The 72089-nt window shown below is 31.2% G+C and overlaps 3 protein-coding genes across 6 annotated transcripts in view; all 3 read right to left on the bottom strand.

Moving 5' to 3' along the window:
• The window catches only part of LOC143083574 (uncharacterized), an 18763-nt gene extending 15612 nt beyond the window's left edge, over positions 1 to 3151 (bottom strand). Inside the window, exon 1 of one of the 2 annotated variants that reach the window (XM_076259838.1) lies at positions 3086 to 3151. The gene's annotated coding sequence lies outside the window, so the exon portion shown is untranslated. The remainder of the gene's footprint in view (positions 1 to 3085) is intronic. The other variant, XM_076259836.1, reaches the window with a different exon arrangement.
• Positions 3152 to 23188: 20037 nt separating this feature from the next.
• Positions 23189 to 30863, bottom strand: LOC143083573 (uncharacterized). Of its 3 annotated transcripts, none has more exons than XM_076259832.1 (6): positions 30765 to 30863; positions 27936 to 28263; positions 27217 to 27282; positions 24949 to 25035; positions 24255 to 24383; positions 23189 to 23575 (listed from the first exon to the last, which is right to left on the bottom strand). In XM_076259832.1, exons 2-6 carry the CDS (start codon positions 28206 to 28208, stop codon positions 23351 to 23353), a joined length of 780 nt encoding a protein of 259 aa, XP_076115947.1. In that variant the 5' UTR covers positions 28209 to 28263; positions 30765 to 30863; the 3' UTR covers positions 23189 to 23350. The 3 variants fall into 3 exon arrangements, with proteins under 3 accessions (XP_076115947.1, XP_076115949.1, XP_076115948.1); XM_076259834.1 differs by having other exon boundaries at positions 28074 to 28263; XM_076259833.1 differs by lacking the exon at positions 30765 to 30863 and adding an exon at positions 28318 to 28442 and having other exon boundaries at positions 27936 to 28216.
• A 5109-nt stretch (positions 30864 to 35972) lies between these two features.
• On the bottom strand, positions 35973 to 56040 carry LOC143083572 (uncharacterized). Its single transcript, XM_076259831.1, has 10 exons — positions 55970 to 56040; positions 55343 to 55486; positions 52540 to 52602; positions 50734 to 50784; positions 47849 to 47992; positions 42459 to 42521; positions 40557 to 40607; positions 39518 to 39568; positions 37358 to 37381; positions 35973 to 36653 (listed from the first exon to the last, which is right to left on the bottom strand). The coding sequence occupies exons 1-10, from the start codon at positions 56028 to 56030 to the stop codon at positions 36547 to 36549; spliced, it is 759 nt and encodes a 252-aa protein (XP_076115946.1). The 5' UTR covers positions 56031 to 56040; the 3' UTR covers positions 35973 to 36546.
• Positions 56041 to 72089: the final 16049 nt, after the last annotated feature.

The following is a 72089-nucleotide window of genomic DNA, read 5'->3' as shown; positions in this document are numbered from 1 at the left end:
TTGTCTGAACCTACTTGAAACTGTATAATAAAAAATCTCTATCATTAAATACTGTTATCAATTTTTATAAAATCAAAATGTTATTAGGACAACTTGTTACTGCTAAAGAAATTATCAATAAAGATGATATCGGTAATCGAAATCAAAAATATGTTCAAGTCAAGCTTTGTATTGTCTTTCGTATGAAAATTAATTCATTTTGGTTAGCGATGTCCAAAGTTTTTGTCTTGTTGTAAAAACCAATTCTTTGTAAAAAAGGGCACATCAGTATTTATCTCTAAAAGAAACTTTCCCTACAAACTATACTGGTATTATATGATGAAAAAATGTCCATTAAATTTGTTACATTCCAGGACTTATATCTTCTTTTTTTTATTGAAAGTATAGTGGCCCCCTCATCTAGAAAAGTTGTTTAAAATACAATGAATATTTTTCCCTTTTAAGTAAAAAAAATCTGTTGTTTTATAGTAAATGTTTAGTATTTATTCATTAAAATGAAGACTCTAAAATAAGTTTGAGAGAATTATCATAGACACAATGGGGCAAAATCATCTTATGTAAGTGAGGAGGGGGGGGAAAGAAAAAAGGTAAATTTTAAACAAAAAATATATTTATGTTACTTGGTGAAAAAAATAATAAAATGACGAAAATATATTGTTTCGGCGAAAGAGGTGGCGAAAATAATAAGTGACCCAGGGGAAACCCTGATGAGTGCCAATGATACAACTCTTCATCCAAATAACAATTTATAAAAGTAAACCATTATAGGTTAATGTACGGCATTCATCACAGAGTCTTGGCTCACAACGAACAACAAGCTATATATATATATCATTCATGGTTGCGAAAGTTTTTTTAAACCGCTAATATGTATGACATGACGTCATCGATATCAGTCCCAATTACAAAGGCTTTATCCCATCCCTAATCTGTCATAAGTTTAAAAATCAATTATGTTGCTACGTTTATAATTATTTTGAAAACCAAAATTAAAATCAATTTTCAACAAAACCTGCTGGTCTCTCTTTTTTTTATTTACAGGAAAGTGATAGTGTATTACAAATATGTTTTAATTGAATTTTTCTTTATCTTCATCATTTATCAGGACGTTTTTTATGTTGATATTATCACCATCGTCCTTGTTGAGAACACGCCCAACATTATATATTTTCTTTTGATAGACCATCTTAGTTTTCATTACGTTGGTAATTTTTTTATTTATTTTTTATGCAGTTTTTCTGCTAAAAACAGTATATTCAATGTTTTCCCCCTCAAAGCACAAAAATAAACTGTTGAAAAAGTATATGATTTGATCAGTTAAATCGTGTAAATCTTAAGCATGTTTAATGTAGTTACCTGAAGCACGTTTTTCATCCTAGCTGCTTTATATTGAATATTTGAAATATTTGTAAAAAATATATCGATACAAATGGGACAAATACGAAATATAATCCGATTAAAGATAATCCATAACAGACAATACCATGGCATTACTTCAACAAAAAAGACAACAACAATTTATTGCACAGAACATTAAGGACTGGACAAAAGCAAACCAACCAAAAACCGAAGGTTATATGAAACGTCCAAGTGAGCATAATCCTCTGTCAAGTAAAACATGTTAGGAAAACGAGCACTGGAATCACATTTTAACAGGATGACTATATTTTCAATGTGCAGACGCTCCTGGGATGTTGCAACATAGAAATAAGTAGTTCTAAATACAACAGAAAATAAAGATTGAGATGAATCATAAATTATGAAAAACACATCTTGTTTATTTACTTTGAATACTATTCACACAAAAATAATTCCAGCATTTGCAAAGTGTCCCAGTAAAAACTGTATTTTTATCCTCGAGTGTATGACCAATAGTCAGCACTTTTTGTGTTGAAATAATATATCATTTATATTTTCATGTTCTGAAAATTTCATGTTTATAAAATGTTAATGTGTTATAAACCTCTTAGCTACACCAATATATAAATTACCTTAGTAATATTCGGCACAACCTTTACGGAATGTTTGGCATTGAACGTCTCTCAGCTTCGTTTTTATTTGAGAGTCATCGACGAGTCTAATGTAGAGGAGACCCGCGTTTGGTGTATACAAACAAAAGCCCAGTATCTTTTAAAACTTTAATGACATACACATGGAGCTCTTGTGCAATATTGGCTAAAATACTACGGAGCAGGAGTCAATTTCACCAAAAAACTTACGACTAAGACTTAACGTAACTACACTGATTTGTTCATGACTCAAGACCAATCTTAGTCGTAGGTTTTTTTTGTAAAACCGACTCCAGGTCTTTTAGTATAAATGTGTCATTGTTATTTCCCTTGTTTAAAACTATACATTTCATATTTCTTTTTTGAATCATTTACATTATGCTTATTCAGTATATATTTGTTAAATTGAATAATTATATATTGGTATTTTGAAGTCTTTGCTTAAATAAATCTATTTATATTCTAAAGTTTAATATTTGCATTCACGCAAAACCTTTATTTACCTTCTTCGGAAAATTTATATAATTTAGATAAGTGATTTGAAATTATTATGTTGAATTATCTGAGGACTGACATACAGTCCAAACAAGGAAAGCTTGACTTTCCAACAACCTTTTACGGTGTATTCTTAATACGGGTAACACTGAAGTCAATGAATGCTCCATTTGTACTTTGGCTTTACATAATAAAAGTCGTAGTGTGATGATTAAATTATATATTGTTTTCACTGTCTTGGGTTTTCTTTTACGTAGATATTTTATAGCGCTTTTACATTTGGCATCAATTCGTATTAATCACTTACAAACTAAAACAATCTGTGGTCCGCATCCACGAATCTCCATCAGAATTGTTCCGGCTAAATAAGATTTAATTTTGTAAGCGATTTGTATGTTACTTTTATTTATTTTGAAACGCATTCATAACATTAATTACACAACTTATTTAGCAATCATTAGTTGATAAGGCGTTGTTTAAAATATATTAATATAGAAAGGACTAATCAATCGGAATCATATTAACTCTAATCGGAATAACATTCAATTTTGCAGGATAAAAGTATATAAAACATGTCTTACCTGAACAAGATAGATTTTCTAACTATCTGAGGAAGGTTTATCGATTGCATTTCGAAATGACATTCGTTAACATCGCTACGTAACTGGGGTTTTCTAGTGCAATGCATTTATATAAAAGGATTTGTGTCATAAATTTCTATATCCTGGTTCAAATAAAATATTGAGAGACATGTAAATTGAGCAAGTTTTCATTATTTGACCTCGATGTGATATTCTGGAAAAGGGGGACTAAGAATTTCTACTGACCGTATATAATTTCACCTATTGTTTGCCTGACTTTTTAAGTATTCTGATGAACTGTTATTTCAAGCGTTTTGGTCAGGCAATGTTAACCAGTATCACAGCTTTAAAAATCTCAGAGCAGACATTTTAGTGTTAAAAGTTATCAAAGGTACCAGGATTATAATTTAGTACGCCATCGTTAAAGTAATAGTGATGAGAACAAAACTGACTATATAGAACGGAGTGTTATGATCTTTTGAAAGCAAAGCTTGGACACATTATCTGAAATTAATCAAATTATTTAGTATTCTGCTGTTTGTCCTAATTGAAATATTTAATATCGGAAATTTAACAATGTGATTTGAGAATTTAGTCATGTTAGTGTTTCTCATAAAAATACAAAGTTTGGTATTTAATCTTTTATATGAAGATTGTTACTATTTTCTTTTTTAACGTAAAAAGTTACTAACACAGAAAATCTAGGCTAACTGACCCGTCTTTAAAAACCGACCAGAGAGCTACTTTTAGTTACGTCATTTAGAGCTTGTCTACTAGGACGGACTCTGACAGTTCTATCATAGAATATATTTCAACAGTTCAAGTCTAAAAGTGTTTTGACAGTTTTATCTTGTAACAATTTTTAGCAGTACTACATGAGAAAAGATTCTGACAGTACTACCCTAGTACATATTCTGACAGTGTTACTCGAAACCGGTTCTGACAGTTATATAATAGAATAATTATAAGGTACTGCTGTTCTAGCACTACTATGGACAAACTGTCAGATCGCTTTTGAAAACTGTCGGTCTAATTTCTTCCACTCAACGTTGCTATAAAATACCTGAGGTTTGCATTCCAAATTTACACTCAGTTGAAAAGACATGAAATACTGATATGAATGAACGGACAAATAGGTTTATCCTGCAATTGGGTGTTCTACTGTACAGATACAGCCCTACAGATATCGCTATGCCGTATCTGTATACTATACAGATATTGTGCTTGCATTTCCTATCATGATTTTCTTGATAGAGGGTTGCTGCTCACAATGAAGCTATTAAACCAAGAGTTCCAAATGGTGAAGTTGAAATCATCCCTTCATAAATTTTACGGACGCAATAATGAGTTGGTTGACCGCTATTGAATAACCGTTTCACAAATGATCCCCTTCCTTTTCATGAATGTGACCTACCGAATTGGACTATTTACTGGGGTTTTATCACATAAGCAACACGACGGGTGCCACATGTGGAGCAAGGTCTGCTTACCTTTCCGGGGCACCTGCGACCACCTCTAGTTTTTTGGTGTGGATCGTGTTGTTTATTCTTTAGTTTTTAATGTTATGTCATGTTTGCTGTTGTTTGTTTGCATTTTTAGCCATGGCGTTGTCAGTTTGTTTTAGATTGTCCCTTTGGTATCTTTCGTCCCTCTGTTTTAAAGCTCACTGCCGGACTGAGTATTGTATGAACCTCAGGATGTGTATTGCTATCGCATTCAAATGACGTATCAATTGCGAATTGACGATTACATTTATATGTTTTGTTTGTTTTCAAACATTTCTTTAGAGCAATAAGAATCACATCAATTTTCTGACAACATACACACACGAACAGCAGTCTTTTCTATCGATTTAAAAACTTGAATGTGTATGATGGTGTATCAAAAACAACCATGTTATTTTCAGCGTGCATGTTTAATGAATGTCGAGTCTGAAGCGTAGGACAAATCGCACACTCCCGTTTCAAGTTTGACAATGTTTTGTTATTTGCTTTTACTGTTAAAATTAGTTGTTATGTTCAAATAGATAATTATTCACCTTGAGCGATGTATTATGGTTGACACTTCGAGATTCTTTTTTTGCGAACCCGTCTCTGCAGCTGAATGTATGATTACTGTATTGTTTTACTACACGGGCCTCAAGGGGTTTCAAATCGAAAATAAATGCAAAACATGTGTTTTTGTGTCTTTCAAAACACAAATAATATACAGAACTAATTGCAGGATAAAGACAATAACTGTTTAGTGTCTTTACATATCAGCTGTATGTGTAATCGGCTCGAAACAGGTGTAAATCGCTCGCTAAAAGCTCGTATACACCTTGTTTCCTAGCCTCGTACAAATACAGCTGATATGTAAAGACAATAAACAGTTATTGTTTATATAATTTAATGAAATAGCCAGAAACCATAAATCAACATACACATTGAAAGCGGCAAAACAATGCAACACACAACATTACTTTATTCACGAAACACGAAATCTAGGATAAATATTGTTTTATTATATACTTAGTTCCAAGAAACGCAACATATCCTGTCAAATACTCTTGTGTCCTTTTTAATTTGATGATTTAACGTTTTTGTATTTTCAAGCATGCGTTAGCTTTTTATCAGTCCCGAATATATTCCGGTATGGCAAACTATGGCCTGGCGGTTGGAACAGAATTCACAAATTTGGAAAAGGCAATTTTAAAACTAATAAAATCCATTTAGAAAAATTTAATATGTTTGATTTTGCCATCCAAAATGTAAGTTTCAGTTTTGTGGTTACACATTTTCAATTTGTGGAAAGCTCTGTAAAACAATGGTCTAGTGTGAGGGTGACGAATTGGCGCCCGCAAACATATTGAGCACCTTCTGTATTTGGCTGTCCCAAGTAATGAACCTGTAATTTAATTGTTTTTTTTTGTGTTGCTGTATATCATATTTGTTTTTCGAAAATTGTTTGTACATAAATTAATGCGATTGTTGACTCATAAAAGGGCCTTTTTATAGCTTGCTATGACGCATGGATTTTGCATAATGGTGAAGGCAAAACTGTGACCTAAAGTTGCGAATATCTGTTGTATCTATCATGGATGTGTATTGCATTTGTATTCATATCACTTCTTCTTATCCTAGGTTTTGTCAGTATTTGTTGGTTAAACTTTACATTACATGAGACCAATTAAGCTGTTGCATTTCTATCGTCACTCAGTTTATCAGTTAAAACAAGTTCACTGTACTCTTGACATGAATATAAAATATGACTTAATTTGGAGTAACACTCAAAATTCATTGAAATCATTATTCGCTTGCTAAACACATTTGTATCAAAATGCATTAAATATTTGAGCAAAATGAAACGTTTTTTTATTACTTTTTTAGGTTAGTCATTTAATTTAAAAAAAAAGAAAAGACCAAAGTTTAAAGTTTGGGAAACAAAATCCGAAAACCAAATATGAGTATTATAAGAATAACAGAAAACTTGAAATGAAAATAGCACATACCCTTTCAAATAAGACAATATCGGTATTTGGCCAGACGTTTGACTGTTCGACAAATTGGATTTTGTAATTAATTCATCTTTATTTTGGAAAACATTGGAAATGAAATGATATGGATAATAACTTTCATTTTTGAATCTGAAACGGACGACGTAAATATTCCGCTAACCAGTATTCTGTAGTAACGTCATAAGTAAATTTCTACGGAAACGCATTGTTAACGTCATTAACAAGACGATATAGTGTTAATGACTGTTAATATGTAAATAACATTTGAATATACGGTTAGTGACTGTATGTCACATTTTGATATACGGTCAATGCAATTTGACTGCTCAAATAGCACAGTTGCAGTATATTTAGGAATAAATAACAATTAATACAATTATGTCATATGAAAGAACCTTTAGATCGACAATACAATATGAAAAAAATTACCTTGTTTACAATATAAAAAAGTGAAATAACAAAAATAAGGAACTCCAAGGAAAATTCAAAATTGAAAGTCACTTAGCTGATGGTAAAATCAAAAGCTTAAACACATTTAACGAATAGAAAAAAACTTGTTTCAGGCATATCCTTATGCAGAAAATGATTGTTTTATAACTAGCCAAACCTCTCACTTGTATGACAGTCGCATACAATTTCATTATGTTAACAGCACAAAGAGACATAATAGGTATATAGGAAAAACATAACAAACATTTTGCAGAGTTCTGCAAAGTTTGATTGTAAGCTATTTATTAAAAAAAGAGATTTTCCCAAATTTCAACCCTTTTTTATAAAAAGCTATTTAGATGTAAGAGACGTACAACATTTTACCTGTTGAGAAATGATAACAAAATGACTTAATCAACAAATACCTGATTGTACCAAATAACATTACAGATATTAAAGTTAAAGAACACACTTGTTGATAATAATATTGATTCTATCGACTATAGACGCATTTCAAAACAGTTTAGATTATTACACTTTGTATTTCCTCTTGTTAAATGGCTTTCTGAACGATAAAGAAATTACCTAGAAACATTGAGACACTTTATTCACATTAAGGTTCAGGCCTCCTTTACAAACAGTTTAATACGGAAACATGTTAGATACATGAATTACGTGTATACCATATTGTTTATTTAGAATACAGTAGCTTTACCCGACAATTTCTGTAAATTTCTTGATACGACCTCTGGGGTGATTTCTCTGCTTGTTGAAGTTTCAACCCCGCGGTTATCACCACCTAAGTAATCAGCATGTTTTTTAAGTTGAAATATCATTGATGGGTTCATATACTGAAAATTGCATGATTATTTATTATTAACTCTAAGGTTTTTCTAGATTCCGATATTGATTGCCTTAGCCGTATTTGACACAACTTTTACAACGTTATCTGTTTTTAACGCTCTTCATATTCATTTTGTTTATATGAGTTGTTTTGATGAATTTTATGTAGAATTTGGAATCTTTGTCACATTTTATGACTGAGTGGTTGGACAATGTTATCTGAAATGCTACCCAGCAGGTCTTTTAACATCAGATTTTATTTGGAAGCAATTTGTTAATTATTATTTTTTGTTTTTTAAAACTTGACGAGCATTTATAATTGCATTTGTTTTGAAAATTTGAATATTGACGTGCAGTTCATGAATGAATCTGTGCTAAAAAAAAGAGACACATGGTAGTTCACATTAATCGTAACAGTACTTACCTCAATGCAAAATGTGCTGAAAAATAAAGGCAACAGTAGTATACCGCTGTTCAAACACCTGAAACACCTGTCTTAAGAATGATGAGAGAATACTGTATGACATCTGAACTGGAGGAACGTCATCTTTCCCTCCCACTTATACATCCAGTCATTGTGTTATTGTTCTTTATTATTTTTAAAATTGAGAATGGAAATGGGGAATGTGCCATAGAGACAACAACCCGAACATAGAAAAAAAACAACACAGCAGAAGGTCACCAACAGGTCTTCAATGTAGCGAAAAATTCCCGCACCCGGAGTCGTCCTTCAGCTGGCCCCTAAACAAATATATACTGTATGCTTGTCTTTTTTTTGTTGGTGTGCTTTGTCTATATGCATTTTTGTGTTTCTTTGATACTTATGACGTGGCTCTGTACTTATACATCCCGTCATTGTGTGATTGTGCTATTGTAAATTTTTGTATTCCTGTCTTTAATTTTGTTTTGTCTTTATGCCTTATTGTGCTTCTTTGTTTCCTTTTTGTTAGTTTTTATAGTGATTTAGATTATTACACAATGTTGACTGCTGTACCCCTATTTTTGACATTTTAACTTGTTATGTCTGTTTATTTTCTTCACATATCGTTGTCAATGTAATGACACTTGATTCGACTGGCATACATGACCATAAAAGAGGGAGGTTTGGCATGCCACAAAACCAGGTTCAACCCACCATTCGGGTCGGCGAGTCCCGGATCAATCGGCGGCTTTTTTTCACTGAGAGGAGAATCTGTTTTGAAATCAATTTTTTGATAGTCTATTGAGGTATTCATTTATGAAATTGATTGTACGTCTTTCTTAGACAACTATTCAGTATATTATCGCTATTTTTGTAAGTTTTTTTTATTAAATTAGTGGTAAAAACTTCGATTTTTTTTCTTGTTTGTATTCTGTGAGTACAAAACAAAATGGCGGACTCCGACTGTTTTGAATCTGTTGAAGAAAACTCTTCAGTAGGCAGAGGCTATGAGTCTGACTTCTCTACAAGAGGTATGTCTGATAATTCTATAGAAAGAGAGAGCAAGAAACGCAAATTTGCAACCCCGAGTCCAAATAAAAGTTATTCACATGCAATCAGCCACAGTCCGATATAGACCATTACGCAATGCCCCTCGACCCTCTGTCCCCGACAACCAGCATATTATTATCAGTGCTAGAGGTGTTCGCCTAGCAGAAGAAAATCCCATCAAAATCCAAAAAAATATTTCAAAGGAGTATGGCATTGTTAAAAATATTAAAAATATTAGACCAATAAGATCTGGTAACATTATTGTAAACTGTATGGATGGTATGCAACTAAAACATCTGATGAAAGCAACTCAGCTAGGTGAATGGCAAGTCAAGTGCTCTAAACCACAAAGTCTTCTGAGCTCACAAGGATGCATATATAATGTACCTCAGGAATATTCTGAGGAAGACATTAAATATGCATTAAATGAATATGGGGTCATAAAAGCCACAAGGCTTACATATTATGACAAACAACAAGCCAAAAGAGCACCATCTAGAACTATAAAATTGTACTTTAGCATACCACAAATGCCAACATCTGTATGTATTGGGTTTCTAAAGTACAGAGTTAAGCTTTTTGTACCCAAGCCAATCCAATGCTACAATTGCCAACAGTTTGGCCATGTTGCCACAAATCATAAAAGGGATAAAGCATGTGTTAAGTGTAGTTTATGACATGAAGGTCAGTGTAATACTGATACAGCAGTGTGTGTAAACTGCAAAGGTCCTCATCAGGCAAACTCCAAAGATTGTCCTAAAAGAGTGGAAAAACAAAAAGCTCTCAAAAAGAGCAAGGAATTAAAAATATCTGTTGGTGAAGCCACCAAAAATTAAATATGCAATTTAGCAGTAAAACTAAACCCCACAAAAAACCTATATTGGGTGAAGTAAATACTTCTGTTTCCCAAATGGTATCAATAATGACTATTGCAATTACTCATATAATTAATGCTCCAAAAGAAAGAATTACAGTAGAGAATGTAGCAAAGTACATCAGTGAAGTGGCCAAAACTCTAAACGTGTGTAATGTTGACACAGATCAAATGAATCATTATATTGAAAAAAGTCAGTCCATCAGTATTTAAAATTGAAAATAATCAATGCATATATATATATACTTAAAGAGTATTAATTTGAAGAACATCATAACTAACATAATGTATCTTATAATTATATTAATAGCTATAATGACTAGTTCATTTGTTATACATCAGTGGAATTATCATAGCTTTCATAGCAATGGTCCAGAATATATATGGAATTTATCAAATTCCTCTACTTATCCAGATGTAATATGCCTACAAGAAACTTGGTTTAAAAGTGAAAATGATCTCACTGAAATTAACGGTTATACAGTAGCAGATTTTTCAGTTAGAGATGGTATAAAGGGGGGGTGGCACAGCTATATATGTCAAAGTAGACATCCCATACTCTAAGAAAGAAATAACTTTAAAATTTGAAACTTCTGTTGCTCAAATATTAATAAACAGTGACATGGTCACCATTATAAGCCTATATGATGCATCAACAGACACAAAAGAAGATGATTATATAAATCTCTTGAATCAAATTGAAGGTAAATTTATTATCTGTGGTGACTTTAATGCTCATCATTATCTATGGGGTAGTAATAAAAGTGACAATAAAGGTAACTCATTGCACAATGCTATTAGTACCAATAATATTATAGTTTTAAATGATGGATCAGGTACTAGACAAAACCCCTCCGATCTACAATTGTCATGTATTGATATATCAATGTCTAGTGTACAGTTAGCACATCAGATAACGTGGACAGTAGATAATAAATCCTTATATGGTAGTGATAATTTTGTAATACAGTTAACATTGAATCAAACATCATCTTGTTCAAACAGCGAACACGAGTTGATTTGGAACTATAAAAAAGCTGATTGGGATGGGTATGCCAGCTCATGTCATAAACAACTTGGTGAGAGCATGATAACTGACAATATTAATGAATCATGTACTCATCTCACTAACACTATCATTAAAATTGCTGGTGAGCACATCCCTTCTAAGAAAAGAAGGAAAAATAATAAACCAGAAGTCCCCTGGTGGAATGAAAACTGTACACTGGTGGTAAAAGAACGCAATAAAGCTCGTAACAAGGCCAGGCATACGGGGGGTGGACATGATTATTTATTATACAAAGAAAAAGAAAAGGAATGTAGAAATACTATTAAATTAACACAGCAAAAATATTGGGAAACCTTCTGCAGTGGCTTGAATAATAATAATAATATAGGGCAAGTGTGGAATACAATTAAGAGAATGATGGGTAAAACAATTAGTTCTCTAATTATGCCTACTTTGATTTACAAAAATAAAATATATGAATCTACTAAAGAAAAGGCTAATATATTAGTGGAAGCATCTGCCAATGTAAGTAGTTCAAGTAACTATTCAGAAGCATTTATATCACATAAAGAACATATTGAGTCTATAGAAGCTGAAAACATGAAACACTATTTTTCTGAAAACTCCCAAAGTTATAATGCACCATTTACACTTAATGATTTACAGGATGCTATTGCTGAAACATCAGATACATCTTCTGGTAAAGATAAGGTTACCTATAGTATGTTTAAAAGCTTTAGTAATAAATCACTTGGTGTACTTCTTTTATTATATAACAGAATTTGGTTCTCACAAGATCTTCCTCTGGCTTGGAAACATTCAATAATAATTCCAAGCTTTAAAAAGGGGAAAGATTCAAGTGACCCACATGCATATAGACCAATAGCTTTAACATCTAATTTTGTAAAAATTATGGAAAAGATGATTAATAACAGACTGAGGTGGTACCTTGAGAAAAATCATATATACTCACCTTATCAGAGTGGATTTCGTCAAAATAGAAGTACGATGGAACAAATAATTAGACTTGATAACGATATACAAAAATCATTTTTAAAGAAGGAATATTTAGTTGGAGTATTTATTGACTTCCAGAAAGCATTTGATATGATATTGAAGTTTGGACTTCTAAACAAAATGGTTAAAATTGGGATAAAGGGTAACATGCTCGGTTGGGTTAATAGTTTTCTCACTAACAGAACAATACAGGTCAAAATAAATAACACTATTTCTGATACTCTCACGATCCAAAACGGTACCCCTCAAGGAAGTTGCATCAGCCCGACATTATTCAATATTATGGTAAACGATCTCCCTTCATGTATTAATAATTGTTCTATCTCCCAATTTGCAGACGATAGTGCAATATGGCTATGTGGTAAACATATTGGTTATATTCAAAGGAGAATACAAACAGATCTTCACAATATCAAATCATGGTGTGATAAATGGGGATTTCTCATTTCCCCCTCTAAAACTGTAGCTATTGTCTTTAGTAGAAAGAAAAAGACTGAGAAATTAGTATTAACTTTAGGTAACAGTTTATTACAAGTAGTCAATGAGGTGAAATTTTTAGGAATAATTATTGATAGTAAATTGACTTGGTTAAAACATATACAATATATAGAGGCAAAATGCAGTAAAGTCTTAAATTGCATGAAACTTCTAACAGGTACTAAGTGGGGAGCAAACAGCCATTCTCTTAGAAACATATATATTGCACTTATAAGATCTAAAATTGACTACGGATGTGAAGTATATAATTCCGCCTCACATTCCGTAAAGAAAATACTGGACCGGGTGCAAAGTCAAGCACTTCGAATTTGTACTGGTGCATATAAAAATGTAGCCACAAGTGGACTACAAGTAGAAATGGGTGACCCACCCTACGAAGAACGTAGGCAGTGCCTTATTACAAAATCATTTTTAAATATATCTAGTCATGAAGACAACCACCCAACTAAGGAAAGTTTGGCCAAACAAGCAACATTTCTTTGCTACTCCAGGGAAATAAAACAGGATAATAAACCGTATTTTATTGTTTCAAAAGATATGATTAATCAACATGATGTAGATATTAACCAAATATACAAATACAAACAATTCCCAACAGGAACATGGAATACCGACTTATTTTCGCGTATATTTTATTTCGCGTTCATCCCTTTCTAGCCCTTGCACGATTCTCAAATTTCCTAAAAAAAATCCATGTTTTACATATTCACGACGATATACATTCACGATATTTTTTCTACTCGCGAAACTAGCGAAAAAAAAATCGCTCGCGAAAATGTGTTGGTTTACAGTAACACTCAATACGGCTGTATAAAAAGTCTTACCTGAAGAGGACAGAGCATCTTTCTAATTGGTTTACTAACTGAGGATGTGTGGTTGCATTTCGAAATACATTGATCTTTACTTTGTTATCTAACCGGGGTTCTACAGTGCAATACTGTTATATAAAGGGGTGTATGTGATAATTGTCAATATCCTGGTTCTATTAGAATAATGGGAGAAATGCAAATAGATCAATTTTCATTATTAGACGTCGATTAAATATTCTGGAAACGGGGATTTAGAATTTGTTTTTGACGGTATATAAACTTCACCCGTTATTTGTTTTGCTTTTTAAATACTTTGATGAACAGTTATTTCCTGTACTTTGGACCAAGCAATGTTAAAATATTTTTTAGAGTTAAGGTAATAGTAATGAGAACAAAACTGTATAGATCGGAGTGTCGTAAGTTTGTGAAAGCAACGTTTTGATAGATTATCTGAATTTCATCAATTTCTTATGTCATGTGTAATTTGTCCTGATTGACATATTTGACATCGAGAATTTATTAAACCTGACCATAGGAATATAATTTGGTATTAAATCTTATATTTAGAGATTGTATTTATTGTACCTATTTAAGGAATGACTGTAATATTTTTTTCTGTCTATGAATAAATAACATAAAAAATTTGGTGCACACTGAATAACACGCGTGTATTATTTTATTTCGAATCGACAGAAAAAATGTTACAGTCATTTCTTATAATTTAATTCTAAATTCCATTTCAAACCGTAGAAAACCATGAAAAACGTTGATGACGTCACGGTCACATGACTAAATTATATATATGGGCTGATTACAAAATAACGTCAGCCAATCAAAAGACGCGTTACATCCAAAAGTAAATTATTTTCTTTTAAACTTATGATCTGCATTTCACGAAAAGTCTAAACTAAATCTGTTGTAAAAATGTTCAGAGATCTGCTTTAAATGGAATTTATTTAGAACTTTCCAAATAAGATATATAGTATTATTAATAAACAGTTATGACAGTTATATAATCATGATAATAGAACAATTCTAAGAGAGTGCTGTTCTAGCACTTCCATGGACATACTGTTAGTTCGCTTTTGAAAAAAAAAAGTTGCTCTAGTTTTTTATTCCACTTAACGTTTCGATACAATAATTGAAGTTTGCATTCAACATTTACATTCAGTTGAGAAGACATAAAATATTGATATGAATGAACGGAAAATAAAACAGCCTGCAACCGGAAATCAATGTACATTAAAGAAAGCAGCGAAGCAATGCAACACAACAACTTACTTGATTTATAAAACACTAAATCTAGAATCAAGTTTTTTTTTCGTCTCTACTATATACTACGTTATAAAAGAAACACAACTCATATGTTCAAATACTCATCTGTCCGTTTTAATTTGATGATTTTACGGTTTTTTTTTATTTCAAGAATGCATTTGGCTTTTTATCAGTCCCGAATATTTTGGTAGGTCAAAATATGGCGCGGAACCCGGAGCAGAAACCACAAATTTGCAAAAGGCATTTGTTTAATGAAATCAATTGCTAGAAAAAATAAGAATGTTTGACAATGCCTTCCAAAATGCAAGTTTCAGTTTTATGGTTAAAAATTTAGATTTTGTGGAAAGCTCCGAAAAAAATGGTTAAGGGTAAGGGTGACTTCTTTGCGCCTATAAATATGTTAAGCACCTTCTGTATCTGGCTGTCTCAAGTAACGAGCCTGTATTTTGGTTGTTTTTATGTGTTGCTAGATATCATATTTATATTTCGTAAATTGTTGTAAACATAGATCAATGCAATAGTTGTCTCGTATGAATTTGATCATATCGGGAACTTTTATAGCTTATGGCGTATGGATTTACCTCATTTCTTAATGCCAAACAGTAACCTACAGTTGCTAATATTTACGTAACGTTATAGCTGATGGTAGTGTATTTCATTTGCCATTCAATTCCATATTCTTATTCATAATTTTTTTTCCAGATTTTGTTTTACATATTACAATTGCAGTTTAGCTGTTTTATTTCTATCGGTGCTTAAGGATGTACTGTGGTGGGCTTAGGTAAAATTAAAATCAAAATATGCTAAAAATATTGATAGGTCATGGAGCTCCTTTTCGAGATAGTTGACTAAGATATGGCAGGAAAAGGCTGACTCGGACTTTTACCTTAGAAATGCATTGGTATTATTTGGGTCTCAAATCAAAAGAAAGATGTTAAATAATAAACAGGTGTTATGGGGCAAATTCTTTACCTTGTATCGTATGTAAAACACTGAGAAGTCTGAACATTTGACAATTATTCAAAAACCTCACCTAAGTACATCCTTAAATTATTAATCAACATACGTGAACCGAACTACTGACTTGAGTAACCAAAGTGACTAAAGATGGAATATAAAAGCAAACTCCATTGATATCCCTATGTGCTTGCTGAACACATTTTGTATCAAAATACATTGAAATATTTGAGCAAAATGAAACGTAATTTTTTTTGTCGGTTAGTCGTTTCATTTAAACAATAGACGAATGTTTCTTGTTAAGAAAACAAAAATCCGATAACAAAATCTGAATATAATAAAATGAATAACAGAACACTTGATAAATGAAAGAAAAGCGAATGATACTAGAGGGACAGCCAAAATAATAGATCGAAAATAATCTGACAACGCCATGGCTAAAAAATAATTAGACAAACAGACAAATATTAGTACACAAAACACAACATAAACAACTAACGACTTAGTCAACACGAACCCCGCCAAAAACTGGGGGTGATATCAGGTGCTCCAGAAGGAAAGGTAGATCCTTTCCCACATGTAGCACCCTTCGAATTCCGCATGTTATTACAAACCTGGCAAATAGTCAATTCGATAGGTCATATTCAAGAAAAGGGAACAGAATTGTGAAATGAATGATCCTAATAACATATCATCCAACAAATATCTACGTCGGGGAAACTCGACAAAGACTCAATTTTAGGATGAATCATCCTAATAACAACAAATTTCTCTATAAACATTTCAATCAGCCTGACCATTCTATTGTTTCAATGAAAGTCCGGATTATAGAGAAAATATATCATCCAACAAATGACCCCATATTGAGTACACCATATCGTTTACAAAGAGACGACTTTTGGATAAGAGAGTTGGGAACAGCCATTCCCTATGGATGCAATGACAAAATTGATGGTGTAGGTATTTTGTCTAGTCCCAGGTGTAGTACCGTCAATACATTACAATTATTTAATACTTCTGCTCGACGAAATAGAAGTCATGGCCACAGAAAATATATACCACCTGCTGTACACACCGTGACAATTGATAGTCTATTAACGTCTGTCCAAAAACCTTTAGGAATTCATCACATTAGAACTAAATTATACTCCATTCCATTATCAAAACTTTCTTTACTTTTTCAAGATGCCAAAGATACTTCCGTTACTGATTCTCGTTCTGTTTTGTATAGATTAGTTGCAATTATCATGGACATTGCTAACCATAGACTATTCAAACCCGTATCCACTACATCCAATAGTGAGGAAAAACGTTATTTTTTAAGGTAGAATTCGCCAATAAAGGTTTGGATGCTGTAAATATTAGCAATATTTTCCATCAAAAATCTGTACAAAAAACTATACCTGATTACTTCAAAAATAAAGCTACACCTGTTATTTGTTATACTTACACCAAGTCTATTGCATCCAAGATTTTCAACCACAAGAGAGTTTTAGAGGCTTTTAACCTCAAAGATACAAAATCCAAGCCTCCGGATTGCTCATGTACATCGTCACAATACAATTACAGTCCAGCTGGTCATATTATTACTGGTGATCTTGGCATCGTTACCAATGAACAACTAAGAGAGTTGTTAGCCAAGGGACCAAAATATAGAATCCCCCAGCCCATCAACTGGAAAAAAAATTTCAAGTTACTGATGGATGCAGTTGAGGACTATGCAAGAAAATGGGTAAAGCGCGAACCAGACGAACCAGAACTGGACACTATGCTGAATGGATCAAAGCTATTCGATCATGCATTCAGAGGCGCATACATAAACTACGATGTAATATGAGTACTAGAGTTTCTAACCCTTTCAAGAATCCGGAGGTTGTGGATGCTTTATCCTCTTTGCATGACAAATATGTCGTTGTTCCAGCAGATAAAGCCTCCAATAATATTGTCTTTATATGTAAAAAAAAACATTATTTGCAATGTCTCACTACAGAGCTTGGAATTGATAAAACTACTGGTAATCCTACATATTCTTTAACATCATTTACCAAGGACGAACTTTTACAAAATCATAAATCTGTCCTTCTTTCTTTTGGTATCAACATCAAAGAAAACGAAGAAAACTTGCCCTCATTATACTGGATACCTGAATTACACAAAACTCCATATAAAGAACGATACATAGCTGGTTCTTCAAAATGTTCGACTAAACATCTTTCTAAAGTACTGACTACTATTCTTTCTACAGTTAAAGATGGGCTTCAAAAATATTGTGAGGAGATATATTCTACCAGTGGTGTTAACCAGATGTGGATTCTCAAAAATTCCAAAGATCTACTGCTTAACCTTCGATCACAATCTTTGCAATTTTGCAGCAACATAAAAACTTTTGATTTTTCTACGCTATATACTACTATTCCCCATGCTCAGTTGAAAGATCGACTTCACCATCTCATAAAACAGAGCTTTTTCTATAAAAATGGGAATCGTAGATACAAATTTCTTGTTTTGGGTTACAATAATTCATATTTTGTGAAGAATCACACTGAATCTTCCAGAAAATATACTGAAGATGATATTATCAAAATGCTGGACTTTTTAATCGACAATATATTTGTTGAGTTTGGAGGATTTATATTTCAACAGACAATCGGTATTCCAATGAGTACTAATTGTGCACCCCTGCTGGCTGATTTGTTTTTGTACTCGTATGAAGCAGAATTCATTCAGAATTTTTTAAAAGACAAAAAGAAAAAGCACTTTGCGAAATTCTTAAATTTTACTTACCGATATATTGATGATGTTCTATCATTGAATAACCCATACTTCAGCCAATACTTACATCTCATATATCCCAGTGAACTTGAAATTAAGGATACTACTGATACTAGAAGGACTGCTTCATACCTTGATCTTTTCCTCAATATTGACGTAGATGGACGACTTCACATGAAAATCTATGACAAACGGGACGATTTCAACTTCCCAATTATCAATTTCCCATTTCTCAGCAGTAACATACCATCTGCTCCTTCGTATGGTGTTTACATATCACAATTGATACGTTATTCACGTGCTTGTTCACACTATACGGACTTCATATACAGGAGTGTGCTCCTTACGCAGAAACTTCTCCAACAAAGTTATGAGGAGGACAGATTAAAATTGACACTCCGTAAATTTTATGGACACTATCACGAATTGGTGGATCAATACGATGTGTCTTTAACCAAACTAGCTAAGGACATTTTTACCACATGGTAGATTGTGGTTTGTCATTATGTCGTCTTATCTTTTAATTACCAAACGTGACTTATTCCCGATTGTGACTGTTTTGCTGAGTGTGAATTCGCATTACTATAAGACGTGTTACGGTACTTGTCTATCCCAAATTCATGTATTTAGTTTAAATGTTTAATGTTGTATTTGTAACTCTCATCGGATTTTGTCAAATGTGTTGACGTCTTTTCCCTTATATTTATGTGTTATGGAAAGAAAAATTAATCACCGCCGTCATTTATTATATTTAATTTTGGTCAACGTAATCTGTACGATAATTTACGTTTGAAGTTGGATTCATAACAAACTGGACATATATATGCTATTAATAAGTATTGCAATATGCATGATTGTGTTTGAATGCAATATCAGTATTTAGTTCTATTATAATCTTTAATCAATCCTAATTCTATCTTACTTTTGAGATATAGTTTTTCACATGTGACGTCATTTTTCCGCTGTTTCAGTAATTTCATATATTCAAATGTGACGTAATTTTTAATGCTTTTTCACCATCGTATGTGACGTCATTTTCATAATTTACTGCGTGCAGGCCTGGACTGAGTTAGGTGTGTCTATTCTGTGTTGGTCTTTTTGCATTATGTATTCGTGTTTGTTTTGTTTTATGTAATGAGTTAATACTTCAGTTTCATTATGTTTATCTATTATATTCATTTCATAAAATTTACTGTTTGCAATAGCATTAATTGTTCTAAATAATAAGGATGTTCTTATCCCAGGCATAAAAACATAGCCGTTTTTGACACAACCTTTTTCAACTTTTGATCTTCAGTGCTGTACAACTTTATACTTTTTTTCGCTTTCGATCTTTTATATCTGGGCGTCACTGGTGAGTCTTGTGTGGACGAGACGCGTTTTGGCGTATTGAATTTTGAACCTAATGCTTTTTGTTATTCATTAATCATGTGTTTCTTTGTCTAATACGTTCTCCTACTTATTTGTATTGTAGTCCTGTAATATTATGTTGTCATTTCAATGTTATATTTAACATTGTCATTAAAGTGCGAGGTTTGGCATGCCACAAAACCAGGTTCAACCCACCATTTTTTCCTTTAAAAATGTCCTGTACCAAGTCAGGAATATGGCCATTGTTATATTATAGTTCGTTTCTGTGTGTGTTACAATTTAACGTTGCGTCGTTTGTTTTGTCTTATTTTTGAGTGTAAATTGACATTGCGATAAGACGTGTCACGGTACTTGTCTATCCCAAATTCTTGTATTTGGTTTTGATGTTATATTTGTTATTCTCGTGGGATTTTGTCTGATGCTTGGTCCGTGTCTGTGTGTGTTACATTGTAGTGTTGTGTCGTTGTTCTCCTCTTATATTTATGCGTTTCCCTCAGTTTTAGTTTGTTACCCCGATTTTGTTTTTTGTCCATGGATTTATGAGTTTGAACAGCGGTATACTACTGTTGCCTTTATTTGTAACTAAGACATAAGGAATATTTATTATCATCTGTGAAACGGATTTACCATAAATATCAACCAAGTCGTGATGGCGTCCGTAAAATTGACGACGGTATGATGTCGATTATATGGTCAATGACTGCATGTGAAATTTGAATATACGGGCAATACAATTTGGCTGCTCAAATCGGACAATTGCACTCCAAGGAAAAATTTAAAATGGACAGTTCCTTTTCCGATGGTTTAATCAAAAGCTGAAAAACATCTAACAAATGAAAAAAAAAAACTGTTTTATTCCATAGTTGCTACAAGCATTTCCTTATTTAGAAAATTGTTGATTTAACCTCGCGTTATACATGTTATAGCTGGCTAAACCCAATGCGTGTATGACAATTGCATTCCATTATATTGCCATTAATGTGTGAATAAAAAAAAACCCATACATACCGTACTTTAACTTACAAGGGTTAACTTTAACAAATTGTAACTAGGAAAGACAGTTGTCTTATTGGCACTCATACCACATCTGATATCTATATGATACATGTATGTTTATAGAAAAACATTAAAGACGTTTTGCAGATTTCCTCAAAACTGCGCAATTTAGTTAAACATGAAGATTTCACAAACGTTTCAACCCATTTCTAGAAAAAAATAAACTAATAAGGTAGAAGTTTCAGACATAACACCTGTTAAGAAATGATAACAAAAAATTATAACAAAATGAATCAACAAATACGTGAATGTACTAAATGACATTAAATAGATTTTAAGTATATGACCACACTTGTTAACACTCATATTAATTTTATCAACTAAAGATGCATTATCAAACATTTTGAATTATTAAGTTTTTTTAACTCCAGTTAAAAGAAATTCTGAATTATAAACTTATTCATGTTATTATCTAGAAACATTGAGATACATTTTTTTCACATTAAAATTAAAAAAAAATTGGAAAGAGTATACTAAGGGAAAGTACATGAACTACTTTTATACGGTAAATGGTTAACCAGAAAACCGTATCTTAACTAGACAATATTTGTGTAATATAATCAGCATTTATTTATATTGACATGAATTATCATTGATGGGTTCAGATACTAAAAATTTCATGTTTATTTTTATTAGCTCTCAGATTTTATAGATAACGACTGTCTTAAGAGTAAAGAGACAAAACTGTATGACATCTAAGCTGACGGAGCGTCTTTATTCCATTCGTTTTATATATTGCGTCAATGTGCGCTTGTTCTATGATTATATTTGTATTTTCCTTGATACATATGACGTGGCTTATAATTATACATGCTGTCCTTTTGTTATTGTTCTTTAATATCTTTTGTATTCATGTCTTTCATTTATTTTGTTTACTAGTTATGTCTGTTTGTTTTGTTCACACAATGTGTCAATGTGATGAAATTCAGTGCGACTGTCATACAAGTCAGTGGTTCAGCTAGCTACAAAACCAGGTTTAATCGACCCTTTTCTACATAAGAAAATGTCTGCACAAAGTCAGGAATATGAAAGTTTTTTCCATACGTATACCGAATAGCGCTCAGCCATTGTTAGTTATAAAAAATGTACGAAAGGGATGTTTGATGGGACCGGTCCAAGAGAACTATCCATTTGCAAAGAACACAGCTCTTATCGCTTTGACATTACCTAATTATATGTTCAAATTGTTTGTATTTGCACATCACCATATGTGTACTGCTTTGTTTGTTATTTGCTTATCAATAGTCCAATACTTGGACTTAGTTTCAATTGAAATATTTAATTTGACGAATTGTTTAAATTGCACTAACTAATTAAGTAATTTAAAGTATAAAACACTAGTAAGTAGAAACAAATGTAAAACAAATGGAGCAAATATTACACTTTACAGCTGCCATTTCAAATTTGAATTTTAATGTCATATTTTCAAAAACCATTCTCGAAATTTGTAACACGCCGTTACAAATCTAGTGGTTCAAAAATTCAAATTAGTTTGGGATGATAGTACCTTCTTGTTTTGATAAGAAATTCTTCGAACGGATATAAATGTTTCCACCCATTAAAACATCGACAATGTGTGTTGTTATTGGAACATTGGCAATGAGAGAACCATTTTATGGGAAGAGGTTTTGAAACAATATTCATTTTGTTATTGTTGCCGGGTTTGGTCTATTATCAGGTCTTATTAAATATTTGTGATATTAAACAGAAATTAAATAAAAACTATGCCAAAAACTAAAACCACAAAAATATCCGAGGAGCATTTTCATATGGTGTAATTTCTTTACATAATTGGGGGTTCATTGGTATGCTGTCTTTTTCATTAAAAAAGAAGACTTGGTTTGATTCCCAGTGAGACAATTCTCCACAAGAGACAAAATGACACAGAAAAAAGACTTGATATGATTCCCAATGATACAACTCTCCACAAGAGACCAAATGACACAGACAAATTAACTATAGGTCTCCGTATGACCTTTGACAGTGCGCAAAATCCATACTATATAGTCTGATATAAAAGTTCCCAAAATGACAAATGAACACAATTCTAATGAGAAAACTAACAGCCCAATTTGTGTACAAAAAAGTGAACGAAAAAAAAATCTGCAACACAGCAACAATCGACTACTACTGAATTACTGGCTGTTAAAGTTGTTTTAAAATGGAATACGCAGTGTTCAGTGATTTATAAAATAATGGTTACTTGAGAAAATCGTATCTCCGAAATATAAACGTTAATTTTTATTTTTCAAAATGCGTTTAATAATTTACATATGTTTTCATGTTTATGCAAAAAGCCATATGTTTTAATTTTGATACTAGAAGGAAAACATAAAAACTGATAAAAGTTCCAGAAAGCAAATGCTGAATAAATATCCTAGTATACAGTTATATCTTGTAAGGTGGTGGTGATTGATTATTGACTCCTTGACCTGGAGCAGCAGCTGTAAACTGAGGTGTAGAAACCGGATATTGTTGCGTCATCATTCCTGCAGGATAAACACCAGTATGCGCGGCAGATACGTTCTGTCCGGGTACAGTCTGAATAATTTGGGTATTTGGCATTCCAAGTACATTTGTTTGCGGTCCGGCAGTGATGTACACGAATGTTCTCTGTAAACAGAACAGAAAAAAGCAGACATTAGTTTAACTATAGTATCAACAATTTGCATTATGTTGACACATATAAAACACTTTCTTATACCTTAAAAAGCAACTAATTGTGTTTAGCATTTTCTTTCGGATAATCAGCTGATACAGTATTGATCCCCTGAAAACTGAGTTTATCTAAAAGGGGGGGGGGATAAAACAATATTAAATTGTTCTACTTAATGTTTATTAACAAATTATCGTAATTATCGCAATGTACATGTAGCACATGTACATAAATACAGGCTGTAAATCTATTCAAAGCGAGGATAACATTGAAAATGACAATGGGCAATGTGGTCAAGAGAAAACAACCCGACCAAAGAGTTAAAAGAAACAGACAAAGGTTAACGATGAACATGTAACACAGCGTGAAAATCCCGCCCGAGATGTTTTTAAATGAGGTGTTACTTTAAACAGGGAAATTTCCGCGGCATGCAGTTTTATTTTCGGGGTAAGAGTTGAAACGCGACAATTAAACGACCACGAATATTTCCAAATGATTCATAAAACAAAACTTATAGAGAACACAACCGGGACATCGTCAATTCAAAACGGCGCGAATGTAGATTTTGTTGGGAAATCGAGAAATAAAGACGACGCGAAAATTTCCCGGATTACAGTATTGGAATAAATTACTTACCTCTGATGAACCAAAGGATGAGCAGCAACAGCAGAATGACGATGCAACTATGGCTATGACCAATTCAACAAAACCCAACAGTGCAATGATAGACGACAACACTGCAGCACCACTTTTATATTCTGCTCGCTATATAAATACATAATTAGTTATTTTATAAATATTTGAATTATTATATAGAATAATAACACTCAAAATAACCATTTGATACGAATATAATCGCTGTGATCTCTAATTGTCTGTTTATTACACGATGATTGGTTGCATTATTTATATGTCTTGCTTCTTAAAAGCTTTAATATGATGTTAAGTTCGGATATAATAACGACATTATAATGTTCACATCTTTAGAAATTGACGGTAATTCTTCTACAGCCATTAAGAGTTGAACAATATGGTAAATGAAATGTATACAATTAATGACTGTTTGTTTTCATTCTAGATGACGTTTTGGCTATTTAGGTTGTACGGTTACTGTATTATTGACATACATCTTCTTTATTTGAACTACCTAAATTCTGGTTTTACTAATTTTAAAATTTTCTCAAGATAACTCAGAATAGATATTAAATAAAGACAATTTGTATCATACATTGTTCAGGAAGCGAATTCATACAAATACATTTAGTTGTTTTATGAGTGTGTGCGTATACACAAAAACTCAAATAAAAAAGGTGAATAGAATGTTTCTTACGAAAATCGCTCCGACAACTCCCAAACTAAATACTGTTGGTACAAATGTCGCTGCCCCAACAATACAACAAACCATGAACGCAATTTTCTGTAATAAAATACAAATGTATATATTTTTCAGTGCTGTTAAATATAACGTCAAAGAAAATAGAAGCAAGTAATCAAACGCACACACACACACACATTTATATTTCATTTTGTTGAAGTGTTGTCCGTTTTCTATCGATGTAAATGATATAGAGAAAACGTTATATTTACATAATATTTCTTGTGTTTCATTTGAGAAATGGCCGAATGTTTGTCAATAAGTTGAGATTTACATACTGGGAGTATGGACAAAAAAATAATCACATATCAAACAAAAACAGTTGCAAGTCAAATCCAACAAAAAAAAAGGTTATGGTTGATTTCTGAAATTATTATTATCTATCCCCTTATTTTCTTGATTTTGATTATGTCATAGATCGAATTTTTCGTTCAGTGTATATTCACTTGTTTGTTTATATAAAAAAAGATGTGCATGATTTCTCATTTGACATACCACAAGAGACCATATGACATAGAAAACACAACTTCCGTACGGCCCTCAACGAAGAGAAAAGCAGATAGCCTATAGTCAGCTATTAAAGTCACCGAAATGACAAATGTAAAATAATTCATACGAGAAAAAACTAACGGCCTTTCTTTTATGTTTTCATATTTGTTTTAACTGAGTTCAGCCTTTTCATTAATATTTTATAGTGTGTCTTTCTATGTTGTGATGATACACTTATGATTTAGGTAAGGGTGAAGGTTTGGTACCTATTCAAAACGTTAAACCTGTTGTATTTTTTTCTTGTTTTTTTATATAGACCGTTGATTTTGCCCGTTTGAATGGTTTAAACTACCAATTTTATGGGTCCTTTATAGATTGCTGTTCGGTCTGATTCAAGGCTCCGTGTTGAAGACCATACTTTGAAGTTTACGTGTTGAAGGCCGTTTATTGACCTATAATGGTTTACTTTTATAAATTGTTATTTGGTTGGAGAGTTGTCTCATTGACACTCACACCAACTCTTTCTATATCTATTTGACCTATATGGTCTACTTTTACAAATTATGACTTGGACGGTGAATTGTCTCATAGACAATCACACCGCATCTTCGTAAATCTATATAGTTTGTCCCAATGTGTCGGAAGGGTGAGCAGATGTTGCCTCGTATGTGAAACCGTTTCTATGACAACACATTATGATCATTTACAATAATTATATAGTGAATTATCTAATTAAAATTACTCTAAGCACATCATAAAACAACCAATGCAGTTAAACAAGGTGTTAAACTTTAAAACAATCAATGCAATAAAAATGAAATAAAATGTTGAACACATATAAACAGGAAACAGAACAGTTAAACAAAATATTCATCACTACAAGGCATGTACTACAACGAAAAGAACATAGATAAAAAGTCATTGTCAGTGTAAAAAGTTAAATGTAATCCCTGAAAAGGAGTCTGAAATAATGTATTTTTCTTTCAATTAAGTGTTTATGTCTCAATAACGACAAATGGTTTCCGTAGTGTTTTCCTTTGCCATCTGAGTACCCTGTAAAGAACACTCTAAGAAATTCAAGAGAAGATAAAGATACCAAAAGAGTCATTTTAACGCACAAGTCAAAAACAAACACTGCAATGACTATGGCTAAACATAAACAAATACTGACAGACAAGCAACAGTAGATACACAATAACACCAACAACTTAAGACTGAGCAACACGAACCCCATCAACACTGAGGATGATATCAGATAGGAAGGAGGTAAGCAAATGTTACATCCATCGTGCAATGTCATGTTTTCTGGGACAAAAAAAAACAAACTAAATATTAAGTATTCTATGCTATGCTTATACATTATAAAGCATACTATATGGAACGAGTGTTGCTCTTTCGTGTCATTGTTGGAGGAACTCTTTATGATTTTGAAAAAGTTTTCAAAATATGTTGATTTGAGTATATATGTTTTCTGCTCTATGGTGGGATTGTTGTCTCTTTGACACATTCCCTATTTTCATTCTCAATTTTATTATAACTCTCTTTGTCTAGCTTATTGCATTAATGAATATACATATGTATATTCAATCTTATTGTCGGCTTAGTTATCCTTATCCTTAACGGTAGTTTTAGTGCTTCCCTGATTGTTCATTGTTAGGGATTTAAAGACAAATTTGATTTAATTTGAATTAAGTTATGTTTGATTGTTTATTGTAAATAAACACTAGTGCTTACCAAACATTTCCAGCTACTTTGACGCCTTGGGGTCATGCAAAATGGAAAAGTTCCTGTCAGTATAAACTATAAAAGATATAGATAAAGCTTATCACTGAATGACAATATAAGTGCGTGGTTTTTTTTTATTACCAGGAAAATATAATTGGAATCACTATCAAAAATTATTCAATCTATCAAATGCGACATAAGTCTTAAAAATTCTGTTACATATATGACTGAGGGGAAAAATTGCAAGGACAATCATTCGTATAGTATTTATTATTTTGTGTTTTGCCGGTAACAAAAATGTAATATTAATCCTCAAATAGTCTTTGAAAATGACTGACACGTCGGTTTGCACATTCTTAAGATCATGCTTACAAAGATGATATTCCAATGTTCTAGTGGCACGCAATTATCGATCTTTTTCAGTCAGTACTTACAAGATACCGCTGTTAAATCATTGTTTTCTTAAATGTTAAAGTATCAAGCCCTGGCACAATACAAAACCCTATAGCCTTTACATCATTTTGCATTTTCATGTTAATATTCAGTATTTCGAATGATTGATTTTTTTACGTTGTGTGTGTGTTTTTCGTGTGTGAAGGGAGAGTTTTCAATGTGTTTTATAGTGTACACTTTGTGTTTTTGGTTTCTTTATCTTATTGATAAAATGTAGTACTTTTTTTTTTAAATCTTGATATAATAAAAACAAATTAAATAGTATAACATCTCACCCATCCGGAAAAAATGACACAAACTATATCGAAAGCAAGGAGTGGTGATGCATAGTAATACCAATCACACTGATAGTAATAATCATTATAATTGTAATTAGAGTTATCATTATAATCACAATTTTTACTCAGATTTACACTGTCAGTGATAACTCCAGCAAAACTTAGAATGCCACATAATACACCAATCCCAATCTGTATTCCGCCAAACACCCTCAGCGTCTTCACTCGATATTCGTTGGAGGCTTCGTTATCTGTATTCTGTATATTCATGATCACTGGTTTATTTTTGTTTCAACTAAATAGGTTTTTTCACATGTACATGTATCTGTTAAAATGAGAAATAGAATAGGTAACTATTAACAGTAGATATAAAAGGTAGGTTACTCATTGGACGACAGAGATGAAGGGAAAAGATTATGCACTGCTGTTGAATATTAAACTATGTTTGATAAATATGTGTGTTGTTTCCTCTAATCAATTATCAAGGACGGTTCGTTGCTGAAAATGAAAATAACTTATCAATCAGTGTTGTTTTTAATTAAGTTCAAGCACTCACATTTTTTTTACTTTCGTCATGAGCTGTGTTCCTGATGATTGTTAATCAAGAAATACGCGTCACACAGAAATTTTATTATTTGTTTTTTCTGTATATGCACTAAAAATAAAATATTTTTAATACATCTGGATACTGAGTTTCTTTTGTGTTTTGTAACGAAATATATTGTAAGTTAGACATTATGACTTTCTACTAGTTAGGTCAATTGTCCCTTCATGTCCTGTGAGCTATTGATACCACTTGGTCCTTGTAAACTTAGTTTCAAATTCTCTCTAAACCAATCTAGCCCTCAATGTTCAACAATGTATCTCATATAACTTATGCATGTTTCTACACTGTAACATACCAACATGGTCACAATGGCTTTAAAATGCCGATAACTGTCAATCATCTTATAACATAACCACTTTTATAATAGATATACACTTTAACAAAACCAAAATGCCAAAAATGTCAATATCTATGAAAACTGTTGACTGCTTTATATGCCTTCAAAATTACAATATCAGTTATTAAATTGACGAATTCTATAGATTCTTGTATTATTTTGAAAATTTGTGTAATTGGTCTTCATGAACCAGTGTATGACCAAAAACTAATCATCGTACAAAATTCCGATATCTTTTGCAATTAGGTTGACTTCTGGTCAAATAATTCAGATTTCCCAGAAAAAAAGACAAAACAATTAACAAATCCAGACATGTAAGTGAATAATGGATCAAAGCATCAACAAATTTCAAGGAAGAACTCAAAGCAATGTTCTGAATGTTTATGAATTTGATTTTACAGTAGCAACAGAAAAAAAATTCAACAATATTGATTGCAACATGTTCGTCACTAGTTGCGATGTGAATTGTAAAAAAAACGTGATCAAAATCCGAACCGCATTACCTCCATGTCTGCATTGCAGCCCACATTTTTAAGAATGGAAGCAATAGGGTTTTCATGATACAAAAATTATTATAATCAAACCAGCAATGACCTCGCAATAGTTTTGAATGAAAACGTAGTTTTGTATAGAATACATGTCCCTATAGTAACGAAACATTTTGGGTAAGGAATGACATGATAATGATGACGAAATACATGATAATATGCAGATGTGTGTGTTGATCTTGAAGGACGTTTGTACGCTCGTTTTTATATCGCCAAAAATCTAAGTGTTCAAAAGTATATGAAAACACTTATATTAAGAGTTGTAGCACATATTTCATTTCTTTTTACAACGATCGAAAATGCAACATTTGTACAAAGGGGATAATCGAATAGGAATATTGGAACACGACGAAAATAACGACATCAGTCAGTCTTTGAACAACTTAAAAATTAAATACTTTTAACTTAATTTCAAATAGATTAAAACAAAATAACAGATGTCTTCTATCCCGTCTGCAATTGATATTGAAAATACAATATGAATTTAGAATCATTGTTAAAATTAAAACTACATCGTAATAAGTGTAAGGCAGAAGTAGCACAAACATTTATTTGCTTAGTGATAACATGGATTGCAAATTTCAAAGATGAAAAAAATGATACTTGATAACTGCAACCTCTACCCCTTCGTGGTTAATGTAAAGTGCTTAGTATCAGCCGATATGAAAGTTTAAGATTTAAAACATGTTAATCGTCATCTTCTATTAGAATATAGATAATATTTGTAAACAAATGTGTGGATGTACTGTGTATAACATTATCAACATTGATTTTGAGTACACAGTGACACTAAAGGGATAAAGATTAAAGTACACACTTCTATTTCTTATAATCAACCCTAACTAATGTACCGACAACAGATACATTATCAAAGATAATTAATACAAGAAAGCTTAATTGTCTCTTGTAAAATGAAAGTAAAAATGAGACATTTTCTCTAATTTTTTTCAGTTTAAAATTCAGATAATCCTCTCTTTTTATTAAAAAGAAATGAATAACATGAATTTAAAAAAATGGAAACTTTATAAAAACATAGAATACAAACAAAACGATTAATTGATATATCAGTATTCTTATTACAGATGTAACATGTATAGTAATATACTTGTACATGTACTCTATGCCTATGGTAATACGAGAACAAACACCGTTAATAATTTTCGAATAGCTAATTCGTAAGGTATATTTCAAATCAGTCTTAAACATGTAAAAGTCGTTTTGTCGTTCAGTTCATAGGTATACTTCGCGAAAGAAATAGAGAATATTTATAACAGGTAGTTCAATTATAGAAAACTCATCTAAATTTCTCAAAATAACTTTGAAACAAGTCTTACCTGTAGATTACCTGTAGATACAATGTTTCCCCTTTATTGTGATACATACTGACGCTTATTTTATTTTATGATATCAAATCTTTTATCTCATTGATATAATTTGGGGTTTTACAGTGCAATATCACGGAACACCCGTACTTGTTTTGATAAAACAATATTGATATATTTGCCATGGCGGTCGAGTTACATCAAACTTTCTGGTCAGGCCGGGTATTATGAAATCACAGAAAATTCAAGAACAAAATAATCCAATAATCTGTAGTCTTGTTGTCAAAGAAATATACAAGTAAATTCACTAATCTATTTATTAAAACTCCATTCCAGAACACAATTTACATTATATATACAGTTTACAAAATGTATAGTTCAAACATTCATTGGCACATTACTTTCACACATCACAAATGGATTTCATTACAATTCCGCATCAAAATCGGCAACAGTGTCCAATACTGTGCACCCCAAAGAAAAAACGCCACAGGCATAGTGTTCTAAACCACGCAACAGTCTGAGCGGACAAAATATCAAAAATGCGTACAGTTGAATAGTAATGACACAACTTTCTAAGAATCTATAAATTCTCCCAAAATCGGCTAAAAGCTGACCACAATAATAAAATCTTTTTAACGTTTCATAATGTATAGTTCCTTTCTCAACTTCAATTTCATCCACACTAAAACTTCTAAGGGCTCTTATATACCTATGATCTCCAAATATTCTCCAAATATTCTCCAACTGACCTAAATATTCTCCAAATATTCTCCAACTCTTTGTTTACAAAAATAAAACACATAAATCATATAAAAGTATTTACTATGTGACCTTGGAGAAAAATGCTATGTTAATCTCTTATAGCAGGATAGTCATTTGACTTAATGACTTTAACAGATGATAACCAAAACATTAATATGACAAAAATAATTACAGTGGACATAAAATAACACTTGTACATATTTATTATTAATAAGTACATTTTGATTAATTATATTCTTCCAGGAATAATAAAAATTATATTTTTAAATGTCAATTGAAAACGGCGGATACAAAACTGTTATTGCATGGTTATTTTTAGACTTTATAAACACCGATATTTTCTGTGTCGTCATCTTTGAATTTTGTGATTTTTTTAATGGTTTCTCACTATGGGTTTATGCTTTAATACAAATTTCAAAAAGAGCTCAAATTGCAGATGTTTAATGTTTTCTCTACAAAAAGTAATGTAAAAGCCTCTTGAAATCAGGAATGATTGTAATGAAATATTATAATATACATCGCGAAAACAATGTAAAAAATACGGTATGAAAAGTTATAGGTGAACATTTTCATTATGTCTCATCCAAACACAGATTAGGTTTACAAATAATGTTACTTCCTTGTAAAGTATTACAAGATTGTCACTCAGTATTAATCTTAATCATCATGTAATACAGAATTTGAAATCGTCGCAATTATTTGGACTTAACCGCAAGTATAAATGAATTTCTGTCAAAGGGCCCCTCCTGCCGAGTCTCGAATGTCAGCAAAACTTTATCAAGGAATCCTCTATTAGATGTGAACATATTTACCAATGCTACAATAACCGGCAGAACATTTACAATTAATTAAGTAAATAAAGATCGACCTACCCGATTCTCCTTGTGCATCCACTGCCATTGACAACTGACTTGAAAATGTGTGTGTCAGAAATCGACCTCAAAGAAAAAGAAGTTGAATGTTTAAGTTTTCTGTTATATTGTGACACAAATATTGTTTAAGTTAATAAATTTGATAATTTCTGTTTCAATTTTGAATTTTACAAATTTACGACTTTGCTAAATTAAACTGGTTTGAACTATTTGGATAAAAATCGACAGGGAGGTGGATGGAAGAGCCTACACAAATACTGTACACCCTATACACAGCGAACATAGAAATTACCGTAATTGTCCTAATCAGAATCGAAATAATTGATGCCAGCTATACTTTATTTTAGTTTTAACATGGGTAGACATTATATTCGTGTTATTTTAGGACAAAAATAATCACGAATATAATGCCTACCCATGTTAAAACTACAATAAAGTATAGCTGGAATCAATTATTTCTTAAATATATCACGGCGATTTGGAGGAAATAAAAGATTTGCTAAAGTTGGCAAATAATCATCATCCGTTCCTGAAATTCACACTAGAATTCTCATCTAAAAATTAATATTTCTTGATGTAAATATTTTCAAAGTAACTAGATTTTTCTAATGAAAATATTTTGGATGTGAAGACACACTTTAAACCGACAAATGCCTTCCTTTATCTAGATCGTAAAAGCTGTCACAGTAGACATGTGTTTGCAGGGTTTATCAAGGGCGCAGTAATCAAGTAAATTAGAACAACAAATAATGATGTTGATTTACAAAATATTTGATTTCAGTTCAGATCGAACTTAATAAAAAGAGAATACAAGGAGCTTAAAATCGAAAAGTACATAAATGAGGCATTATCTTGTAATAGATCGGATTTAATCAGAAAAAAGGCCAAACAAAACACAAAGGGAAATCCTTTAGTATTGGCAACGAAATTTAATCCATGCAATCATAAATTAAACCAATGCATTAGTAAACATTTTGATCTACTAAAACAGGATGCAGTTTGCAACGAAATATTTTCACGCAAACCAATAAGAGCTTATAAAAAGCATAAAAATATTGCAGATCTATTGACAACGACAAAATTAAAATAAATTGATATAGGTAAATCCCTGATGATGGCGGGCCTCAAATGCTTAAACCCTTTCATAAATGTTATACATTTATCATAAGAATATAATACAAAAACCGTCGAAACATTAAATTAAGGTCGGATTGATGTAAAGCAATTGCAAGTCTAGTAATACTAGCATCATGTGATCAATATTTTGTAATATAATTACAATAAAATACTTATAGTATGTATACGGAGTCTCCCGAATAAGATTGTTTGCTATCGTAATTCGGATTGATGTTGGAATACGTGGATGTTAGGTGTCACTTTTATACTAAGCTACTGTATTACTTATTTAGATTAATGACGACTATCATGTTCAACATTGCACAAATATTATCATAGAATTTAAAAAAAAAAGGTTAGAAAATCCTTAAACAAAATAATGCATTATAGCTTAGATTTATTATATTGTACATGTATGTACATCTATTAATGAAATAAACGATAATTGGTATTATTTTCACAAATAGTTCATGCAAATGATTGTCCGATGAATTCAATTATGTAGAATGAAATGTTAAAAAGAAACTTAAAAAATCATGCATGTTGTATGTTGTATTTATTTTCATTTAAAAACTTTAAAATTGCTATAGTTTTACGATTGTAAGCATTTAAACACAGCCAGATTCGAATACAAGTTAAGAAATTTCGGTAAAGTATATCAAACACATGTGCAATGATATATCCTTATCAAATTGGGAAATATTACATTTAGTTTTCATTAAAGATTAAAAATACTATTTTTTACTTCACATTTGAATCTTTACGCTAATTGCCGCAAAGAAAGTAATCAAAAATTGTTTCATTTTATTTTTATACACTTTCGGAATTACTAATCTGAATTTTATTTTCAATTAATTTACACAATTTAATTATTGTATCTGTAATCTCATCGTGTATTTAATCTTAGTGTATTAAATACGGCATACTCTTTCTGATATTTTCTGTTTATCCTTTCCAAATAAGAACATTCATACCTGTGTACGCTTGAATTCACACCTGCGGCTAAATTGCTACAAGGTAAACGAATTGACCTCAAGCCGAGAAATATACAGTGACCTTTACAAAATAATATACACACTCTGCTCACACATAAGTTGCATTGAAATGATTATCAAAATAATAATGGTAAATAGAAGAGAAATATTTTCAATTCAATATCAGTAAAAATGTTCAATAGATATTTTATGAAAAAATTTCAACATTAATTAATGAAATTTATTCGAAAAGATTTACGAGAGATAATTTTATATAAAAAGTTTAATTCAATCAATACAAAACGGTATACGCATATTCATTTTCGCTCATTCTTATATTGTGGTTAATAACTACGACCATTCGTCAGCTGTGAGCTTTTAATTACGGATATTGTCGATAAGCTATAAGAGTTAAACAGATTTTATTTTTTCCCAGAATTCAACACATCGGGCTAAAACGTCACAACCCACTCGAGAAGGTCAACCAAAAAAGTTACAAATACTTGATTTTCTCCGTTATTAGAAGGAATATAAATTGAAAACTTTGCAAAATTAATGTGTTTTTCGTGTTAAGATGAACTTAATTAGATGATAAGTAAAAATTCGCGGAATTTCCCTTTAAATGTTAAATTATATGCTTTTAGAGCTTTAATAAACATTTCCGCCATGTTTACAAAAAAAATTTAAGTGAGATCCACAACCATTTAAATCCCTTAAGATGAACGACTTTCTGTCAACGCATTGCAGGACATACTGCTGAGAAATTTTTAAGTGATAAATCAGTGACTTTACTGACATGTACGTTTTTATGGGATGGGAGGAATGTTTGTTTTCTTTTTTTTTAAATCTAGCCATGTACATGTGACGGGCAACTCCAACAATTATTATTAAAAGTGGATAAGAATAGTTGCTATTCAAAATGATCTCAGTTCCATTCAAATGAAGTTTAATATATTGATATATGCATTGTTTTTCACCCACTGGACATATTTAATACCAGACGTCTTGAATAACCAGTTTATTTTTAATATTTGTTTTGTGGTCGAAGAAGTCCAATTACTGCATCGATATATTGTAACACTGCAGTTATGAGTTTGAATTTCAGACGTAACAGATGCGCTGAATTTCATTCCTACATTACTAGGGTTGTTATTTTCCTAACGAAGGTTGGTTGTTCTCTTAAGCAAATAAAAACTTACTGCCACGACATAGCATAATATATATTGTATCACAAGTATTTTTTATTTTCGTTTGTATGTTCAGTTTTATATTGAAGATGTTTTTTTTACTTCGGTTTCATGTAGCAAGCAATTGGTTATACATACCTAAATTATTTTCTCTACACATGTAACTGTAAATGCCTCTTGAAATCAGATATGTACCGAAATATAATATAATGCAGCGGCAGGAGAGTTTGGATTCGTTTAGAAAAATGTCTAAATAATCGAATTACAACAAAATAAAACAAACAAGGCATTTTTTCAAACATAAACCAAGGTTATACAAATATTTATTTATATTTTTTTGCACATGAAATATAGAATTATAGAAATATAACTATCCCTGTGTCTTTTTACAAAAATGAGTCGAAAAGTCAAATCTATTTTGTGGTGTTATAGTACTATCTTCATACATGAACACACACATATGTAGACATGAACGATCTTTGATATAGGCCAGATTATAAATCAAAAGTTATTTTTTTTAGAACAAAGGCTTTTGTACTTCAGGGAAAAACTACCATAGCTGTATTTAGCCAACATGTTATGGCGTACTTTTTTTTTTGCCTTTTTAACGTGTTTTTTTTTAATTTATACTTTATACATTAAACATGAGGTAACACTATTATTTCAACAAGTTGAGACACGCACGTGAAAAATATGCGGTGTCTATAACTTTTTTTTCTCAGATACTTGGCTTATATACCTACATGTAGTAGATTGAAATATTTAAAAACAATCAAACAAATTACCCTAAGCTTTATATAAAAATACACAATATCATTGAATGTGATGGCTAATAAATTTAAAGTCAGTTATTCGAAGTGGTTTTTAAAATATCTTGATATTATGTGTCAGGATTTGGTGGATCCGGTGGTGGAGGCGGCGCCGGTGGTGCCCACCCTACTGGCTTGTCATCTGCATCATCGGCATCATCAATCAGGAAAGATATTTCTGTTCAATAATAACATTTCAAATACTATATATTGATAATTTCTTAAAACAACTAGGGATACACAATGTCTTTAACCTTTATGCATTGTTAACACATATTGTGTCCTTGAATTAATAATATTTACTTTACTTAAAACTTAACCTTTACTTATATTATCATTATTTTTATTAAATCATATCTGTTTTCTTTTTTTCAAAGTTGTCATGTGAAAAACAGCTTTCCATATTAATTGTTTTGTCATTATAATTAACACAGAAAATAATGCTACTTTAATGAATACAAACACATTCAAGTAATGAAATATCCGTTGCACAGATGATATCAGATATGTTTCTTATCATGTCGTAACTACAATCCTGTTCCCTTTTCACGAATGTGACCTACCGAATACAACTGTTTAACAGGTTTGTAATAACATGAGCAACAATACGGATGCTACATATGGAGCCTGATATGTTACCCTTTCGGACCACCTGAGATCATCCCAATGTTTTGTAAGTGTAACCCAGTCTTAAGTTTTCTATGTTTTGTTCGGTGTTTTACCATTGATCTGTTTCTCTATTTTTGTTTTAAACATGGCGTTGTCAGTTTATTGTCGATCTATGTGTTCTTATCTCCATCTGGCATCTTTTGTCCATTCTTTGCATTATACCTGTACAGTTTACTATTCATGTTAATGTCAATTTTTAAAATATCTTGTTACCTGTTGGATCATAGCCGAAAATACCTAATTTGAGAAAAATACAGATATGTATTGATATATTTTTAATTCATTAAAAGCTGTAATGTTGAGCATTTCCCTTAAAAGCATACAGTAAGTTGTATTTCTAATTTTCTAAATTGTTTAAGGTTGTTTCTGTTATTTTATTACTGTATGATATTGTGTCTTGCAATTGTTGTAGTTGTAACTCGTTTCCCTTTCTTGCTCTACAGTTAAATGTGTTTTGTGTCTTTTTTGTATAACAATTTCTTAAGTCGGAGCTATGATTTTTGTTTCACAGATTATCATTAGAATAGCTGCTTATAATAATTTTACTATGCATCCTAAAAGAAAACATATCTTTGTATTTGTACTTATATAACTCTCAGTTCACTGTCATGATACATTTTAATCATCTGTTTGTTTCTTTGTTTGTTTTTAAAAAAGTGGTGGTTCGAGTTCAGTTTAACTTTTGTCACATCGAAACATTTCTGAAACTGGTTGCCGTAGCCTTTTAAAGAGGATATCCTTTTACAATTTGACGGACTACACAGCCACGGATTTTTCCTTTTTCGAATGTTCGATATAGTGACCTAGGTTCAAGTTGCAATTTTACCTATTTGTTTTATTATTTATAATCTTTGCATAGCTTATCAATATATGAATTTCAATTCGATATATATATTTTTTTCCCTGATATTACGTACCTAATATGTTAATATCAATTTCCTTTACACTAATAATTAATTACTTTATATTATATACATCTCCGCATATATATATAGTTCAGTCATTTCGAATCTAAATTGTTTTTGTTCGTTGCCGTTAAATTTTTGTTTCTGTATAATATTGCAACTATTTGCCTTGTTTTTTGGTCGGAATTGTGATTTGGTTTAAACGTATTACAACTGGAACATCTACTTATAACAGATTGATTATAATTTCCCGAACCTTACATATTTTCCACTTGCATAATTTAAAGCTTGTTTTATAATTTAATATTTCCATGAGCAAAGGTGACTTTTCCACTTTTCCAGGGAGATATATAAAAAGAGAAGATGTAGTATGATTTCCAATGACACAACTTTCCACAAATGACCAATATGACACAGAAATTAACAATTAGAGGTCACCGTACGGCTTTCAACATGAACAAAGCCCGTATCGCAGATCAGCTATAAAAGGCCCCGAAATGACAATGTAAAACCACCTTTTTATCATGTTCTGATACATTTTCATTGCGCTTTTTGAAAAATGTCGCTAAATTATTTAACAAATGCTATCGAACAGTTTATATGCGTTTAAACTGCATAACCTATCATTTTTCTTCGTCAAAATTGTCTCTCCGAACATTGTTTTTTGTATCTACTTCTATGCAACCGAACAAGATCTTGAAAATGTTCCTCAATATAACTGTATAATAGTATGAATAACTTTAACCTGAGAGATCTGGAAATTCCATTAAAGAGTTATTTCTGTATACATTCGACAAAAGTAAAATGTACCAATAAAGATCACATAAAAATATTTGGAAAAATCAGAACTATGGATTTCAATATGGGACAATATCTCTAATGCGCCTTAAAATAAGGAACTCAAAAGTCACGTGTAAACAAAAAAATTCTGTGTAGTGATATTTTACACTTTTCTAAAATAAACAAGTGACTGAGCTTAACCATTTGTGTTAATTTAGAAAGTAGGGCAACACAGAATAAATGTGTAAAATCTATGGAGCTATTTTAAAAATGTGTTCAAAGTATTAAATTTTCAAAAAAACTAATAGTGTTAAAAACGGGTCGTACCCCGAACATGTAACCACATATGTCAAAATGTCTCAGCTTCAAAACGAGCCATTACAAATATCCATGTTAACGATATAGACTAAGCAACAGAAGAAAACGTTACCATTACGGCCTATGGAGAAACTAATACGCATCTTAACCCTACTACTTAACTTAATTCGAATTACTTAAGCTCATGTGTTCTTACATTCTTTTCGAAAAGAGAGGTGAACTCTAAACAAGTTCAAATGAATTCTATAAAGTGGAAAATACATATTGCATATATTTCATAACCTAATTATTCAATCGAAATGTTGTTCGTCTCCCTTTTCGCATTGCAAACTATATTTACAAATACAGATATCAGTGGAAAGAATCTTACTTGAGAACACTGTTGAAATATCTGATCTTTGCGTGTTCGAATGTTCTGCATCTATGTTAAAAAGTATTGACTACAACATGATATACGACTACAGCAAGTCTGCTGAAAAGTTGAATAACATTTCAATATTCACAATAAGGGACTGTTAAAAAAGAATGCGATACGATAGAAGAGGTGATTCGATCTTCCGAATTGTGAACTTTTTATTTCTATTTAGTAAAATACCAGTACAGCCAGCATAGGAGATATTATTACTACAATTTGTACATATAGTCTAGTGCATGTATCATATGTTTCTTGATACTGGATTGCTGCTCACAAAGAAGAAAAAAAATTCAAGGTGTGTTTATATCTTAAAACATACCAGTAGACTAAGACTTTACTTTCTCACAAATAATTTTTTTTTATGAAATTTCTGTGACAGTGGCACAATTTTAGCCGTAAAAGAAGATAAAATAGGTAATTTCAATGCTTATATTATCAGTAGTGCAACCTTCAGCAATTATTCACCTTTCTATGGACGATAAAGCCAATGACAATATATAATAGGAATTAGCCAATCGAATGAGTCAACCCCCATTGTGTCATCATCACATGTCTTGTTTTACCAAACTGTACTTATCATTTGTTGTAAGACGAGTGCAACTGGCGGTGGACGAACTGCAAACACAAAACAAAATGTGTTTATAGACGGTTATTTGCGGACTTGATTCTTTTTCTTCACTTATTTTTGACTTATGCATTTTTTATCGTTGTTCTGGTAATGAATGCTAATTCGGATTATAATACCTGGTTTTAATTACGTCCTTTGTATCTACCTCTTACAACTTAATTCGAATTATTTAAGCTCATGTGTTCTTACATTCTTTTCGAAAAAAGAGGTGAACTCAAAACAAGTTCAAATGAATTTTATAAAGTGGAAAATACATATTGCATATATTTCATTTTAAACCAAATATTAAATCGAAATGTTGTTCGTCTCCCTTTTCGCAAAGCAAACTATAATTACAAATACAGATATCAATGGGAAGAATCTTACCTGAGAAAACTGTTGAAATATCTGGTCTTTGCGTGTTCACATGTTCTCCATCTATGTTAAAAAGTATTGACTACAACATGATATACGACTACAGCAAGTCTGCTGAAAAGTTGACTAACATTTCAAAATTCACAATAAGGGACTGTTAAAAACAATGCGATACGATAAAATAGATGATTCGAGCTTTCGAACTGTGAACTATTTTTATTTCTATTTAGTAAAATACTAGTACAGCCAGCATAGGAGATATATAACTACAATTTGAGCATATAGTCTAGTGCATGTATCATATGTTTCTTGATACTGGATAGCTGCTCAAAAAGAACAGAAAAATTCAAAGTGTGTTTATATCTTAAAACATAGCAGTGGACTTAGACTTTATTTTCTTGTATATAGTTTTTTATGGAATTTCTGTGACAGTGGCACAATTTTAGCCGTAAAAGTAAATATTCTAGGTAATTGCAATGCTTATATTATCAGTAGTGCAACCTTCAGCAAGTATTCACCCTTCTATTGACGATACAGCCAATGACAATCTATAATAGGAATAAGCTAATCAAATGAGTCAACCCTATTGTGTCATCACTGCATGTTTTGTTTTACCAAACTGTACTTATTATTTGTTGTAAGACGTTTGCAAATGGCGGTGGACGAACTACAAACACAAAACAAAATGTGTTCATTGACGGTTCTTTGCGGATTTGATTCTTTTTCCTGACTTTTTTTTTGGCTTATACATTTTTTATCGTTGTTCTGGTAATACATGCTAATTCGGATTATACCTGGTTTTAATTATTTTATTTGTATCTGCCTCCTACTACTGAATTGCCTAAGTATTTTTTTTTTCAATCTGCTACAACATTTAAACATTACCAGTCAGTAGCATGACATTTGATTTGAATTGCCATGCTCGACATACCATATGATCGCGTGTCTTTCATCATCGATAGTTGGCTCATAAAAATAGAATTCGATGAATTTCACACATCCGGGGGTTTTCTCTCACTTCACTAACAACAGTTACGTTAAATCCTTAAATTTGAAAGCCAGGAATTTATAGATATTTATCCAAAATGTACCAGGTTTATAATTGAAAACGCTAGATGCACGAGCGTTTCGTCTACAAAAGACTCGCCATTGACGTTCAGATCAAAATAATTATACAGCCAAACAAGTACAGAGTTGAAGAGGATTGAGGACCCACAATTCCAAAAAGATGTGCCAAATACGGCTAAGGTAATCTATGCCTGTGATCAAAACAATCCTTAGTTTTTCGTTGAATAGTTAAAATGGTAAAATTTATCTATAGTCGGCTTCCTCAGTAAGTTACAACTTTTATTTCTAAGTAGTTTTAAATTGATCAAAGGAGAAGGTTAAAACAATATGTTCAAATCATGTCATTTCCACAAGCACTGACGTATGAGCTGATTAAACACTCTAGAGATCTAACTATCTACCACAACTGTTTTACAGTTGCGTGTTAATTGTTTGCTTTCTCATACGATTAATTTGTTGTCAAATAAAATTATATAATATAAAAACTTATATTGAAGATACCAAAATGAAATTCAGAAGTCATGAGAAAATGAACTAACAACGGCTTGGCAAACAAGCGGAAATCGAGAAAAGTAAGCCGATCTTGGTAATCATGTGACACTTGTAATGTTTCGCATGATATCTTTATTCAGTGATAAGTGTCATATTGTGCTTAAAAGGAAAGAGACAGACTAGGCTGGTCGAAAAATTGATTAATTGCAGATTTTTATTTTTTCTTTCTCTACTAATAATAACATATGAATAAGGGTGCGAAAATGCAATTTTTTTTGTTTAACTTGCTTTTGTTATTGTTATGGACATTTATGTCTAACGGATAGTCAACAAAAGGTAATACTATTAATTTACCATTTAGTATGTCTCCTCCAAGTTGCACTGTATGTTGTTGTTCAAAAAGCAGTCTGTCAGCATCTTTTAAGAAATGACGATATAAGTTATCCATAAATTTAATGAATGCATAGTGGTCTACTTTTTCAGACTGAACATTATGTCGCTTCATTTGAAACTGTTTAAAACATATACATTATATTTATTCCGTTACAAATTGTAGATGCCTTTTATCGAACCTGTATTTATTTTTACAATACGCAAATGAAACTGATTGAGCAAATTTTCGGCTTGATTTGCTTATCTTGTTCCATGTTAAGTTTTCGATGAAGTGTTTTTTTTATTGTTATTTTTTTTCGTCATGTTTCTCTTTGATTAATGATTCGGTTGTCCGTTTGCTATCTTATTTTTTTTTTTTTTATCATTTTGCGTCACCTCCATAAAGACAAAAAGTGGACTGTGGATTTAATAATTTTTCTTAGGATACCAATTTTCGTGGATTTTTTTAGTACAGGTAAACCACGATATTAATTTCTTTTAACGAATGACACATTTTCTACAGATTTCGGCAAAACCAAGAAAATAAATATGAACGAACATGCAAGTTTTCCTTCATCCACGAAAATTGGTCCCAACGAATGAATCCACACTATATTTACTTTCATGTTCGGTGTTCCGTTAATTGTTTCATGTACATATATTTATATTGCAGCTTGCCTTTCATCGACCAATGTATATGTTAACTGCCTCGAGCTCAGTATTTGTGTTCCTCTTCCTAACATACATTGATCTTAGTCTTAAGTTCATTTTGGTATCAGATCGAGTCAGAATACTGGCTAGCGATATTAGTATCAGACTACAAGGATTCTTAATTTATACACCGGCATATAAATCAATGTCTCCATTGATATTAAATCTCGAACATTTTCTGCAATTTTTATTGCTAATTTTCTTTTTTCAAAAAGTGATGTGTCTTTATTTTTTTTATTTTTTTGGGGGAATACATCAAACCATATATAAATGATATACATGGTTAAGCTAAATTTTGAACATAATGATATATAGAAAATTGATGCACTCCAATTTTTCTCTTCTACCTGGTATTCATTTTCATCTGGTGATTCATCTTGATCTGCATTTGTTGTGAAATAAATATCTTAGGAAACCAATAGCAAAAATATGACATAATTCAAAAACGTATATATATCATGTATATTATTTCAAGTTGGAGTTTTTTTTCTTTGTAGCAAGTCTAAGTAGTACTTTTTTCGCTATGCTGAACATTGCGAGGTATTAATATCATAATCCTGGTACCTTTGATAACTATTAGGTTAAAGACTATTTTCAATTGCCTTCGTTCTGATATCAGTTATATTCACTTTTCATGGAAAGACATTTTTATTTTGTTCTGATTAATTTTTATTTTTACCGGCTGATATTTTTTAGAAGTTTTATGGAAAATATTTTTAGGTTAACCAAATCACTGTGTATAACCGATTAATTATGTTTATTATTACGGGGAGATCAATCTCACACATTAGCATATAGGAACAAAAATGATTTGATTTAGAAACACATCATTTTTGGAAGATAACAATGTGTTATATTTATCTTCCCGTAATAAATGAGAAATATATTAAAATACGCAGATTTTACACTTGAGTCAATATGGAGTGATCTATTTAGATGAAGGGAATAATCCCTTTTGGCATGATATCCTGGTATAATATCCCAAGTTGAAAAATACGTTGAGAGTTGAAAAGAATACCTTATACTTAATTTTTAATACTATTCAGTTCAGATTTAGCTTCATTCGTACTTGGATTCTACTGTGGAAGTCATTTTTATGGAAATGAAATTAAAAAAAGGAATATATATATATATATATATATATACAACTCGTCTAAACATCAACCCAACAATGTTAGATCTGTAAATTTGCTTTCGCAAATTTTTGGTTCTTCCCTCGCCGGGATTCGAACCCATGCTACTGTGATATCGTGACACCAAATCGCCTGCACTGCAGCCGTCCCGCTAGACCACACGACCACCTGGGCTCTCAAAAAAAGAGCTTTCGCTGGCCGTGTGTTACCTTTCCACGTCAGTTTTAATCTAGCGGCGTACTGCAGTACATGATATATAAGGCATGAAGATGTTATTATTACAGATCAGCTAAATTATCTATAGTAAAGGATCCTACAAATTAATGTAATATACAGTCACAGAAAATAATTATATTTATAAGTACGTCTGAGTCAGTGACAACTCTACAACAGATGTATCCATCGGATCGCCATCAATGATGGCGATACATGGCTGTGTACATAATGTATATACAACTCGTCATTGTTGGGTTGATGTTTAGACGAGTTGTATATACATTATGTACACAGCCATGTATCGCCATCATTGATGGCGATCCGATGGATACATCTGTTGTAGAGTTGTCACTGACTCAGACGTACTTATATATATATATATATACATTTTGTTCAGAAATCTAAAAAAATATATATTCCAACTTGTTGGGGTTGTCATGTTACACAAAACGTCTGGCTAGCCATGAGAGATTGGATAAGAAGTTATGGCATTCCCTTGCCTTTCAGTGCAAAATTAGTCCTTTAGTTATGGCTGAGAATTTTGGCAACAGTAACATAATGATTTGCCGCTCTTGATTTTGACATTTTCTCTAATTTCTTAAAGCTTCGAGTTAAAATCAGATTGTCTTTTACACTGGGTTACAGAGAAATACGACCTTGGTAAAAGGTCGTCAGGACGTGACTTTTAGCAAAGCGAGATAGCTATGTGTGCCTTACTTTATTTACAATTATTTATAACTTTGATAATTTGAAATCAGTATGATGTATGGTGAACAAAAAGTAACAGTTTGTAAACCGGAAGTACATTGTTATCTCCTTTTTTTTTCTATTTCTTAAAACAACAACAAAAAACATATTTTCCTGGAATCAGCATACATGCAGCCATAACTTTACACCTGGATTGACATGTTAAACCAATATTTAATATTTCCTGTCTAAATCTGAGTATTCAGGGCTGGAAAACTTTAAAATCGTTTTTCTTAATTTTTAATTATTTCTATATTTATTTTATACAATAACTAGTCCTAGACATGCTAGAATTAACGCACAAATTTGACAAAGTCTAACTTTTAGAACTGAAAAAAACCTATTTAACATCAGTAATTGATTAAGAAGTTGATGAAGTTGTCGAGTGATATGTTGAATGCAGTGCAGTGCCATATTTGATAAATATAAAGACACACAGTGCTACTGACAATTCAAACATTTATTGAAATTTTTTTACAAAGCTTAGAATTTATTAATCAAATGTAAGTGTGCACTTTTTAATGTATTTAAGTTATGCCTTTATCGGCGACCATCAATCTTTAACATAACAAAAAATATAGAATATTATGTAAGAAATTTATTCGTTGCTATAATGGAGTTCTTAACGGTGCACTAGCTACGAGATATATAAAAAACTAAAGTCAGATTTTTTTTTGTTCAATCAATAGTGAAAGTGAAATAGTGAAATAAAAATTCGCTTTTAGCAGCCAAAATGGTTCAATTTTGTCAAATAAAGCAAAGATTCATTGATAATTACTTATTCACTTGCAAGTAAATAAGGCCGTGTTCATACCAAACGGCGTGTACAGTAAACATGTTTACATTTGGTTTAATGTAATGTACACTAGTTTCACTTTAAATTTGTTCACATCTACACACCTTGTTTAGCTACCTGTACATAAGATTTGTTCACACTTGCAAACTATATGTCATTTTAATGTTCATTACGTAGAACCGAATTCATATTTTCGAACAACTTTTCTAGCAGTAGTGAACGACCATTTGATTTAAAAAAAAGGGGGGATGGATTTTTCCACAATTTGATTTTAAAAAATCGGGTCATCCAGATGATTAGAATGAACAAATATTCTGAATCCAAAGTTTCCCCATACATTATTGTGATAAATATTGAATTGGTACCATCGGAAAAAAAACTAATTATAAACTTTCCCGTGCGAAATTTTTTTTGACTCAGAACCCCCCCCTTTTTTTAAGTAAAGTGGTTGCTCCTTTAAGAAAGTTATTTTGGATTATTTGCAGTAGTTTTACGATGTCTCGATTACGCATTAAAAACGTAGGATCGCCATCAGCGTGCTTACAGTCGAAGAAAAATAATTGCGATGTTAAGGATCACTACATTTCTATCTTTTCTGTTTGTTTCAAATGGTATTTTTTCTCCAAGGACTATTTGGCAAAGGGAGTGGTATTGTTATTTTTTTACTTCTCTTTCTAATTGTATTTTAACGTATCTGAGATACTACACAATCAAACAATTAACCTTCCCCTTTTTTCAGTAATGCATTTATGAGTGAATCGTTGTTTGAGTATAAAGACCAGTGGCAAATATTTCTGTCAGTGTGTACGTCCAATCGATCCGGGAAGACCTTTTCAAATGAATTATATGTTCGGCAATGATGATGGAAGAGTATTGATTAGGGGGATAAGTCTTGATTAGGGGTTAATAAGGCTACGTACAGTGTTTTATAACAAATAAATATATCAAGTTTAGACAAATATTTCTGTAAAGAACTTTATTAAAAAGTGTTATAAGTATCAATTTTATATAAAAATTGTTTCTTTTTAAATATACATGGGAAAATTATAGTTCCGAATGCCTAGTTTTGTGTACACTTAACCTACATAAGGCCGACATCGACTATAGACTGCATGTAGACAAAACATGATTTAAACTACATGTAAACATTGAGTTTTATTAATGGGAACGTAATTGTGTTTAGTTTATGTGTGTGTTACATTAACACAACACCGAGTTTAGGTCAATGTGAACACGGTCTAAGTCGACCTCATTAAATCCGTATAAATGTGAACTTCAATTTAACCCCTTGCTAGAGATTGACAACGCATGCATTGTATGTGTACTGGTTATTTGAAGAAAAAGAATGTCAACAATGAAAGTGAAACTACGGTAAGTCATTTGAGTACTGATTCGATCCATATAAAATCATTCTGATACGGTTAAAAACAATGAGAAACATATATATTTAATCTTTAAAATACAGACCTAAACAAAAATCCAATTGCACGTGTTGGTTCAATCTATTCATATCTTTATTCATGTTTACATCGCTTATTTGGTCATCTGAGGTCAAATCGATAGTTATGTAGGTGCCGTCTGGACTAAAATACACACGAAATGAACCTACATATTATCTACCCCATGCTAAGAAAACTGTTTATTTTAGACTTTTGGTAGTTTGAATACATGCTTTACACTGTTATAAATAAAATATGAGAATTTGAGTCAAATCGGTGACCATGAATTTGACAGCTAGTGCCTCTTTAAGTGATGGTGAAAACGTTTACCTATTAAACATTGTACAGTTGAAGGAATTAGGCTTCCTGGAGAGTTTTTCCATTCATTATTTTTGTGCTCAACCGACATCAATCTATCATCAATCACTTTTTCTTGTGAGACCAATTCTTTTTGCAAATTCAGTTTATCTGTACCTAAAATGAACTGATCATTTAAGTTTTCAGATACAATTAATTACATACATACCTCTCTAACACTCCTTCATATGGTAGAAGACAATTTGTTAGAACCATGTGTATTTTTACCAACAAATGATACATTTTTTCAAAATCATTTATAATCATTTACACGATTGGTATATTTATTAAAACATAACCATTCTTATTTTCGGAGCAATTCGGTTTACAACCTACTTCCATGTGTCTAGTTGAATACATCTTAAATCTTTAAATTTCTCCTACATGCTCCTTATATTTCATTTTTTTATGTGCTTTAATCGCTCTGTTTTTCTATTTTTTATTAGGATTTTTTTTTCTCTATTTCTGGGTTAACCATGTCGATTTATGTGTTTAAATTTTCCTCTGATATCTTTTGTCCATTCTTCATTTTCTTTGCATTATACCTGTACAGTTTACTATTCATGTTAATGTCATTTTCTAAACTAAAATATCTTGTTATCTGTTGGATCATAGCCGAAAATATAATATTTTTCTTCAATATATAATTTGAGAAAAATACAGATATATATTGATATATTTTGAATTCATTAAAATGCTGTAATGTTGAGCATTTCCCTTAAAAGCATACAGTAAGTTGTATTTCAAAATGATGTCAGGTTAATATTTTCTAGATTGTTTAAGGTTGTTTCTGTTATTTTATTACTGTATGATATTGTGTCTTGCAATTGTTGTAGTTGTAACTCGTTTCCCTTTCTTGCTCTACAGTTAAATGTGTTTTATGTCTTTTTTGTATAACAATTTCGTAAGTCGGAGCTATGAATTTTGTTTAACAGATTATCATTTGAATAGCTGCTTATAATAAATTGACTATGCATCCTAAAAGAAAGAAAACATATCTTTGTTTTTGTACTTATATAACTCTCAATTCAGTGTCATGATACATTTCAATCACCTGTTATTAAAAGAGTGGTTGTGCGAGTTCTTTTTAACTTTTGTCACATTGAAACATTTCTGAAACTGGTTGCCGAAGCCTTTTAAAGAAGATATTCTTTTACAATTTGGCGGACAATAGAGCCACGGATTTTTCCTATTTCGAATGTTCGAAATTTCGACCTAGGTTCAAGTTGCAATTTTACTAAAGTATTTGTTTTATTATTTATAATCTTTGCATAGCTTGTCAATATATACAGTTCGATTCGATATTTATCTTTTTTGCTATGAGATTACGTACCGATTGATGTGTTAATATCAATTTCCTTAACACTATTAAAAAATTACTTTATATTATATACATCGCCGCATATATAGTTCAGCCATTTCGAATTTTTTTTTTTTTTTTTTGTTTCTGTATAATATTGCGTCATGCAATTGTTGGAGTGGCAACTATTTGCCTTGTTTTTTTGGTCGGAATTTGGATTTGATTTAAACGTATCACAACTGGAACATCTACTTATAACAGATTGATTATACTTTCCCAAACCGTCAATATTTTCCACTTGCATAATTTAAAGCTTGTTTTATAATTTAATATGTCCATGAGCAAAGGTGACTTTTCCACTTTCCAGGGAGATATATAAAAAAAGAAGATGTGGTATGATTGCTAATGGGACAATTTTCCCAAAATGACCGAAATGACACAGAAATTAACAATTAGAGGTCACCGTACGGCCTTCAACATGAGCAAAGCCCGTACCACAGGTCAGCTATAATAGGCCCCGAAATAACAATGTAAAACCACCTTTTTATCATGTTCTGATACATTTTATTGCGCCCATTTCATTGCGCTTTTTGAAAGATATCGCTAAATTATTTAACAAATGCTATCGAACAGTTTATACGCGTTTAAACTGCATAACCTAGAGAATTATCTCTCCGAACATTGTTTTTTTATCTACTTCTATGCAACCGTACAAGATCTCGAAAATGTTCCTCAATATAACCGCATGATAGTATGAATAATTTTAACCTGAGAGATCTGGAAATTCCATCCAAGAGTTATTTCGAATTATGTATGCATTCGACAAAAGTAAAATTTACCGATAAAGATCACATACAAATATTTGGAAAAATCAGAACTATGGATTTCAATATGGTACAATATCCCTAATGCGCCTTGAAATGAGGAACTCAAAAGTCACGCGTAAACAAAAAATCTCTATGTAGTGATATTTGACACTTTTCTATGATGAACTAGTGACTGAGATTTACCATTTGTGCTAATTTAGAAAGTATGGGAACACAGAATAAATGTGTAAAAACTATGGAGCTATTAAATGTGTTCAAAGTATTCAATTTTCAAAGAACTTGTTGTGTTAAAAATGGGATTTTTTACCACGAGAAGCCGCCTCACAAAAGGATACCCAGGGTTTGCTAATTTACGGAACAAGTAATCTCAATTCGTACCCCGAATATTTAACCTACGTCAAAATGTCTCAGCTTCGAAACAAGCCATCACACATATCCAAGTTAACGATATGGACTGAGCAACAGAAGAAAATGTTACCATTACGGTCTATGGAGGAACTAATACGCATCTTGACCTTACTACTTAATTCGAATTATTTAAGCTCATGTGTTTTAACATTCTTTTCGAAAAGAGAGGTGAACTCGAAACAAGTTCAAATGAATTCTATAAAGTGGAAAATGCATATTGCATATATTTCATAACCCAATTATTAAATCGAAATGTTGTTCGTCTTCCTTTTCGCAAGGCAATCTATATTTACAAATACAGATATCAGTGGAAAGAATCTTACCTGACCACTCTGTTGAAATATCTGGTCTTTGCTTTTTCGCATGTTCTGCATCTATGTTAAAAAGTATTAACTACAACATGATATACGACTACAGCAAGTCTGCTGAAAAGTTTACTAACATTTCAAAATTCACAATAAGGGACTGTTAAAAAGAATGCAATACGATAGAAGAGATGATTCGAGCTTCCGAATTGTGAACTATTTTTATTTCTATTTAGTAAAATACCAATACAGCCAGCATAGGTGATATATAGCTACAATTTGAACATATAGAATAGTGCATGTATCATATGTTTCTTGATACTGGATTGCTTCTCACAAAGAAGAGAAAAATTAAAGGTGTGTTTATGTCTTAAAACATAGCAGTGGACTTAGACTTTACTTTCTTGCATATAGTTTTTTATGGAATTTCTGTGACAGTGGCACAATTTTAGCCGTAAAAGTAGATATCCTAGGTTACTAGTATTGCAATGTTTATATTATCAGTAGTGCAACCTTCATCAATTATTCAACTTTCTATGGACGATACAGCCAATGACAATCTATAATAGGAATTAGCCAATCAAATGAGTCAACCCCATTGTATCATCATCGTATGTTTTGTTTTACCCAACTGTACTTATCACTTGTTGTAAGACGAGTGCAACTGGCGGTGGACGAACTGCAAACACCAAACAAAATGTTTTCATTGACGGTTATTTGCGGATTTGATTTTTTTTCCTGACTTATTTTTTACTTATTCATTTTTTATCGTTGTTCTGGTAATGAATGCTTATTCGGTTTATACCTGCTTAAAATATGTTATTTGTATCTGCCTCCTACTACTGAATTGCCGAAGTATTTTAGTTCAATCTGCTACAACATTTAAACATTACCAGTCAGCAAGCCTGCCCTTTGAATTGAATTACCCTGCTCGACATATCATATGATCGCCCGTCTTTCATCATCGATAGTAAGCTCATAAATATTCGATGAATTTCACACATCCGGAGATCTTTTCTCACTTCACTTACAACAGTTTCGTTAAAATCCTTAAATTTGAAAGCCAGGAATTTGGAAATAGTTATCAAATGTACCAGGTTTATAATTGAAAACGCAGGATGCGCGTTTCGTCTACAAAAGACTCATCATTGACGTTCAGATCAAAATAATTATAAAGCCAAACCAGTACAGAGTCGAGGAGGATTGAGGACCCAAAATTCAAAAGAGATGTGCCACATACGGCTAAGGTACTCTATACCTGTGTTCAAAACAATCCTTAGTGTTTCGTAGAATATTTAAAATGGTATAATTTATCTTTAGTCAACTTTTCCTCAGGAAGTTACAACTTTTATTTATAAGTAATTTTAAATTGATCAAAAGAGGAGGTTAAAAACAATATGTTTAAATCATGTCATTTCCCAAAGCACTGACGTATGAGCTGATTAAAAATTCTAGAGTTCTAACAATCTACCAAAACTGTTTTACAGTTGCGTGTTAATTGTTTGCTTTCTCATACGATTAATTTGTTGTCAAATAAAATTATACATGTATGATGTGAAAAATAATATTGAATTTGGGTAATCATGTGACACGTGTAATGTTTCGCATGATATCCTTATTCAGAGATAAGTGTCATATTGTGCTTAAGGAAAGAGACAGTTTATGCTGGTCGAAAAATTGATTAATTGCCGATTGTTATTTCTTCTTTCTCTATTAATAATAAGGGTGTGAAAATGCAATCTGTTTTGTTTAAGTTGCTTTTGTAATTGTTATGGACATTTATTTCTAACGGATAGTCAACTAAAGGTAAGAATATTAATTTACCATTTAGTATGTCTCCTCCAAGTTGCACTGTATATTGTTGTTCAAAAAGCAGTCTTTCAGCATCTTTTAAGAAATGACGATATAAGTTATCCATAAATTTAATGAATGCATAGTGGTCTGCTTTTTCAGACTGAACATTATGTCGCCTCATTTGAAAATGTTTACAAAATATACATTATATTTATTCCCTTACAAATTGTAGATGCCTTCCATCGAACCTGTATTTACTTTTACAATACGCAAATAAAACGGATTGAGCAAATGTTTGGCTTGATCTGATTATCTTGTTCCATGTTAAGTTTTCGATGAAGTGTTTTTTATTGTTATTTTTTTTTCGTCATGTTTCTCTTTGATTAATGATTCGGTTGTCCGTTTGCTAGCTTATTTTTTTCATCATTCTGCGTCACCTCCATAAAAAAACATAGATGACTGTTGATTTAATAATTTTTCTTTGGATACCAATTTTGGTGGATTTTGTGAGTACAGGTAAACCACGATATTAGTTTTTTTAAACGAATGACACATTTTCTAAATATTTCGGCAAAACCGTGAAAATGAATATCCACGAACATGCAAGTTTTCCTTCATCCGAGAAAATTGGTCCCAACGAATGAATCCACACTATATTTACTTTCATGTTCGGTGTTCTGTTAATATTTTCAAGTACATGTATTTAAATCGCAGCTTGCCTATCATCGACCAATGTATATGCTTACTGCTTCGAGCTTAGTATTTGTGTTCCTTAAGTTCATTTCGGTATCACATCGAGTCAGAATACTGGCTAGCGATATTAGTATCAGACTGCAAGGATTCTTAATTTCTACACCGACATATAAATCAATTTATCCATTGATATTAAATCTCGAACATTTTCTTCAATTTTTATTGCTAATTTTCTTTTTTTTAAAAGTGATGTTTCTTTATTCTTTTTTGTTTTTTCAAATACATCAAACCATATATACATGATTTACATGGTTAAGCTAAATTATGAACATAATGATAGATAAATGGTTGTTGCACTCCAATTTCTCTCCTCTACCTGTTATTAATTTTCATCTGGGGATTCCTCTTGATCTGCATTTGTTGTGAAATAAATATCTTAGGAAACCAATAGCAAAAATAAGACATATATCTCAAAAACGTTTATATATTATTTCTAGTTGCAGTTTTTCTTTGTAGCAAGTCTTAGTAGTTCTTTTTCGCTAGACTGAACATTGCGAGGTATTAATATTATAATCGTGGTACCTTTGATAACTATTAGGTTAAAGACTAATTTCGATTCTGAGTTTATGATTATTGGGTCTTTCCATATTTTTCCTGGAAATACCACTTGCCTTCGTTCTGATTATCAGTTATATCCACTTTTCATGGAAAGACAATTTGATTTTGTTCTGATTAATTTTTTTTTTGCCGGCTGAAATTTTTTTAAAGTTTTATGGAAAATATTTTTAGGTTACCCAATTCATTGTGTTTAACCGATTCATTATGTTTATTATTACGGGAAGATACATATAACACATTAATATAAAGAAACAACAATGATTTCATGTAAAAACAAATCATTTTTGGAAGATAACAATGTGTTAGATTTATTTTCCCGTAATAAATGAGAAAAAGATTCAAATACGCAGATTTTACACTTCAGTCAAGATGGAATGATTTATTTAGATCAAGGGAATAATCACTTTTGGCGTGATATCCTGGTATATTATCCCAGGTTGGAAAATACGTTTAGAGTTGAAAACAACACCTTTTAATTAATTTTTAATACTATTCAGTTCAGATCTAGCCTCATTCATACTTGGATTCTACCATGTAAGTCATTTTTATGGAAATGAAAATTTAAAAAAAAGGAATATATATCTATAAAAAATTATATACATTTTGTTCAGAAATTTAAAAAATATATTCCAATTTGTTGGGATTGGCATGTTACACAAAACGTCTGGCTAGCCATTATAGATTGGATTAGAAATTATGGCATTTCCTTGCCTTTCAGTGCAAGATAAGTCCTTTAGTTATGGCTGAGAATGTTGACAACAGTAACATTATGATTTGCTGTTCTTGATTTTGACATTTGCTCTAGGTTCTTTTAAAATGTTTAATTCAGATTGTCTTTTACACTTAGTTACAGAGAAATACGACCTTGGTATTAGGTCGTCAAGAAGTGACTTTTAGCAAAGCGAGAGTAGCTATGTGTGCCTTACTTTATTTACAATTGATTATAACTTTAATAATTTGAAATCAGTATGATGTATGTATGGTTTAAATTTAACGAAAAGTAACAGTTTGTAAACCGGAAGTACATTGTTATCTCCTTTTTTTCTATATCTTAAAACAACAACAAACATATTTTCTTGGAATCAGCATACATTCAGCCATAACTTTACACCTTAATTGATATGTTAAACCAATATTTAATATTTTCCTGTTTAGATATGACTATTCATGGCTGGAAAGACCTGAAAACTTTTTCTTAATTTTTAATTATTTCTATATTTATTTTATACAATAACTTGTCCTAGAATTAACACACAAATTTGACAAAGTCTAACTTTTAGAACTGAGAAAACCTATTTAACATCAGTAATTGTTCAATAAGTTCAGGATTGTCGAGTGATATGTTGACTGCAGTGCAGTGCCATATTTGATAATTAAATGTAAGTGTGCACTTTTTAATGTAGTCATGATATGCCTTTATCGGCGACCATCAACCTTTAACATATCAAAAAATATAGAAAATTATGTAAGACATTTATTCGTTGCTAATATGGAGTTCTTAAGTGATGGTGAAAAAGTTTACCTATTAAACATTGTACAGTTGAAGGAATTAGGCTTGCTCGAGAGTTTTTCCATTCATCATTTTTGTGCTCAACCGACATCAATCTCTCATCGATCACTTTTTCTTGTGATACCAATTCTTTTTGCAAATTCAGTTTATCTGTACCTAAAATGAACTGATCATTTAAGTTTTCAGATATAATTAATTACTTACATATATACCTCTCTCACACTCCTTCTTATGGTAGAAGACAATTTGTTAGAACCATGTGAATTTTTACCAATAAATTAGACTTTCTCCTACATGCTATTTATATTTCAGTTTTTCATGTGCTTTAATCGCTCTGTTTTTCTAAATTTTTATTACATTTTTTTATTTTCAAGACTTTGCCGAATATATTATTTTTTTTAAATAATACAAATTGGAAAATTGTTTTACATAAGACTGCCGAATAAATTTTTATCATCAAGTTGCAAGGATTTTGTCATCAGTATCAACCACTTACATATTCTACTGACAAATCATATGTCTGTTCTGTCTTTCTATTGTAATATAATAATAATATTATTATTTAAAACAAAAACAAATTTGTTGAACGGGTACAACACGCTATATTTTTCTCTAAAGTGCTATAATAATAAACTTTACCTGGTAGCATTTTTTGAGTATCACTTTCTAAGCTGGTTTGAGGTTTTTGTAAAAGATCCATCCTATCTTCGTCTATTATGAAATAAACGTAATAGAGTACTTAACATACTGTCAAATATCGTCAAGACGAAGACGAATGTACCGAACGGAAGAATTAAAATCATCACAAGTTTCACTCCTAAACAAATATTTACTAATGTGAATAACTATATACTATAAAACATTACTTTCTCAAGAAAGGGGTTGTGTGCTTTGCTTTAGATAATTGTAAATTTGTCATTCGTCATGTTAAATACAAATCAAGCCGTTTTGGCAATTATAACGTACCCGTTCATGAAAAACATTAACAATGCGATAATACGTTAATTATACCAGTCGACCAAAAAGATGGATGTTTATATTGCACCAAATTATAATGTATACTTTTTAGAATTACTTTTTTAAACTGTATTTCAGGCACAGACCATTTACTTATAGTGAAGTTTTGAATTACTGTAATTTTTAGAGGAATGTGAAAATTAATCTCGTCGAGCGTTTAAAGAACCCAAACGTTTCTAATGTTTATATGACACCATTACTAACAAATTGATAAAATTAATTTCCTGTCTGCTGTTGCTCAATCATTCAGGTTACTTAAAGGGAATTGTAATTTTCTCTTATTAATTGGCCCTTCGTTATTCAGTATAATGTTAATCAAATCATGAACTATTTATCACGTTCTGTCTTTATGTATTTTTCTATTAAGGAGAACAAGAAATATAAAGTATAAAAGTCTGTATTTCGTTTTTCGTATGGTATGTTTCTTAATTATTTTAATATGAAAAAGAAAATAGACGACGAAAACAAATCTGAATGTAATCCAACCGTAAAATAAGGATGTAGGTTTGAACTACAAATATAAAATTAGGTCAACACATAAACTTCCATTTTGTTAACATTAACGATAACGATAAATAGTTGAATTAATTTATACTTGCTTATTTTTTTTCACAGTGGTCCTAAAGTCATTAATTTTATACGGTCATCAATAGTATAAGATACGCTTTGAAATGTTACAGGTGACATTTCTCATTATATCTCATCAAAGCACAGCTTAGGTTTCCAAATCATGATACTTCCTTGTAAAGTATAATATTTATTTTCGCTTCAATGGAGACGATAATATGCCACAAAAGAGAAACTACAAATAAAAGATTAAAAATAGAAATACAAAGTAAACAGTATATCGAAAGAAATATTTATCTTATGTGAGAAATAAAAATTAATAAACACTGAATTAAAAATACTGGTCAGTTCTCTTTCTTATTAAAGGTCAAGGTACGATAAGCATCAGAGAACGGCCCCCTTATTTCGTTCACATTAAAAGTGACTTGCAATTAATTATAATACTATATTCAACAACACAAAAAAAAACACACAATGTTATTAATTTGACATGACCATGTCATGCATGACACATGATTAAAGTGGTTTGTTTTAAATTCAGTTCAGATAAGCATTGACACTTTCTTTGCGTTAAAGAAAATTTTTCAAAAAATAATTATGCACAAAACTTTTTTAAATATTAATTACTATAAACAACTGCGGAGGATTTTGTTTGTGAGAAATTTTCAGTTTTTCTGGGAGGTAATGACAATATCCAAAATTTATGGACGAAATAAAGGATGGAGTCAATTGAAGAAGTCTTATTTACAATACACATGTTCTAAAAGTGAATGGGAAACTTAAGTAGAAATTTCTTATTAAATGTTAGGAACAATCTTACAAAAACACCAAAAAAGAAATCATCAATATGATGAACTTTTGATAGACAATGTTTTCAATGCGTTTGAAAGATAGATATTTAAAATATTTTGTATTCCCCCATACCCTTCTAACTTTATACACATGATAGATAAAAACAAGAAAAAAGCAAACTGCAAAATCCTTCTATTTCACTCGAAGATATATGATTAATTAATACTTTCTTTTGCACTTTCTGATTTTTGATATACATATACGTAATCTATCCGTGTGGAAAATAATAGCTTAACCACGGACAAAATTTGTCCAGTGTCTGGGGGTTCGGATAAGTTCTTATCCAGAGGCTAAATATAGCTGCCCATTTGTTGTATAATGTGTAGCAGACATATAAACAACGCATAAATAGTGAATTTCAAGATGAACCATATATAGAATTTCAGGCTAGGTCAAGATTTTCTGAAGCTAGCATAGAAGTTTTTACAATTTTGCTTTATGATGATTTGAAAATACCTATCGAGAGAAGCCATGCCATTCCAGTTGCCACACAGATTAAAACTACTCTTAGAAGTTTTTTACCATTGCATTGATTGTTATTGTGTAATATTGAAGTGAAAAAATCAGTTCGGACAAATTTTAAGAACGCCTTTTACTTTAAATTATTACATGACGTCACAAAAGTTCTGACGTAGGAGATGATCGGCCAATGCACCTGTTGATGAACAATAAGATACAAGTTGTTTTTCATATCGTATAAGTTTTCGAACTACGATTTGGAAATCACAATCGAAGTAATTAAAAATACTGGTCAGTTCTCTTTCTTATTAAAGGACAAGGTACGATAAGCATCAGAGAACGGCTCCCTAATTTAGTTCAAATTAAAAGTGACTTGCAATTAATTATAATACTGTATTTTTAAAGTTTAAATCCTGTATTTTTGTAAACATCAATAGATTTTCCAACTACCGCTGATATTATTCGTGCTCAGTTGCTGTAAACTTCTCAAGATTCGCGAAAAGGGCAGAAAAATAGCAGTTTCAAAACCTTTTTCTGCATCTTAAAATATAAGCGTACCTACGGTCCACGATCATATTTATACCAGACATTGCTTGAACATTAATGCAGATGCAGTTTAAATATTTTAGTGGGCCGTAGGTACCTCATAGTTAAAAATTTTAAAAAGTTACAAATATCGTCGTAGTTTTCATTGAATCATTGAATTTTTTTAACAAACTGCGGACCGGATATGATTTACGGTATTCACTAGATCCGACGATATACTTATATTCATGCTACGCTATAATAGATAGTTTCTTTAGGACGAACATTAATTATATTTGAGACAGGAAAACAGGATATTCCTGTATTTATTATTCATGAATTTTAAGTGAAGTTTTAGCAGACAGTCGAATTTTGACCCAAAATTAGACTGAACTGGGACAAACTTTAGAGAAATTTTGGGAACGTAATTGTAAATGAGTATAGACTAATAACTGGTTTTTACTCAAACGTTTCCTATACGTATTTTGTTTCATAATTGTCGAAATCGTCGCATTGGAATGTTTTAATACCGGTGGCACTTTTGTGAATTCTTTCACTTCCGCATTTCTATCAAGTATGGCATCCTTAGTTAACATTTTTGGCAATCATTTGATATATTTAATTGTGTAAGTGTAAGATCGATCTTTTTAAAACCAACTCTGGAGGTAGACTTTTTAAGTCCGATTGAAGATCGATCTAGTACTGTAATGACTTTAAACATATTCAAAAGAATAACATATTCGTTTTTTTTTTAATCATATATTCACACGTCAAAGAAAATAAAATAAATATTGAATATTGAAAGATAAAAACGCATCATACATGATAGTAAAAAATGTCTTGCTTTTTAATTTTGTAAGCTAGACATGTGTTTCGAATCTTGAGGTGTTTATAGCAACAGAGCATGAATAATTTCAGCTGAAGTTGAAATACTCATCAGTGACGGTCGAATAAAAACATGTCAAAAGACAAATGAACAACCGGGCTCTGATGGTTACTTGTATGGCTTTCTCGTAGTCCATGTCATTGTTCCCTTGTTCTTTGATCTTTTGCTTGACTTTTCCATGCAATTTACCATTTTGTAGTTGTAGTAGATACCAAATCAAACTGCTATATCTAGTCAAAAACTGATCCATATCCTCTACTTTTAGTTTCCGATTGGCCTTACCTCTAGTATGGTTTTCATTCGTGTTTCCGTCCATTCATCCATTCGTTTATCAACTTTGTCTTCCCATATGAAAAATTGTCAAAAGACCATAAAAGTCTCAAAATTTTCTTTTGCCAAATACAGCTAAGGTTATTTATTCCTGAATAAATTAGCCGTAGTTTTTCATACAATTCAAAGTTTTGTTAACAGTTAGTTTCTAAAATAACGAAAACCTATTAGGGTCATATTTTTTTGTATCGCGTATTTCCGTCATAAAAAGCTGTTTTATCGCGTATATTTTCAATTACGAGATAATAATCGTTTAAACGTGAGAATACTATAGTGTAATTACGAGATAACTATCACGTAATTACGAGATATTTATCGCGTTATTAAGAGAAAACTATCGCGTGTTTCCGTCATTAAAAGCTGTTTTATCGCGTAATTACGAGATAATTATCGCGTAATCACGGGATTATTATCGCATAATCACGAAATAATTATCGCGTTATCACGAGAACACTATCGCGTAATTCACTGGTTCCCCGTTAAAGCGCCCATTTTATAACGTTATTTTGTCCCACCGTTAGAAAGCAAACCTAACGACTTCGAGTAATATACCCGTAGCTTGTTATACTTATATCTATTAATTTGAGATTTCTTTATTATCTATATTTTTGATTTAAATAAAGTATAGTATAGTTTTCACAACGATAGTGATCGTACCGGCCGTCCATAATGTTTTCTTCGTAAACCTGAAATTTCCGTAGATGGATAAAAGACCAAGCAGGACACAATATTTAGTACAACACAGGTTGTGATATAAGCCTAATTTGATCATAAGGTTACCATAAATAGTTTTATTGATAACAATGGTCATTTATTTCAATTCATCAGTCTGACAAACTAAACAAAACATGTAATCTCCGTGGAATAACACCAATTTTGAAAATAAACTCCACATCCGACTGATCGATATTGGTGTCTGTGGTAGTATTGATTTTGATCATATTAATCATAATTATTTCGAGACACCATTAATTATATTCTTTCATTTGCAGAGTAGTTTATTTAAATTTACCTTTATTCTATTGATTGCCTATTGATTATTCATTGATCCATTAAATCTAACTGTTTACCTTGTAGCATTTACCTATTATTGATTTTACTATCAGTACTCACTGTTCACTAGAGTTTTTAGGTTTCTTGTATTCTGATTGGATCATTAAGCCTTGCCCCAGTCTTGGTGGTAGTTTTGAAAACAGTAATGGAGGATTGATGTCTTTGTTGTGATCCTGATATATTTGTATGTTTTGATGCACTTTGTGCTCATATTCTTTATATTGTGTTTGATTAGTAGTTCCATAAGTTCTATGGATTAGTATAGGGATGGAATTCATTCTGGAACAGGAGATCATGACTTTATATGGTAAGTTACATTTTGTACTCTTTGAGGTGTCTTGGATGAACTGGATCCTTAACTTTGAAATGAATGTTTATTACATTCATTTTGGTAAGATTCCCAGCCCTAATAAAGAGTGTGCTTTGAGTGTTGTTTAAATCTGATTTATTTGAGAGATTTTAGTATATATGGTAGAAAGAGAGATTTAATCTATTTTTATGAATGACCTTGACCTTTTGTGATACAGTCATGAAATGACATTGGTATATACAATGTGATGTAATTAACAGTACAATTGTACTTGTACTTAATGTTTTTAGTATTGAAATAAGATTACTTATTTATAATTGTAAATTCGAGATAAAAGATAAAGATTAGTATAGTTTATTATGAATCGAATAATGCCTTTAAGCATGTTATAGTCAGATTACTTATTATTGTCATACATTGTTTACACAGGCGCTTGGGTATATGATACAGATTTTTTTTTGATTTTTTTTTTGCTGATTAAAATATTAAATTTTCTATATTTATAATACATATCTATCACTTCTGTGCATGTCTCACCTAGTTTCAAGTGATTTAAACGACCCAGAGAAAATACCCAATTTTACTTTCAATACTAAGAAATAAAAAGGCAACTACCTCAACGCCATTTTTCTGCTATATATGAATAGATATATTGATCTACCTGGATTCCCCAACCATTTCTCTGGGGAAACGTGTCTTCCTTGCCGTCAGATCGCAGACATCGTTTATATTTATCAAATTGGTATTGGTCGTAACATTTTTAGTCCATCTCCAGCATATAATAAAAAGATTTTAACTATTTTGACTAATTTAAAATTTACGTGCTCGGAAGTTGACTGTTTTTCCCCGAACTTTTGTTAAAGGGAAGTAATATTTTCCCGGACATTTTCGGAATATCTCTCCAAGTACGTATGAAAATAACAAAGTGATACGATGATTTCCGAACTTTTACCAATAAGGCGCAATTTTCAAATTGACGGAAAAGAATCTGAAATGATGACAGTTCAACCAAAGGAAGTTACTCATAAAAACATTGATTCATGATAATTTATAAATGTACAAATACTCACACAAAATTGACTTATTAGAGGAATTAAAAATAATTAAGCCATGGACTATTTGATCTGATATTTTTATTTATTTGGTGGAAAAGGGGGGGGAGAGGTTGCAAGGAAATTTACTTATATTTTCTTTCCACGAAAATGATTTGACCTTGTTTTAATTATTACAAAACATGGGTCATGTTAACTGAAGTAAAAAAGGGGGGACAACATTTCCATATTTTGCAGTTCCCCTTTCTAAAATAAAATCAAAAAGTCTATCAATGTGTGTTTTTTGAAAATTCTGTATCATTTATCCAAGCGCCTGTGATTGTTTACAGAACCATATTTGATGTGAACCTCTATTACCATTATTGTAGAAGTATGACGATCGTTACTGTTAGTATTGTGTAGACTGTCGATGTTAGTTATTAAACTCAGTTCCACAGACTGGTGAGTTTATGTATACTTGAAATACCATGATATATAGTGTTCATGTAAGACATTGAAGAACATTTGATATAATATAGAGTTATCTACCGTTTATATATATGCTATGGTTATTTGTAAAATATGGATTAACATATATCTATTTAGTTAATTGAAATAGTGTTATAAGATCTTGACATTATAGTAGTACTGTATGTTTAATTGTCAAAGCTGATAATTTTATATGAACAATGAGTGAATATTTGCAAGTGTTAATTATCATCAGGCATGGCATGTCACATTGTGTATGGATATTGTATAAGAACTATAAACATTCAATGTTATGATTTTATGTTGATATGCAGTAATGTTAAAATAACTGTAACACAGTATGATATAGTATTTTTAGATTAATGTGTTTAATGTGTATCTTGTTATATTTTGTAGGGTTTATAATAATTATATGATTACATCATTGTTGAATAAAGAAGCCTAAACTAAGATGAAATGGACCTATTATTATTTGACCGTCCAGAAATCACCTTTTACATTTTATATTTAATTTTAGAACAAATTTTATCTTCAGATACTCATAATATGGTTCATAAATGACGACATCGTCGAAATGTTACCTCCGTGGAATGTAATCTCCGTTAACGTTTTGATAAAGGGTGCTTTCTATCACGTCCGCACTTTTTATCGAGTATGGCATGCCAAATAAACATATTAGATATTTATAACGGATGGTGGATATATCACTTAAATATTAATAATATAGTGTCAGAAGACATACGAAGACACTATGTACCAATTTTAATAATCAATTGTTTGAGTGTAACAGAATTGCTTATTTCTTAAATCTAGAAGCTGAAGAAGAAAAAAACGGATGTTTTTATAGCAAGTAAATAATTTAAACCCGTTATCAATATTCGAGATATGAAACTTCTATGAATAATATAAATTTGATATCGAATTCAACAATATTTAACAATTATGCAACTGCAAGTAGCCATTCAAATTGCTCTTCCTTATGAGTGTTTTCGTATTGCACAAGGAGGGAAGCTTTTAATTACACAACAGCCCGGTCGGATTTTGCTTTTTCCACCGGCCCACCGTGGGCAGCCTACCCTAACAATAATCTCATTTTTGTAAAAAAAAGAGATAACAAATATCTTATCGGGGCCCTTTATGGCTGACTATGCGATATGGGCTGTGCTTATTGTTGAGGGCCGTACGGTGACCTATAGTTGTTAATGTTTGTGTTATTTTGGTCTCTTGTGGACAGTTGTCTCATTGGAAATAATACCACATCTTCTTTTTTATATTATCTGGTTTTTTTTCAATTGACTGTACTTGCCAGTCTTTTGATTAAACGAAAGAAATTGCATGCCCACTCATATGGGTGGGCAGAGTGGGCAAGCTAGAAATTGTGACCACCCGGTGCCCACTCCCACTGTGAACGGGTGGACACAGCAAAATCCACCTGAGCTGTAGTGTACTTTTTTTCATTATTAAAATGAAATTACGACGTCAACCTAAAGGGCATTATATATATATATATATATTATTAACAAAACATTGTACAACATTCTTTTCGAAAATAGACACAGTAAAATAGATTAAACAAAACTATCCGTTACAATGATACACTGTGTATATATTACGGTCTGTTTTAGGTGAGGGAGTCTACATTTCTGAACTCTGTAATTCATTATCCATTTTTCTCTAGTCAGTAAGAAATATATGCACTTTTCTGTAAAATTCTTATGTTCTGTTCCTGCATTTGAAAACTTCTGTATACGATAAAATTTTTACAAGATATATTGTCTTGCCTGTATCAATAACACACGTATGACGACACTACTACATATACCCCCTTTTTATTCTGTCGCTGTACTGCTAAAAATGATACCATGCATCAATTAGAATTAAAATCAAACTCGGAGAAAGAAAAAAAAAACAAGTATTTCATATTATTCGAAATAAGTTGGAAAGCTGAGATAATATACAAAAGAAAAGATGACATGAGATATATTTGATCATATTTTCCTTGTGATCTGAGGTACTAGTAATGTGGAGCTGAACGTTCAGAGACAGTACCGGTAGTTAACCGACATGAAAGATATCTGAAATCGGAGAGAATAAAAATTTGATCATCAAAAATAGATTGTATCCTTGGTTAAGTGGTGATTACTTATCTGTCCAACACAATATAGAAAGAAACAGTGCTTATCAATCAATTGTTTCTGGAGAATATTTAAATTTATATAATATTTTTTGGTACTAAAACAAATATTGTACCCCCAACAAATCGAAGACAATGTCATCCGTCCTCAAGCATTAGTATGAAACTGAGGACGCAAGAATAAGGACAATGTTTTGATTTTGTAAATCCTTACAAATCCAATAAATTGTCCATTACTATGTTTTAAAGTTATAAAGATACCTAAGGTTTCACCTCAATCAATCAATGTTACATTCGACTGATTTGACTATTTTTGTCACAGTCCTTTTCGTCATATAGCTCATCAACTCATTTATTTCTTTGACATCCTCATATTTCAATTACTCGTTACTGGACGTAAATGATGAAGATAAATTCGGACGCATAGAATTTATATCTTTGTTTTTCACCAACTATTGCAGATCTTCTTGACACAATGCAGGAGGAGGATGTAAGGTTAAATTTTCCTGCAATAGGAGACGAAATGATACGTTAACTCATGCAAGATCGGGAGTTTAGGGAAAACACCGATGCTTATGAATGTATGAAATATGCATCGTAATTTCATTTGAACAGTTGCGTTTACTACCAATTTGAAAGTTAAACATTTCATCCGGAATTATTTACTACAATATTGTCAATAATAAATTTAATATGCAGAAGACGCAAAGTTTCATTATTTTACAAATCATTTATCCCTTTTATTTTTGATTTAACCTTTTTTTCATTTTTCATTTTTTTTTACCTTTCAACCAAATAATGTTATTTTCTATTCTTAACTTGATTGCCTTTTTTTCATTTTTTTTAGGGGTAGGGGTGGGGGGAGGGGATGTTGTCTTTAATTTTGTATTTGTAAACAATCTCATATATCTTGAATTATTTCAAATAACTATTTGATATTCAAGCGAAATAGGAAGCATAGTTCTACTAAAATAAGAGGATCTACTAGAAAAAGCTGTTTATTTGGTCGTTTATGGTTTTCTTAAAATTAAAGTCAGTGAGATTAATAGACTACAGCAATCTAACAAAGAGGATGAAAAAATAATCTATGAAAATAAATTTTATATTTCATATTTTGTCGTGTTATATCTGTTTTTTTCACAAACTATTGCAAATCTTTTTGACACAATGCACTGATGTCATGAAGCCAATGTACCCCTATTGAGTATCTGAAAAAGATTGTATCCTTGAATTTTGTTGTCGGGTCTCTTTCATTGTTGTTTTTTATATATTTATGTTGAACCTTTTTAAATTATTCATCACCGACAACGTATGCAAGATCTTATTATTTTTTAAATATTCTTCTCCCGGTCATAAATCTACATGAAATATTTGCCACTGTGCGTTCAGACAACATATATCAACCTATATTTGTAAATTGCAGTATTATAAAAACTGTAAACATTATCAAATAAGTGATTCGTTCAAACTTTGGTCAGATATTGTCAGTTACATAGTGTGTTAGTGACCTATATGTTATACGATATATATATACGGGGTCAGTAAATTCCATAATGGAGTTTGCGCCAAAATAAAAACCTCATATGGAATTTACTGACCCTGTATATATCGTATTAGTTCACTAACACCCTATGTAACGAATTCAATCTGACGACTATCTTGATTTGTTAAATGTATACTGGAGTTGTCTCATTTGCAATCATACCATATCTTCTTATTGTTATATTAGAGTGTTCAATTTTAAGGACATACTTCCATCGGTTTGCACAAAACACTAATAGACTCTTCTTGTCTCTCTCCTTATTTTTTTTCAAATTTCCGACACATTGAACGCATCAAAGATACAAGAGTTGAGTTTCGGCTTCGAAAGAAATTTTCAAAGCAAGTGATTCAAGCGTTATACGCCATTCTTGTGCATTTTGAAATTGTTTAAAAGTTATATATTTGTTTACGGTATAAGTATGACCACATCAGTGATAAGTCATGGTAACACAGATTGGTAAAAAAGAGAATGATGAAAAGGAGGAGGATTCATTGGCGAATTATATAGTACATATTCGGGTTGAAAGCATGTTAATACGATATCAATATTTATCCTGCTTTGTACAGGTCTGACATCCTGACTGGATTGTTTAGCATACTAGTTCACAAGGAAAAAGCCTAAAGGCAGATTTATCACCTTAATTTGTGTTGAAGAGATAAACAAGACTTATATAATATTGCAGACATGACTGAATATTATGCTCAATTTAAACTAACAAGAAAAACGAGAAACAAGAAATAAAAGTTTACGTGAAATGATAAAAAAAAAAATGTTAAGCATTTTGGTATTGAAAATCACGACGTCAAAGCAAATAAAATGACATTAAATATATATTGGTGTCACTTTGGAAATATAGGTTAAAAGACGGGTTATTCAAATTCAAGCTCTTATCCTATACAATAAATATCCATGTTATGCACATCATTCCAATGGAAATAAGCCATAGAAAACAATAACATAGATGATTTTATGCTTTGTCTATTTTTTAATGAAAAACTTTTCTCATTTCGATGCTTATAACGTCATTTCAAGGGTGTCCCGCTATTACAATTTTGTTTTCTGTGCGTCTTTGAAATCCCAGTGCGGATTCATTAGTAAGTAGAATGGTTTAAAAGTTTACAACTGTTTTGTATACATTTAACGTTAAATGAAGTAATAGACGTTTTTAACTGTAAGAGAAGGAAGATCGTCAGAAGAGTTTAAATGAAAAAGAGAAAAAATGTCCAAACTAGCTGCTCAACCCGTAAAAATACTTTCTGTCTTCACTTTCATAAGATATAACGGACGAAAATGGATTTTAATAATATCAGAAAAATTCTACATGTCCCGAAGAATCTATCTCCTTAGTCGTGAACATTTAAGTAAAACGTGCAATAATATTTTTTGTTGCATCGACTCATCTAACAAAAAGTTTTTTATCAGAGAAATACTTTTATATATCATAAACATTTCAGTATAGTTAACGATCATTTTTTTTTATCTACTGTGAGTAGAACAATTCCTAGTCATCTACCTAGCAATATGTGTATGAAAAATAAGGTTATTACATTTAGAAGTAGTGTTGTAGAATGAATGTTATTTTCTCGAATCTCCAACAGAATTGCCTGGTACATAGGCATATAATGACTAGTATTTTGAAATTGAAACTTTTCTTTTACAAAGAACGAAAGAGAGCGAGAGAGAGAGCAACGGCAGCATAAGAGCACGTGTTTCTTTTGCAAACTTGATGCACATTTTAAAAAGTTTTTTGTGAGAGATTTTTGAAAATATGCTATTTATAACATTTTCCATAAAATCGGGATTGATGTTAAGATTGTGGACTTACTTATACGTTAAAATAAATAATATGAATTATAATGTAAGTATAAGTCACTGTTTAAGAAAAATGAAAATAAAACCAAATTCTGGGACTATTATATTAACGTAAGAAGAATAGTCCCAGGATTAAAGTGCTGATAAAAAAAGATTATGAAAAGAAAAATAGCTGGCGATATGCTACCTACATCTTTCACATAATCAAAGACAAATCAAGAAGCATTTGAACATTAACGTAAATTGAGGGAGCAAAATTATCAAATTACAACAAATATATATAAACGTATATTTGGGGAAAAGAGACAGAAACAAGAAACGAAATATTTACAATTTTACTAGCAATGATAGGAGACGTCTTCTGGTAGAGAGAACATTGCTTAATTTTAAGAAATAGAAGAAACTGATAATATACACAAATAGTAAAAAAAGATACGAAAATAAGACATCGAGGGTTATAAGCTAAGACAGCCAATATAATATGTTGTATAAGCACGCTCGTCCTAAGAGTAAAGAGGTTAGCCTCATATTTGTCCTGCATTTGTTTCACTCTTAGTATCAAATTAAGTTTTAAAGTTTTAAAACATTTTGAAGATAAAAAAAACGCCAAAAAATATACAAAACAGACTTTTTCGTTCGTTTCGTAACATAAATTAGGCAGTTAGTTTTTTCGTCTGAATTGTTTTACGTTGTCGTTTCGGGGCCTTTTATAGCAGACTATGCGGTATGGCTCATTGTTGAAGGCCGTACAGTGACCTATAGCTGTTAATTTCTGTGTCATGTTAGTCTCTTTTGGAGAGATATCTCATTGGCAATCATACCACAATCTTCTTTTTATATATTTAAATCATTTTTACAAGACATCAAATTGTTATTTAGCGTTATTGTTGCATGTGTTAAAATTTTGTTTTAGTTCAATGGAATTTTGCATTTGCACCGGCTTGAAAAAATAAAACCATATAAAGAAGCATCTTCGAAAATCTCTTTACTTTAAGCGTTTTTTTCACATAAGTAGAATATAAGTTCAACGTTTGAAACTTTCCGTGGATCAACGTCAAAATCGTAGTTTTATCGTGTAACGCTAAGTGGCACCAATACCGTGCGTAACGTCCATATCTTTTTTTAATTTTCTTTCATCTAAACGGTCTCGATCATTACAAATTAACGGTAAAATATTACATGCTGAAATTTATAGGGTGAGTAGAATACACTATGAGGATGTTCTATGTTCTTTATAAACAAGGTTTGCTGCAATTTATATTTTATCATGTTTTACTCTGACGTTGGGCGCTTTAATGGAGAACCAGTGAATTAGGAGATCAGAAGTTTTTATCTCGTAATTACGAAATAAAAATTCATTTGGCCAAGTAGATGAAGAGGAGAAAGAAATACATAAATAAAAGAGTAAAAAAAACAAAACATATTATATTTACAAATGGTTAAAAACAGTTTAATTTGGATAGTCCATGTATTGTTCTGATCAGCAAATGGATACCCAATATAAGCAATGTAAGCAATGGAAGCAATGCTATGATATTTTGAAAATAATCACCACAATTTTCCTATGGTAACAAACAAATTTTACAACCGTAGACAAAAACCTTTAAGGTAGCACTACAGTCAAAATTTTCTGACTCCAAACAACAGTCTTTAAAGATTAATTTCTTCAAAACTAATCAATGGATTTTTAAAATCTTTAACTCATTTTAAAGCTGAAATATAACTCTTTCTTAATCTATACATAATTTTATTTTTGGTTTGAATAATTTCAAAATATAGCACATTAATTGCCCAAAACGTGGTCTTCCAACTTGGAAAAAAATGGCACATTCATGTCAAATGGTAGTAAAAATTTGTTTTCATCCCTTAAATCAACCATATACAATCAACAAAACCGTGTCTTAGATTTTTGATATATGCCTCCAGTAAGAAGATATATTGATTTAACTGCTGGGTTCCAAACCTCATTTCACCTTTCATCTTTGAAGACCTATAGATTCATTTAGAAACAAATTATCCAAAAACTGGGACACGGTATTGTAGAAAATACACCCTTTAATCATATATATCAAAGTCAGACCAAAGGGGGTAATCATTAAGTTTCTATTTTCATTTTTTCCTTACAATTCTCATAAAAAATTGTTCTGAGAAATGACCTAAAAACTGAATTTCCCCCTCAGAAACACCTATAAAGACAATATAAATACAAAAATTCCACTGGGAACACCCCAGGAGTGTTCTGATACCATTACTATATCAATAGAATCACACACTTTGTGTCTTTGATGCTCTAATGCTGTAAATTTTGCATTATATGTGAACTGTCCAACACTAACTTGGCATTTGGCTGGAGTTTGACGTCACAGATTTGACCAACATCTGTGATGTAGTAATTAAATATAGACAGAGCTCCGCCTCTTTCCAGACAGTCTAAGATAACATGATTGACCAGCTGCATATAATCAATGTTTAACATCATTATTCTCTATATTTAAAGAATAACTTTCATTAGAATTTAAAAAAAAAAATAAACTGTCTGAATTAAGCTAAAACATTAAAAGTGTGGATCAAAAAATATGTTCATAAAAATAGCAAGAGTTAAACCACACTTCTTGATTTTTGAAAATCCACTTTCCCACATGTTTTTTTTAAATTACACTTCAACTGAAAATTAGTTAAAATGCATAAAACTGTATTTAAATGAATAAGACAAAAGAGAAGACATTTATACAGACAGTCAGAGGCATTCAAATATATTTTCCCACTCTTTTCCATAGTACCATATTAATTTTATTTCATTTTTTGTAGATTTTTTCCTTTTAGATTTTTTTCTTTTTCTTTGTTCACTTCCATGTTATATCAAATATTTTTGTTGCAAAACAATAAGATTGTTGCAAAACAATCAGATAAGACTACAATATTTATCTTGTGGTCAGGGATTAACAGCTGGACACTGGTATCAACAGATGATTGACATATTAGCCCCTCCCAAATGCCTATATATTTAGATTAATTACCATGTGCTTTTATTTACATAAGTTCATTATCAATTTACTCCCTGTTGTGATATGATAATCACTCTGTGATTTTTATAAACTGTGCAGAATAGTTCTTACTTCAAAATTATGTGATAAAACAAATATCTTCAAAAAATCATCGTTAGACTGTAGTGCTACCTTAAATGCGCATTTTTTCGTGTTTTATAATAGTCAGTCGCAATCCTTTGACGCACAGCTTATGTCTTTTACACAGACAAATCCAAATATACCCTTTAAGAATGATAGAAATTTTAAATTGTATAGATTGTTATTTTCTGTAAGCTGCAACCATGCTGGCCTTGGCTTAACAATTTCGTATCAACGCAAGTTTATTTTTACCGTTTGAAAAAATGCGTAATTTGCGTTTTACATGCAATATTTGTTTGTTTACTTGACGAAATAATATCTGATCAAAAGAATAAATTATTTTTTTTATTTATTTCAATATGTTAACAAGTCATTTTAATATTGCATTTAAAGAGAAGGTATTATTGATTGAATGTTGTCAAGTGGCACACACTTCATGAATATTTTTGACAGAAGGTGATATAGAGAATAATTTTCAGACAAGACATGGCACACGTTTCTATTTAACAAGAGAGGCTTGAAGGCGAGGGATAATTGCAAATAATTAAAAAAAAATATCACTATGACCATGACACACGATTAGTTAAGAAATAAATGATGCCAGCTATACTTTATTGTAGTTTTAA

The sequence above is a fragment of the Mytilus galloprovincialis genome, chromosome 7 (assembly GCF_965363235.1).
Source record: "Mytilus galloprovincialis chromosome 7, xbMytGall1.hap1.1, whole genome shotgun sequence".
Classification (NCBI taxonomy): Eukaryota; Metazoa; Mollusca; class Bivalvia; order Mytilida; family Mytilidae; genus Mytilus; species Mytilus galloprovincialis.
Note: the sequence above shows the minus strand (reverse complement) of the source record. Positions and strands in the feature narration are given on the sequence as shown.

What these genes read in the sequence shown, in the direction of transcription:
- LOC143083573 (XM_076259832.1), bottom strand. Translation starts at nt 28,208, where the DNA reads ATGAATATACAGAATACAGATAACGAAGCCTCCAACGAATATCGAGTG. An exon ending in AAAGTAGCTGGAAATGTTTG is followed by an intron (nt 25,036 to 27,216) that starts GTAAGCACTAGT and finishes ATTTTATTACAG; the next exon opens with AAAATTGCGTTCATGGTTTG. An exon ending in GAGTTGTCGGAGCGATTTTC is followed by an intron (nt 24,384 to 24,948) that starts GTAAGAAACATT and finishes GTATTTATATAG; the next exon opens with CGAGCAGAATATAAAAGTGG.
- LOC143083572 (XM_076259831.1), bottom strand. Translation starts at nt 56,030, where the DNA reads ATGGATCTTTTACAAAAACCTCAAACCAGCTTAGAAAGTGATACTCAA. An exon ending in TATTTCAACAGAGTGGTCAG is followed by an intron (nt 47,993 to 50,733) that starts GTAAGATTCTTT and finishes AGTTCATTTTAG; the next exon opens with GTACAGATAAACTGAATTTG. An exon ending in TTTCGGCTATGATCCAACAG is followed by an intron (nt 36,654 to 37,357) that starts GTAACAAGATAT and finishes ATTATTGAACAG; the next exon opens with AAATATCTTTCCTGATTGAT.